General features: G+C 34.1%; 1 protein-coding gene across 3 annotated transcripts; it reads left to right on the top strand.

Moving 5' to 3' along the window:
* Positions 1-29,379: 29,379 nt before the first annotated feature.
* Positions 29,380-71,427, top strand: CASD1 (CAS1 domain containing 1). 3 transcript variants are annotated; one of them, XM_069461568.1, is made up of 18 exons: positions 29,380-29,788; positions 36,629-36,725; positions 37,279-37,399; positions 44,868-44,912; positions 46,207-46,269; positions 49,555-49,599; positions 50,036-50,159; positions 51,373-51,587; positions 53,266-53,688; positions 54,729-54,818; positions 60,016-60,135; positions 61,095-61,251; positions 62,635-62,714; positions 65,002-65,103; positions 66,815-66,955; positions 67,463-67,540; positions 68,914-69,006; positions 69,910-71,427. In XM_069461568.1, the coding sequence occupies exons 1-18, from the start codon at positions 29,656-29,658 to the stop codon at positions 70,174-70,176; spliced, it is 2,394 nt and encodes a 797-aa protein (XP_069317669.1). In that variant the 5' UTR covers positions 29,380-29,655; the 3' UTR covers positions 70,177-71,427. The 3 variants fall into 3 exon arrangements, with proteins under 3 accessions (XP_069317669.1, XP_069317670.1, XP_069317671.1); XM_069461569.1 differs by having other exon boundaries at positions 49,539-49,599; XM_069461570.1 differs by lacking the exons at positions 29,380-29,788; positions 36,629-36,725; positions 37,279-37,399; ... (2 more) ...; positions 49,555-49,599; positions 51,373-51,587 and having other exon boundaries at positions 50,096-50,159; positions 69,910-70,670.
* The last annotated feature ends 662 nt before the right edge of the window (positions 71,428-72,089 follow it).

The raw sequence follows: 72,089 nt of genomic DNA, 5'->3' as shown, positions 1-72,089 counted from the left end.
AGGAGAAGAAAAAGAAGAAAACCCTTATTTTATGCGACATAAGAAAGGAAATGAGAAAAAAAGAAGTAAGAATCATAATAAATTGAAAATTCACGATGAGAAGGTAGAAATAATTCTAAACATATCAGTAATTAAAGTAAATATGAATGAGCAAAATTCCCAAAATATAGTTAAGCTAACAAAAAAAATTGAGTGTCCTTAACATGAAACAGATCTTAAATAGAATAAAATGACACAGACAGGTTGAAAAAGAGTGGAAAAAAACACACCAAGAAAATTCTAATAAGAAGAAAGCTGATAATATCAGACAAAAAGAAAAAAAAAAGAATAAGAGATGAAGAGAAATATTTCATTCATATAAAAGTCATGAAATGTTAGGCACCAATTAATGTAACATTAATCAGAAAGAAAAAATATTCAGAACTCCAAAGAGAAACTGACAACTGCAAAATTATGGTAGGACTCCTTAATAGTCCTGTCTCAGACAGCAGCAGATCAAGCAGATTCAAAATCAGTGAGTATGGACAATGTCTGCATAAGATAATTTAATGTTTGCTAACATACATAAATATATACATACATGTATATACATGTATATCAGTGTATATATATTCATATATGCATACATATATCTGAATGTACACACTCTGAAAATAAATAATTTTTCTAATATAAATGAGAAATTTACAATAAATAACCATGTGCTACACAAAAAGGAAGTTTCCATAAATTAACAAATAAAAAAACCCAGATATTATGCACACCATGTTCACTGCCCACATGCAATAAAATTACATATATTGAAGTATGAGGTAGGAAAAAAAAAAGTAAAAACATATGAAATAATAAATGAAGCATTTATTTTTTGACTTTCAAAACTATCATTATTTGGAAGAGCATTTTACAATTGATGGCATCTTAAAATTTCAGAAATATAAACCCCCTTACTCAGAATACCAAAATCCAGAAAACTCAGAAAATTTAAAGTGATTTTTTTAATTCATTTGTCAGCAAAATATAATCTGAACTGAAATCATTTGTAGCAAAAGCTGATCTTAATTGACAAGAGGTCATTTAAAATCTTTGTTTAGGCCGGGAGCGGTTGCTCACACCTCTAATCCTAGCACTCTGGGAGGCCGAGGCGGGCGGATTGTTTGAGCTCAGGAGTTCGAGACCAGCCTGAGCAAGAGTGAGACCCTGTCTCTACTAAAAATAGAAAGAAATTATATGGACAGCTAAAAATACATACATAGAAAAATTAGCCGGACATAGTGGCGCATGCCTGTAGTCCCAGCTACTCAGGAGGCTCAGGCAGGAGGATCGCTTGAGCCCAGGAGTTTGAGGTTGCTGTGGGCTAGACTGACACCATGGCACTCTAGCCCAGGCAACAGAGCGAGACTATCTCAAAAAAAAAAAAAAAAAAAAGTCTTTGTTTATTCCGTAGTGTGAACATTCAAATTCAAATTGAATATTTTTAACTAAGCAGTGCTACCCAGGTACCTCTGGAAGAAGTAACATAATAAATTCACATATGGTATATGAATTTATGTTACCATTGTAAAATTGAAACAGTTTTGAATTCCGAAATGCACCTCAGACCTCAAGTGGGTTGTATAAGGGATTCTAGACCAGTATAGTTTTTCTTCTGTATCCAGAACCTAAGAAAATAGGGTAATGAGGGGAGCTTTTTAGCTCCAATATCTCTTTTTCCACCTCCGAAAATCTCCCACTCAAGTATTTTTCTGCGGTAAGACAACAATTTTGTGACTATAATAATATGCAAACTTAAACTGTTTAGTTTTTTCTTCCCTTTCTTCCATGCAGAAAATGATGCAATGCAAATATTTTCCCTTGCCTAGAGGCAAGGTTTGAATATTAAGAAAAAGAGCTAATATTTTTATTGTTAATGATTCAGCCTCTAAGGGTAATGAGCCATCAAGGTTTATTGTGAAAAGAACAGAAGTGAGTTTGAGGGAAGAGAGGGTGCCTGTGTTGGAAATCTGAATAGAGTGGAATGGATTTTCCTCCCTCCTACCCCATCCTTGGCTAAGAGGAAGTTAGGAAGAAGTGAATAAATGAAAGGAGGTACCAGAAGGAGACCCTGGAGCTCGCCAGCCCAAACAAGGCAGAAGAAGGCTTGTTGCCTGGGAACAAACAAGTGGGTGGACATAATTAAGAGCCACTGCCAAGAGCACTGTCCAGCGCCTTGGTATTAAATGGAAGTTGAGTAAGCTGGAGCCTTCACTTGCATGAGAATGTCACTACCCCAGATAACCCTCTCATTAGCAACAAGAAAGGACTTAATTAGAACCCAGGGCTTCATCTATTGATTTTGGGCAGAGATGATGCCTCCTGGGTTATAAGATTTTACTAAATCTTATCTGAATATCCTATGAAGAAAATCTCCCTTCTAATTATGACATTTCGGGACTCCTCTAAGCCCAAGATAAGAGAGATGAGATCCTGGACATGTAGTGTGGTAGTAACGATGGGTAAGTCACTCCTTGCATTTCTGCTGCAGGCGAAGGGGTACAGAACCGCACAGAATTATATTGTGTAAGTGGCCTAAGAGACTGTCCTGCATCTGAGTGATTGGTGAGTATCTAATAGTTTATGCTTCTAGCTATTCCACCACTCTTTATTGATAGGTATCAGCAATGTGGGCAGTTTTGGATACTGAACCAATCTATAAACTTTGAAATAAAGAGTAAAACAAGGAATCATGTTAAAAATGATTGCAGTGTATGCAACAGATGTAATGGAAAAGAGATTTTCGTAAGCACTATTAAAACAAACAACAAAACCTTGAGCAATCTTTGTAATCTTACAGACCTATTTCCTATGTTGAGTGGATCTATTAATATATTTTAAGCCTAGAAAAGGAAACAGGCTCTTGTCTTTCCCACTTTCATGAATTATCATTCCATCCATTCAAATTTGTCTAAATTCTGACCAAACCTGAATTTATTTCTTTCTCAAGAGTTTCCAGAAATGACCAAGCCTAAGGAAGCATTATGTTAGATGACAATTTTCCAAAAAACAAGTAAAAAAAAACATGACTCTCATACAAATATGAAATTAATACTTGTCAAAGATTTTATTTAACCTGTTAAACAAAAGGCTCATTACAATGGGTTCAAACATGGACTTGAAATAAGACAAATTTATGAATTTGAAATATTGAAATGAATTTACAAAATTGGCTTTTCCGCAGGAAGAAAAGTGTTTTCCCTCAATCGGCAGAATTTCTTTGCATGTCTATAGACAAGAATTATTTGCACTGTTACCTGTCTTCTACAAGTTAGGTTTACTTTATGCAGAGTTGTAAAATAGCTCAGTTAAAGACAAAACTGTACATCCCTACAGGTTTGTTAATCCCCAAAGGCTCTAGCATTGCATTGAATATATATACGGTAATCTCATTTACTTATTCCAAATTCTTAAATTTTCCCTAACAAATATCATTTGTATACAATCTTTAAATTGTCATAGCTACTTCTGCAATTCTATAAGTCAAGATGAAGGTTATTTTTTTAAAGAAAATGTTCATCATTCATGTGAATTATAATAAAATGTCAAAGTATCAATGACAGTGAGTAGGCAGAAATGATTATTTCCTGTTCTGATACTTATAGTTTGCAAAAACTCAAAGATGGAGAAAAATATTTTGTCAATCATTACTTTTAGAATAATGTTTAGTAAAAGAAACATCTTGAAAGTCATCAACAGCAATATCAATAAATATTTTTCTATGTGCTATAATATTTTTGGATAGAGTTAAGATCAACAGAAGGATTCTGTCAAGTCTCAATAAAGTTTACTTAGAGAAAATGAGGCAAGTAGTTCACAATTTATTAGAGGCATTTTAAAGAGAACTGGGCCCCTCAAATTGTCATTCCTTAAATTTTTTTATATTCTAAGATAAAAATATAGTTAACTATATGTCAATAGTAGCTAATATATTAACTATGGATCAAAACATTAGTACAACAAAATTTTTTCTTTAATATATTACATATAACATATGTTGAGGTCCCTTACATATAGCACAAAGAAACTCAGCCTGCTTTTGCAATTTTTAAATTATTACATCCTTGTATAAATTTTGTAGCCTTGACTTATAATTTGGGGGGTTCTCCTTAGGATTTATTTGTTAAGTGTTTTGGTCACAAATAAAACTCTAAGTTAAAGCAACATAAAAGTATCTGATTTTTAAAAAAATATTATTCACTGCTATGACAGAGCTATATTGCAGCAAAAAGTAGGGATTTCCTTGTATATTTTTCCAGAGAAAGTTATGGAAACTATACTTGCACCCATTTCAGAAGTGCTTATATCAATTCTAAATTGAGAGTAAAAAGTTAATTATACATTTTAATCCCCAGAGCAACCAATTTACCTGGCATTATAATCTCCTAAAAAGAAAAACCTTTGCCTTGTTCACCTTTCATCCTGAATCATTCACCACAGGGTAGTTAATCTAGCAAAGCTAAATAAATATAATGAATCAATATTCGTTGAGGTGTTTTGAATCAACTCCTTTTAACTGGCATTGCTCAAATTTGAGTTATGATTCTGCTCTTAGTACAGTATTTGGCATATAGAGAAGACATAAATGCAACTATTTCTATTAGTAGTATTCTTAATGGTATTGGTGGAACACAATAATGTCATAGGTTGCACTTTCTGAATCATCAAGGGATAATCAATTCATATTTAAGAGCATAGGTTTAAGTGTGCCCAGACTTGGGTTTGAGTTCCACTCACTACCTATATGATCTCTCAATTTACTTATGTGTAAAACTCACTGTATAGGGCTATTGAGAAGATTAAATGAAAAGTCATGTAAATTGCTCAATGTATCACTTGGCACAAAGAAAGTGCTCAATTAATATAGGTTGCGGTTACTGAAGGAAGTTTTCGGGCTGATGATACCCAACACAAACTTAAAAAATTTGTAATCCATGGCTAATCACATATATACCAACTGCGTACTAATCAGCATATCTGAATAACCAGAACTTCCATTCCCCAACCTTGATGAATCACTGTATCTTATAATTCCACCATTTGTGAGAGCCTTCACATTTTCAAACCATTTATTTTGTATCCACCAAACAAAAAACAAGATTGCCTTTGCTATCTTATCAGATGAAATTATGACAACACAGATCAACAATTCCTTTGAAAAACTCTTAGTGCCTGATGTCTTTTGGAATTCAGAATGTCTTGGCTTTAAGAAAGTTGTGGATATCTTCTGTAACAACCCCAGGAGGGATCTGGTAGTAACTCTTAATCAAACACATTAATAATTCTTCAATCATACATATGAATATTCACACAAAGCAGAGTAAATAAAGTCTATGAGTTGTCCCAGATCAGTTCTGGTCAAATATTGCCATATTGCCACTAAATGAGTTTGCTACAATATGCACCAAATTTTTTTTTTCAGTTTTTCAATTTTAGAATTGCAAATAAGGGATTGTAGACCTGAGATAACAAACACTTAAATTGCATTTATGATGAGCCAGACATTTTAAAATGCTTTACATATCAACATATTGATCTGCAACAAGCCTATCAGATAGACGTGATGATTATCTCCATCTTAAAAATGAGGAAACTGAGGCACAGAGAAGTTAAGTAATTTATCCAAATTATATACTTAATAAGGTATAGAATGAGGGTTCTGTTCAGGAGCTTATCCCTTAACCATCTTGCTATTTTGGCTCTCTGAAATCTAATTTACATCCTAATTATCTATAAAGTTACACATTTAAAGGTCATCCTAAATAACAATTTCTAAATTCACCTGGATATCAGTCAGCTTCTGGCCAAAGGAACCATTAAGACTATAGAAAAACTTTTCTGCTCCATATATACTCTTGCACTGTGAACAGAAATAAAAAACATTACTCAAAGTACCAATATGTACAATATTCACCAATATGTACCAACAACCATATTTGTTTTTCTCTGCCATACTGGCAGTGAAAGAAATAGCAGGGGGTGAGAAATTGGTGGAGGAGGCAAGCGGAATGGAAAATAACATGTGAAAAGCAATCGAATCCCAAGTGGGTAGCCTTTTCTCATTCCCATGTGTTCATTTTTTATTTTGGAGAAACAAGGTGGCAAGTTGTCTGGGCTTGACTAGAAGTCACATTGCATCGAGTCTCCTGGACCTCCTCTTGGGGAATTACATAAAAGTCACATTGAAATGCTGGTTATTGATTTAGAACATTTCTCACCACTGATTCACACAATGTATTAAATACAACTTGAAAAGCTTTACCAGAATTTTCTCTATCTTAAATTCAACTACAAACATACAATATCTTAGTGGAGGTCTCTATAGGAACTGTAGCAAATCATTACTTCTTTGAAAGCCAAGTGGTCAGCATTTTCCAAATTAGATTTCTACATAGATGTATAGTAACAATACTTTGTCCACATATCTCTGTTTAGGTGATTGGCTTTACAGTGTAGGATATTACAGTTGAAAATGTACTTTTTTAATGAGATGTTTTCATTGTTAGTCAAAGACACAAAGTATTCATTGTGTCCTTTGCCATCCCAGATATAGTTAAATCTAGCCTGTGAAGGTTGAAAATCATTTTAATTATATGTCTCTATTCCTGTTGGCAAACAACCTGCCTCATTTTATACTTTTGTTTTCCTATTCTCATTTCATGCCCTGGGCCCCTCAAGGTAATCACAGCTTTGGCTCTTGCATTTGAAAAACAAGTTTTGTGAGATTAGATTTGATTCTCCTTGGTGAAAATGTTAGTTCACTGTAATATTGTATTTATGGTATCCAGAGCACATACAGAAGGTAAATAAGTCTCAGAATCAAAGGGTGCAAGAAGTTACTTAAAAGTTACTTAATTCTTTAAAAAAAATGAAAAGGAAAGGAAAGATAAAACCAAGTTAGCTGGATCTATCTTGAAAGATCTGAAAAACAAATGAGAATATAATCTAGCAATAAGGGAACCACCTCCAGACCCCAGCCTTGGATACCACCAAGAAGTATTTTTTTTTTTTAATGTAGCTTAAGATCAAATGGACAAAAGTGGAAAAGGACAAAACTATATAGATGAAACTTTCAAATAACTCAGTAGCCCCTATTATCTTTCTCTGCAAGGGCAGACGAGCCATTACTGCCTCTGTGGGAGAGTGAAATATTCTCCTCATTGCAGAATTGAACCAATCTCCCTCTCATATGGGTGATCACAGCAAGGGTAAGTACACTAAGTGAATCAGGGAAAGAGATTGCCGGCAGGGATGTCTGCAGACAAGGCGTGAAAGAGCTCTTTTCTGGGTTTTACCAAGGCAATCACATTAAGGTAAGAGAAACTTTCAATCAACTAGGAAGAAAAGGTTATTATCCTGGAAGTCCTCTTTTTCACCTGGTTACAACTCAACATTACAGGTTAAGAAGAAGCAAACTAGCATTTGAACACCGCAGTGGGCTAGGCATCTTGATGAGTACTTGTTCGTGTGATCTCATTTGATGTTATAATAAGTTCTGAGAGCTGCATGTCTTGTTCCCTCGTTATGCTGATGAGAGTAAAGCAGAGAAGCCGGGTAACTTGTCCACACCACTCTACTAGTAAGTGACAAGATGGGATTCAAACACAGGTCTGCCTAACTTCAAGGCATCTGCTCTTCCCACTGCATTTGGGAAACTTCTGCCTCCCAAACAGATTCCCTCCTTCTTGCCTCTCTTCTCAAAAATATCAACTCATTTCCCTCTCCCTTATCAGAATCAGAAATTCTCCAAACTGGAACAGCCCTGCTTTCCCTCAAATAGAGACGCCTCTTCAATCCACTATTTTCCCTGAACATTTTTGGGTAATGCCATCTATAAAGACACTTTGGACTGAAACCAGCAAAGTCAGGACAAAAGCACAAAAACCCTTTTAAAATGTGATTTTTGAAATGGAGGGAGTGGGCACTGTTTTTTATTTGTAATACAAATGAATCCTAGCAGTTTGGGTTTAGGTCTGTTCTAGATCACCCCTCAAAGTGGTACCTGTCTATCCAAGTGCCAATCATAGCCAAGGATGCTTAGAGTATAGGCCTCCTTAGAGGATGCAGCTGCCCGAGGGTCTGCAGATGCATCTGGGCATGGGAATGTGGAAATGGACATTAAGCAATCCTGAAGTGCTTTCCTTTACTTTCTTCACTGGCCTTTGTCACATGCCTGACTTTACTGAACATGGAGGGAAAAAATTAAAATTAGTGTGGGGCAGGAAATTTGAAACTGCATATTAACTATGACTTTTCAAGCACTCCAAAGTCAACCAGACATAAGCCACAGCAGAATATAATTTCATCTACACAGTAGTCCCACCATAGTTTGTGCAATTTAGAATATCTCCTTTGTGGCTACTAAAGCATTGGAGGCTGGAATCCAAGGAGAATTTCATGGACAGTGTTTATGGATATCTCATCCAAGTCATAAAGAGGAATAGTGAAATATTCTCCCCACTGAATACAACTTCAGAGATGAGAATTTTTTCAGACATTCAACTCTGGTATCTCTCCTGCTCCGCTGAACAACCCTTTCTAACTTTCTTTAACAGTGGATAACAATCAACTCATTTTTTCCATAAATTCTATATTATTCAACTTTGTTAAACTCTCAACCTTAGCACTCGCTGACCAATGAAAGGAGACAAAAAAGTGAGATATGCAAGGAGACCGATGAAAGGAGACATAATCTCTGTCAGGCCGGTAAAATCGGCTGCACCCTGAGATGGCATTAACAGTTAAAGAATGTTTATTTAACCAATTCTCTTTGTTGTGAATTCACATCCATGAAGTAGCCTTCAGTTTATAATTTGACATCTTATGTTCACTTCTCTCCACAGAGAGCATGGACTGGTCATAGACTATAGATCTCTGGTTAGAGGGACAATTATATTTGCCATTAAAAATTAATAAATTGGCACTTGATTTTAGACATCAAACTTATCAGCTTAGTTTATGTGAATCTGTCACTGAGAAATGTGTCCATTCTCGTGGGTTGACAAAAACTTCAGGGCTTCAAGCCTAGGCAAACTCAGGAGCAGATTTTTTGATAAATTCACCAAAGTAAGCTCCCTTGCAGAGTTCTGCCGGGTGTCTAAAAAGCCAGCTGCTGCCACCTCTCACAGACAGGGTCTGACTTCACAATTCTATTGCTTCTGAGCGATGGTGTTAACCATAGCAGCCCATTAATTGCTGGCATCCTAGTCAGCCTCATGCTCAGAAATCTACCACAAACAGAACATATTCTTTACATCTAATTGGGAGTGGGAGGAGAATGTACTTGTGTTGTTTTCTCAGCCCACCTTATGTCAATTGTCACTTTTAGTGAGAAAAAATAAATTAAATATGGGAAAGTCAATAATCACCACCTTCCCCTTGCCACCAAGCACAACAAGCTAATCCACAAAAGATAACACTTTTAAAAAAAATATTTCAGACTTTATAGGCTTTTTTCAAGTTACTATACTTGCTGACTTTTTGCCAGTTTTGATAAGGAAATACAAGATTTTTTTTCCTGCACAATATTTCTCTGTCTTTAACATCTGAAAGCAGACAGATTTGCAAATCCATCATCAACATAGGATACTGTAAATATATTTTATTCATGTTTACTTGTGTTATCTAGAGAATTGTTTGCTTTTCCTACTGTTTCTGGGGAAAAGTGGGAGCTCTCCTTTATAGGACTACTACAAACAATAGTAATGTAATTTCATGACAACCAACATGAAGAAGCACTTCTCAATCAGTTTCCAGATGTATTTTGAATTAAATCAACTGATATTTATTGAGCCTCTAATATACATGCTCAGCACAGAGGAATCCCCAAGTTTATATTCATGAAAATGGTGCATTTGAAATAGGTTTTATGTGTTTATTTGAAATTGTGTTGAGACAGAGACAGGTGGGGGTCTTCATTTGTTCTCATGTTGCTACCATAAAAAAGCTGGGGTTTTTTCCTGTGAAAAATGAAATAAGCCTCAGTTCTAACTATACAGTGGGCAAAAGGGAATTAAAATGTAACTCAAACATCTCAGCCACGGAAGTCTTGTGTAGTCCTTTTGGTCACTAATAACCCTGGAAACCAATTAATCAAGGGAAACAAAGTATACTTCTGTTGCTTGCAACTATAAGCAACATCACCATATAGGCCACCCTATTCAAATTCATCAGCAAAATCTTGGTGAAAAGGAGAAGAAAAAATGTTACACAAATAATAAATGATATCCATAACAAAATGTACTATTTCTTTTATTTCATATTAGATCTTTTTAACCTATATTGTCGTGCTTATTGTTTCTACAGTGTAGGGGATGATGTATCTTCTGAATGAGTGGGGATACTAAGGAACCACAGATTCTTCAGTGTCCTTGGGAATGTGATGTTGCATTTTCAGGATGCCTTTGGGAAAAGGATAATAGGATAAAATCTGATGACAAGATAAAATTGTGCTAGGTTTAGAGAATAAACTGTGCCAAGAGTTACACTGTTCTCTTTCCCATGAGAAAGGTAAAGCCCCTCTGAGAACTAAAAGAAGCAATGTGGCTGATTCAGAACAATATTGAAGGTCCCACAGACTGAATTTAGATGGCTTAGATATATTTTTTCTTGGTTTGTTTCTTTCTTCTTTTTTTTTGGCATAGAATTTTTAATCTCCCTTTTATCGACTTCATCTCAACTTCTATTTATTCAGCCTATTTCATAAAGTCTTTCAATAATTCTAAACTGAACTTTCTTCTCTAGTCCCTGACTTAATATAGAGCAGGTATTTATCATTAGCTATTGTATTTCTTCACTGCACTCTAACCTCCTTTTAAGGAATAATTTCCCCCTCTTTTTGTATGATCAGAAGGAGAGTAATTGGAGGTGACTGCCTTGTCAGGCTCCCACCTCTAAGTACAGTCAGAGAGTGGGCACGTGACCTCACCGTAGTCCACTGAATGCTCCTGTCCCACACAGTGGATGGAGCAAGTGAGGAAAGAACAAAAGGAGAGGCTGGCAGTCACATACAGTGGTGCCAGCAGAATCCTGACCAGCCTGCTGCAATCAGGCTATGGTGCTATGTTCCTACTTCCCTGCTTGTCACAGCTCCCTGGCAATTCCCCTTCCCAAGCTGGGCCCCTACCTAGCTTTCAACAGGTTTTGAGAGTTCCTGATACCTTTCAAACAACCTCCATGCTTGCTTAATTTCGCCAATGGACTTCCGTTGCTTGCCACTAATATTCTTTACTAATACTCTTTTTTAAGTCAGCACCTGCTCACAGATCTTCCCTAACTTTTGTACTTAAATTTCATCTCACCATCAGGATTTTAATTCACATAGTTAATATTTAGCAAATACCAAAAATCTTAAGGTTATTGAAAACATAAACTGAAGGTGAATTTACAAAATATGTTATACTGAAATAAATGAATTCAGTTAATGAGAATATTTTCTTATTTGCAGATAATCATTTTTTGTTACTTCAGAGGAAAGTTGTTGATAGAGAAATCTATTATCGTGTTCTTTTTCATCATGAGCAGCCTGATATCGTTCCCAAAGTATTTTGTTTTTGTAGCTAAACGTACCGAATCTGCTTTAGTCAGTAAAGCTGTGCCTCAAAGAAAAACACAAGTAATAGATGAAGAAACAGACACAATAGCGAAAGTAATTGGCCACAGGCCATGTAGTTAGCAGTGGAATCATGACTAGAACAAGGATTACTTGATCTGCTGTTTATCGCTCTTTCTACCAGAACAAGCTTCTTTCTTGTTCATTAAGTGATATTTTCAGAAACATTAAGACTAAACTATGAATCATGTTCTCAGATAATATTCAAAGAGAATATAATATGCATTCAAACAAGGAGCCCTAAGAGCAGTTACAGAGCACTCTAACAAAACAATAGAACTGCATCCGTCATTTTAGAATGTCATCCTGCAGAGCTAATGGAACACAGGAAATAATTCCCAAGAATATGCCAAAGAAAGTAATTTCCCATAAGAACCCAAGGAAATATACTGCTATAATGATGACTGCAATAACTGATATACTATTCATAAGCCTTCATTTATCATGAGCTTTATAGAGTTATTTCCATACTGAACAGAAATTTTTTTCTCAGTTTCTTCCATGAGACAGCTGCAATACTTAACGTTCCAGGATTAACTAAAAGGTATCATGTTGGATTCGGAGTGACTATTTGCATAAGTGTAGCAGGTAGAAGTTTAAGGATTGTGCTGAGAGGTCCGTAATTCATATTAGAGAAGAAGCCAAGAACATTGTTCCAAGAGGGCTAAGCACACGTCTCTTGCAGGCTGTGCATTCTTTAACGTGGTTATGGAAGAAGAGTGTTCTAATGAGAGATGATGCATACTGCTCCTGGCAGAGATTTCCATCTCTGGAGCATAAAGCTACATCTAGGAGGAAAGGTTTCCTGTTCTGGGTTTTAAGTCATAAACATCAAAGAGCAGAACTTTTAGCTTCCATGCTTTCAATATTTCCTACACATTTTCTGTATGCTACCAGATTAATAGTTTCTACACATTTTCTATATGCTAGCAAGTTAATAGCTTTATCTTGGCATGATTAATATGAACTATTTATAACAACACTTGGACCTATTACTTCAATCTTTTAGCAAATTTAAATATATATATCATCCAGACCCTAGATGTCAATTATAACCATTTAACTACGTGCCCATGTGCATTGGACAAGGATTGAATCCTTGGGTATGAAGAGCTAAGTGAGGTGAAAATTGGAATGGCATAAATGAATTTTTTATATCTCATTATAGTAGTAGCAATGAGGTCATAGGGAAACAAATGTGAGATATCTTAGTAGTTTTCTACCCCTGAGACCTGAATTATTTAGGATTATACAATATGTGTGATCCATTAAATAAAATTAAGTTAACAAATCCAGAGCCCTGCAAGGATAGTAGGGCCAAGAAAATGCTTAAATTTTTTTTTAGGAAATCAAAGTTATCATTTTGATTTTTAGCATGGCCCACAAAGCCTTGATCTCTGCCCACTTTGCCAGAAATATCTTCTATCACCACCTGCCTCACCTCACTAACCAAACTTCATCCACACTGGCCTTTTTGCTCAGTCTTAATCTTGGGGCATTGACACTTTTGCCCTACAGTTTAGAATGAGTGGCTCTTTCTCATCATGGAAGATCTCAACCCAAAAAAGCCCTCCTAGACCACCACAGCAAAAGAAGCTTCTTACCCACTGCTGTCTTCATAGTTACTTTCTACTCATTACTCTGCTTCATAGCATGAACAAACAAAAGTATCCCACTTATTTGTAATGAGTTTATTCATAGCTGGATCCCTGTGGAGGAACAAACATTAAAACAGTTTTATTTTTTTCCAATCACTACCTTCAACCTTTCACTGTGCAATTTTCCCTTCCTGCCTCTTAACAATAATAACTCAGGCAGCTTTCAAAGCTGTTGAGTCACTTTCAGTTATTAAAAATCCAGTCTCGTACATTTTTAAACTTCAGTCCTCATTCTCTTTTTCAGAATGTTTCTTCCCAGTATCCCCCTTCATACTTCTTCCCCATTCCTTCCAGTATCAGAGCTTCTGGAAAATGGAGAAAGTTATGAAAGGTAACAGAGATCTTATGTAACTGGCTGCCTGTCAGTGGTTCTCTCTGGGTTATGGAAGCTTCTCTGGGTAAGACTCCCTGGTCTTTGATGTTCTCTTGCAGCAAGCCTCCAACTGCTTGTTCTTCAGAGGACCCTAAAGGGATCCCTGTGGGATCTCCGACACATAAAATCCCACTCTGGATTGCTCCCTCTAACCCCCTAACAGTGGTTGCCCTGCTACCCACAAAGCTCTATTCACCAAGTGAGATACCAGGAGGTCAGCTCAAGTCCATCTGCCATTTACAGTGTCTATGTGAACTGGGGAACTCTCATATCCTTGCCATGCACTGCCTCTCTCTGCTCTGCCATTTCTTTCAGACTTTTTCCCTCTATGTTGAAATAGAGGCAGCTTTGCGAGTACATGCATAAGCAGATGATCCCATAGAAAACAAGCTGTAGTCTCACTTTCTTGCAGAGACTCCGGATCATGATGGGTGATTTTCTTGCAGCTCCCTTCATCAGGGTTAACAAATGCCCACTTGAATTTTAGGGGACATCTCCCCAATTCCATGAAGTAGAAAAGAAGCAAATGCCAAGCACTTTCACTTTGGGCAGCTGAGTCTTTCTCTTTCCTCATCTCCTCTCTCTTCTGCTCTAACAGAGATTGAATGGAGATGCAGAAGGGGAGCTGGCCTGAAGTTTGAGAGAACTAGTTAAGCAATCATAAGCCTTGAGGGATGTCTGTCCCCAATTCTTTGTCACTGTCTTTAGAATAATGGAGTTTAAGGAAAGTTGCAGCTTGAGTATTTTATTACCCAGTGCTCAAAACAAGAAAAGAGGTCCCGGGTCTACAGTAGTGACCAGACTAGTGCTTCTGTAACACGCTAGTGACCAAACTGGAACTAGAATCAGGGAGGTTATTGTTGTTATCTTTCCTTTCCCTTTCTTTCCTTCTCTTCAATTCTCTTCCTTTCCTCCTTCTCCTCCTTTTCCTCCTCCTCCTCCTCTCACTCTTCTTCCTTCCTTCCCATCATCCCTTGTCTCTCTTTCTTTTCCTCCCTGCCACTTTCCTCCCTCCTTTTCTTTCCTTCTCTTTCTTTTCTTAAGCATAGAAACAAAAAAAATTGTAATACTCCATATTCATGTATAGAGTAAACAGGAGATTATATTAATTTAAGCTGAAATTTTGAAATGTTGGGAAACCAGAACAGCAAATTGACTAGTTTAGAGGTGACTTTTGATAGAAAACTGAGCTTCAGAGGACTTTAAGTTAATCACACAGTAACACAGCTATAAAAAAAAGAATCTGATGTTGGTCATATCTTTAATATGAAAAGGATCCCTGGTCATGTACTTATCTTTTCACCAAAACTTTTAAGAAGAGGATTATATGTCCTTAATTCCTCATTCTCCTTTTTTTAATACTCAGAATATTCTCTTATCAAATTCACAGTGGGGAAAGAGACAGATATTGAGCAATGTCTCCCTCGGTTCACTTGAGGACTTTCCTACATTCCCTTCTAAATTTTTTCTGTGGTTCTGTAAGTAATTCCTGATCAATTGCACCAAAAAAGGTGTATATTCTGAGTCAGTTCTGACAGGGAAAGCCAGGGCACTCACCCAGGAGCTGCCAGGCAGAGCAGGCCCACTATTCTCACTGAGTTGGCTTGATCATTTGAGGTGGCTGTAAGAGGAAGGGGCTAAAAATAAATGGAGTGGATGGCAAGTCCGCCCCCCCCCCCAAAAGAGACCCCTTTTCAGTGTCATAGAACTTGAGTTTCCAAAACAACCCCTTCTTAAAATGTTCTTCCCTCTTCCCTTTATTGTCCCCAACACTGTATAAGTCATTATCCTAGCCCACATGAAGCAACCCCTCAAACACATAGACAATTGCCACACTTGTAATGAATGAACTCTGAATACTATTTCCCACTCACTTACTACATCCAAGAAACCACCAATGTGTGTAGTTCCTCCCCCTAAAGTAGTTCTCACATCTGTTCTGCTACTTTCCCATCATCGAGCCAGTCCAGCTCATTGTATGGAAAGAATTGTGCTTCAGTGGGGGAAAGTATGTATTATTTAGATCATACACTTCCAGGAGCTGATTCTTGCCGTTCATTGTCCTTGAACTATTTTACAGCTCTGAAAGTTGTAACTGTTAGCACTTCACAATAATTTTTGTCTAAAATGGTATAAATTCTATCTGGTGGAAACTCAATTGACTTTTTTCCCTTCCCACCTCTCCCCATGAGGCCAGTTTTACCTCCAGTTGCACATTTATTTAAATATTCCTTATTTACAATTTTTTTAAAATACTCTCTTGAACTTATTGTAACACCTCACCTGTTTCCTCTTGAGTTAAAGAAAATCTTTAACATATCTTCTTTTTTTTTTTTTTTTTTTTTAGACAAGGTCTCACTCTGTTGCCCAGGCTAGTGTGCAGTGGCGTTATCATAGCTCACTGCAGCCTCCAACTCCTGCACTGAAGTGATCCTCTAGCCTCAGCCTCCCGAGGAGCTGCAACTACACACATGCATCACCATGCCAAGCTAATTTTTTTATTTTTTGAGAGATGGGGTCTTGCTATGTTTCTCAGGCTGGTCTCAAACTCCTGGCCTCAAGCCATCCTCCCACCTTAGCCTCCCAAAGTGCCATATATTCATTTTAATTTTAGTTTAAAAGTTATGATTTTAACTTTTAAAAAAAGAATTCTTAACATATTCAAAAATGACACACTGTCACTTCTTAACATTCGAGGTCATCAGTAATATGTTCCCTTTGGCTATTCTACTCCCCATGTAAATTCTTTGATACTGTAGTAGTCTAGATCATTATTCTCTCAGCATACCAGTTTGGCTTTTGGTTTCTTTTTTCTGGCTCTTCATTCGATTATTCGACTCTTCATGTCTTGTCTAACTCCACAGCCAGACCCAGGGACAAGCGAGTACATCAGATCACTGTGACAGTCTTGATTTCACAGTCAAGAAAGCATCTCATGTATATCTAAGTTTGGTTGTACACAGTCAGCAAGTTGACAGCAATATTTGGAAATCTGGTTTTATGGTGTAAACATTTGGTGATCTCTCTCAGAATGTAATGGGGATCAGTTTCTGTTGTGTGAAAGATAATAAAAAAATCTGGTTTTTTAGCCTTTTTTGTTTGTTTATTTGTCTGAATATTTGTGAGCTCAACTCAATCAAGAAAACATTTATGCTCACTGGAAAGTAAAACGTCCCTTTGAGATCTGTATTTGTGACTTTTATGGTTCTGTATTTACTGTTGACTTATGATTAAGGTTGTAGAACTAAAACTTCAATTCAGGCTCTCATCTCAGTAAGTCTGTGTATCTATAACTGAGAAAAACCTTTACCTCTAATTGTGTCAGTTTGACATTTTTCCACCTTAAATATACAAAAATATTAAATTACAAAGCCTCTCAAATCTAAATAGCACCACTCTAATTGATTAATAGAGAAAAACAAGCACTTATATAGTTGTGCTTAGGAATACTCTAGTATTTCCAAATTTCTCAGGAAATAAGGAAATTGAACATCTAAAGCTAGGCTTAAAAAATTCTTATGGAAATCTTAAGCTCACAAGCAGGTTTGTATAAAAACACAAGTTCGTACTATAAAGGTGGACCTTTTACATACCAGACTTATTTTATAACTTCTGAGTTGAAAACAGCTATATGACTCTTCCCTAGTTTCATCAATGTGGCTGAATGGTTTTTCTATTGCTGTGTAATGAAATTACCACAAACTTCTCGGTGTAAAGCAACAAACACTTATTAACTCACAGTTTCTGTTGATAAATCAAAGCTCAGTTTATTAGACTTTCTGCAGTACGGGAGAATACCACTTTGAAAGATCTAAGTAATGCCTCAAAATGGGAAGGTAAGAGGAGGATATTTATAGGGCTTGGGGATTCGGGCTTAAGTTTGTTAAGGCAGGTTTGTCAAGACAGGAAACTGATTGAGCTGGAAGACAGTTCATTACATAAGAGTTTAGGATTCGGAGACATAGGAAGGCCAACTTCTTGACATGAGTCACGATATGTGAATTTTTCTGTAGGAGAGCTATTTGGTCAGATGAACAAACTATATAAATAAGTTGTTTTTCAGGAATTTACTGAAGCAAACAGTGAAGTTATTTATTGGTTTATAGCTTTATATTTCTGGGCAATAATTTCTTAGAATAAATAGCTAAGTTAAATTGGCATTGGGGATCTCAGTTCTCAGTGCCAATCATTAAGCTACGTGACTATAAATGGTCTAAGTTGTTAAATTATAAAATATATTAAGTGATTTTCTAAGTTGTAGTTTGTCAACTTAACCAAGACCTTTAAAACTTTGGTATATTCTTAAGTTATTTAATAGATAACTTTGAACACCTAGATAATTTTTAAGGGAAATATAATGCTGAAATTTGATCACCTAACAGAATTTTAATATATACCCTTTGTTTCTTATAGTGGATATATCCGTTGTTCATGTTAATAATTTTGTTTACTCTGCTGATTTAAAAAAGTGAAAAATAGATGTGTGTGACTCTCAGGGACTATATGAGTATATTCATGAGTTTTGTCAATTTGCTAAACTAGGTGTAATAGATACTTCTACACTCCCTTCCAGTTTTCTCTATAATATAGAAATTAGATAATTTGACTGAAAGTTGGAATTCATACCTAATCAAAGATGGTGATAAAGCAACAGTAGCAGAAAAATATGACTATGGATGCAAGATAATAAAATTTTTTTTGTCTTGAAGTAAAAGATATGCTTCTTCTAGAATGTGAAAAAAATAATATAAGACAAATTTTAAATAGATATAGAAAGCTATAAGTGTATAGGAAAGATTTATTTGCCTCACTGCAAATAATGAGTTGAAAAAGAAGCAATGAAATGTATTCAAATTTTGACAAAGTTCCCTCCATTTTGATGGGCTTATCTATAAGAGAATTTTAAAAATAAGGCAGGGAGCTCATAAATACTTTACTGTTATGCAAAACTAGAGTTTGGTTTTCTATATACTGAAATGACAGCTTATCTCAAACTATTTGGCCTACTCTTAACAAGCAGCAGTAAAAGTTTGTTCCTTTACATTCTATGTGATCTGCCTACATGGCAGAAATTCTGTATCCCATCAAAACAGTTTTCTGTGTTTTGTGCTGGATTTGTCAAGCCCTTACTTATTAAACAGCAAAAACTTAAAGTTCCTCACTTTTGAAAGAGCTAAGCCTCCTTTCTTTTGTGTCACTTTCTTCTTGTTATTTAAAATATTGTATTGTCATTTTGATTAGTAGGTATTGAATTTATTGTTTCTCAGGCACATCTGATTTTATGGTAATAGGTGATCTAATGTACTGTGATAACCCACAATTACATCCTAGATTCAGAAAAATAAACGTTTCAGGATCATCTTCACCCATAAAACTATCTTTGAAATGTCTCATAAGACCCCTGGAAAATCATGAAGATGTGTTTTTTTGCCTTATAAAAGTGAGATGCCCCAAATAATTGTTTTCTTGATATGTCTTGTTTTCTTAATTAGCTCAACACTATTGTAACGATTGAACAAAAGAGTGGTCAAATTAGAGGATAATTTTGTAGATAAAATATTACTCATATGTATTAAATATATTTCTGTGATTCTACTCATTACAGAATGAATTGGAAGGCCCTGGAAATTTCACTGCTCTCACTATCCATAATATGTTCTTACTCCCAGTAAGAACACTGATCAAAATCTTATTAAAAAATTATGTATTGTACCCCAACAGAGAATTTTACTGTCTTCAATTTTGATATTGTTGGCTACCGTGAATTAACCGTAATCGTTTAGTCTCACTGGCAGATGATTTCTGTTATCTTCTGATGCTTGCCAAAAAGCTCATGAGTTAAGATTTTTGTCTTCAACAAAGCAGGACAGTTTCCAATTACTTATAATGAATATTATAAGCAGCTTTTATAATTTGAAAAAATAAAATTCAATCTGAGAAGAAAAAAAAGAAAGCAGGACAATCTCAGAATTTCATGGAAAGGACTATGCCAGGTAATTTTAATTACTGATATTTCAATTAATAAGTTCATGAGTAACAGCTTTGGAGCATAAAGATAACATTGCGCAACTGGCAGATGCATGTGGGAACTGAGTTGGGATTTCCAAGGCTCATTTTCGTATAGAAGCAGATGATTTCCTGACAGCAGCCTGATGACCCAAGACACAGTAGAACAAGAAACTAACACATAAAACTGAACTGATGAGAGATATTTAATTATAGTTATTTGGTATGAAATACTGTTGGCATGTATTCATTGTCTACTTCTGATGAGTATATGATGAAGCCCATTCTTTTACTTTGTAATTTTTTTCTAACTTTCTAATTCTCAACATCAAATGAAACATTTTTAAAATGGCTTTAAACTCTCAATGCTCCCTTCAGAATTTAGAACCAAACGTCTTTACTGAATCTCCATATCTTTCATGCAAATAAAGGCACTTGCATGGTAAGAAGCTGTTTTCCTTTTCACCAGGCACCAAATTCTTATAAAAAATAATGTGTTGCACACAATAGAGAATATACTGTCTTCAATTTTGACTTCATCATACAAGGTCTTATCTGCAGTTATATTTGAGAATAAATATTTATTCAGATATGGAAAGCCCATCATTAAGGAGCAAAGTGTGAAAGCACTTTCACCCAAGAAAATGGACCTGTTTTATGGTTAAAGCCTCACAGGTGATAAGCAACATCACTTATTGGTGGGCCAGGAACCTTGGAGTGTTTGGAGACTTCAAGTAGAAAGGAATTCACCAGAATCTATAAGTAATGACAGTGAAATCTTGGCAGATAGATTTTTTTTAGAGCTGAGTTTCCTAGTCTTGGGATAGAAGAAAAAATAACAGAGGCTTTTAAATTATAGAATTCTATATTCCTTAATGAAATCACCCAGCAGAATTTAATTCCTCAGCCTCTGTAGTTGCTCAATACTAGGAAGCATATATGGATAGTTAATAACTCTTGCTGAACATTGTAAATGATCAAGCCAAAACATAATGAAACTAGCCTTGTGTGTGTGTGTGATCAAAAATAATCTCTACAGGTTATTTAATGATCAAAAGAGGGGACTGTTAAACAAAATTATCTAAAACTTGGAAATAAGGCAAAAAGGTATATTAGCAAAAAGGTCGGACATTTAATATCATACTGGGTAGTTTTGTTTTGTTTACCAGGCTGAACCAAGCATTATTTAATTATCTAAGGGAATTTGTCTGCATTTGACTTGGTTATTTTCTATTAATTAAACATCAGATCTCTGATGTATGTGTTTATTTGTAGAGAACAGATAAAAGATCAACTACTTGTGAATTTACCAGTGACAATGAAGTCTGAAGGAGGAAAGAATTTTTTATTTAGCATCACCCAAGTGTCAAGAACTATACCTTACTCATTTAGTCATAAAAACAACCTTGAGTGATAGGTGTGATTATCCTCATTGTACAAGAAAGAAAGTTGAAGTTCAACAGGTAAAATGATTTGCCACATTATTTAGCTAGTAAATGGTAGAACCAGGTGTCAAATCCCAAATGTTCTTCTTTTAAAGCCTACGCTCTTTTTACTACATTATTCTACCCCCGTAGTAAAAACTTTTTTTCTGATGACTACAAAGTTATACCTGCCACTTCTGCAAACTGAAAATGATATCTAAATGTCACACACAAAAAATAAGCTAGTTAGAAAGACAGAATTTCATGATGGGAAATGTGAGTATATGTTCTGTGCTCATAGAGTAAAAGATCTATGAGTCATCTCTTGCAACCCACTAAGTGTTTAGTTGAAGATTGCTCTTTATCATCTAGCTAGATGGCAATTAGAAGCTGTGAGAGACAAAGTATCCCTTAGGAAAAACTGGCTAAAGAATAAATCATTTAAAGTGCTTTACAGACATTACCTAATACATTTTCACACATCCCTGTAAGCTACACAGCCCTACACAAAAAGCAATCCTAATTTGTTTACAGATGTTCAAAGGTGATGTAGAGCAAAGTGGAAGGGCAAGATGCTGCTAACAGCATTAGACTTACCTGAGGCCTAGGGCAGTTTGGGCCATTTCAGCTGAAACATCACTAAGTTAATTAACCTCTATTGTTTTCTTTAACCTGTTTAATGAAAATGTCAGTACTACTTGGGCCACCAGGCTGTGAAAACAGGCAGGTCATTTAGAATTTTCTTTTCCCCTTCAAACTGCCCCACTCTGATCTGATCAAGTTAATACTCTTTGCTCTAGAAACAATGGGAGATATTCATATTCCCGGGCCCTAAGGGACATGGGACCTTTTGAAAAGCAGTGAACTGTGGATTTCCACCTAATTTAAACCAACGTTCCAGGAAAGGAGAATTTGTCTTAGCCTTTGAGGAAGACCCAGGGCAAAATAATTGTTATAGTTACTACTCTTTCCTCTCTCCCAATTTTTTTCAGACTCACTGGTGGAAAAATGTTGATTTCACTTGAAAAAAGTGTGCAACTTGGGAATGGAGTGGGAAATGTGTCTTTTGTAATTCTGTTTGGGGGAAAGAAGTATGAAGGGTGGTGAGGTAGGGCTGAGTTTCACACAGGACAATTTAATAGGTATTGTATTTCCTAGGTTTTAACCTTAAATATACTTTAAGCAAGAATAAACTGAAGAAATATTATGATAATCTTGTTTCTACTCCAGTCTTTCCCATGTTGGTTATTGGTCCCTGAAGCCACCAGTTGCTCAAGCCAGAAGCAGAAGTCACCCTTGATTCTCTCTCGTGCAATCAATCCATCAGGAATTCTGTCAATTTGACTTCTAAAATATGTCTCCAATCTGTCCACTTTCTCTCATCTCCTCTGTTTCCACCTTTGCCCAAGCCATTAAAACAAATCAGGCCGCCAGCCTAGGGAGTGAAGAGTTTTCTCAGAGGTAAGAATTCATGGTATATACTACAATTGGTAGCTGAAGGAAACAAGATAGAAGAGAAGCTAAAAAGGTGGGAAAAACAAAATACACTTGGGAGAAGAAGACAATTTAGACAGAAAGCACCAGAGACATCAAGTGCTTCCAATATGAAGACAAATAAGAAGCGTGTGAATACAGAGTGAATTTGGGATATGTTCCTTACATTGAAGACTATTATATCAGGTATGAAACTTTTACTTTGTAAACTATATACAACTTCCAAATGATTATTGAGAAGATTTCTGTATCATTTTTTTTCAAGGTGCAAACTTCCAGATTAAAAATTTATGTTTTCACGTAAAATAATTGAGTAATATTTTAGAATTTATGTTTATCCCTTTGTATTGTCTTTTAAATAATTGAGTAAATATGAACTGGATATTTGGTTTTTGTTTGGTTTGGTTTAGTTTGGTTTGGGGCACACTTGACTTGATCAAAGGATTCCAAGTTAATGTTCAAATCCATTGTGATAAAAGTAAGTACTTTTCAGTCTTTTAGAAGAAATTATTTCCTTGTCTAGACAAGCAAAAATTGAGTTTGGAAAATATTTCTGTACCCTATGGTCTCTTAAAAATTCTAAGAAGAAAGGTATCTCAATTTTCTCCAGTATTCTTCATTAAATGATTTTTAATCTGAATTTAAGAAATATTAATATTTACTAAATTCAAAGCATATCCATGTATTAAAAGATCATTTTTAAAAGAAGATATAATCATGACTTTCATACAGATATAAAATGAACATGTTTCAAAATTTTATTTAGCTCATTAATTAATGAGGGAACCAGTAAGATGTTACAACTAGTTCAAAGGAAAATTTGAAGAACCACACATATATGGGTCAGCAGAAACGGTGAAATAAATTTGCTTAATAGATGTAAAACTTCAAATCTGTTCAATATACATTGGGAAATAATCAACTGACTCCCAAATGAGATACAATTTGTATCTCTATGAGTAATAATCGTTTGCATTACTGTAAATATTAGATAATATAGTATAATTATGTAATATAGTTATTTTACATTGCTATTAAGGCAATAAAAGGTACAAAAGCCCCATAGAATGAGATAATCTGAACAATGCCCAGTTTTCCACTGAAGACAACCAGAATATTTTTGTTCATTTCTATGTTTCTCACAAGTTTTGCCTACAAATATTACAAAAAGGACTAAGTCCCTGTGCCCCAACGCCTAACATTTGGAAGGAAGAGAATGAGGAAGAGGAAAATAAACAAAATAACTAAATAGCTCATAAGGTGTAGTAGCCCAAAGGACAAAACTGATGATTTCCCAATTACACACAGTATGCACAAGGAAGAAAGGTATCTGTTCTGCTTGATTGGATGGTACCTGTGATGAATGCATACTTAAGCAAGGATAGAAAAAAAGTACTCTCAGAAATCAGAAGAGGAAACGATTTGTATTCCCATAAGGATCTACGGGCACAAGTTCATGGGATAGGCAAAATGCAGCAGGTCTTTAAAGGAGAATGATTTTAACACATTGACTGCCACACTAGAAAAAAAAATTCTTCCTTGGGGATGGTGATCATTTCTGTTATTTTTTATTGTTTTCTGTGCATGAGTTATATGCAATGCAATCCATATTTTTAGAATTAAATTGTCAATATTAATTGTAACAATAAGAACATCAACAAGTGAAATTTTCACGAACCAGCTGCAAGGTATTGCTTCACGAGGCCCCGGGCTCAAAACTAGCCTGAGTTAAATACAACTCACGTGGCAGTCAATGTGTTAAATGAGTAGAATATGAGATGTGGGGCGGGGGGGGGAATAGTTCAAGCTAAGGGAATAGTAAGAGAAAAGCCACAGATATATAATGTTCCTGGCTTGTAGTTCAGCATGGTTAGAGGAAATGAGAGCTAAGAGAGAAAAGGGAGATTTAGGTCAAATCATAATCTTAAACATGTTGAGAGGTTGGTTATTTATTTTGTTTCAATAAAGAACCACCAAAATTTTTAAGCAGGGAAGTGACAAGATCAAATATAAGTCTTAGACACATAATTCTAGCAGCAATTAGGAAAAAAAGAGATTGAAAAAGTGAAAAATTAGAGGCCAGTAGAAGCCTGTTACAATGGTCAGGTTGGAACCTAAACCAGAACATTCTGGGGAGAAAGAAAAAGCTTTGGGGAAGGCAGAGTGTAAAGGATATGGTGATTCATTAGATAAATGAATCACAGCCAACTTTTTGACTGTGCACTCATATCGGTTAAAAATTTGAGCCTATTCTTCTCTGACTTACGCATATTTATTTAGTTATAAATTACATGCTAATATCAGACATGTAATTTGAAGCATTCACACATGCTCACAAACTTTTTGTTCTCAAAGAGATTTAATTCATGTTTTGAGTGCTTAATTTCTAAATGTCTTGCTAATTCTGATGGCTTTGTATCAGCAGTAACTCTCATTTCAAAGCACTGTACATTTATAGCAAGATCCATCATTAACTATGAGTGGATGTAAATTCTTATTTCAGTCTTGACAATTTCTTATTTTTTTGATGATTTCTTGTGGTCATCATATATATGTCATATATATATCATATGTATGACATATAGATGTATATGCATTTTTTACCATATAATATAACTGATAAATAGCTTATATTAGGAGTAGAAGATTCCATTCTGTATATTCTTCTTATTTGCTAGTATTTGTATGGTTAGAATTATCTTCAATTCACAGCTCCCTCAGGGGAATTTTTAAAGTCCCTTTCCATTTTGTGAGCTTAAGTGAAAGTGGATAATATAATCTGTTAATTCATTTGGTGGGCTTGTAAACACAATTTGCTGAAAGTGAACAAATAAGTGAGCCATTGTCAATCTCTCCACAAGTATGAATTCCCTTTTTCCCCTTAGGATTCCTCTCCAAGTGTACTTGACATGACTGTACAGATAGACCAAGGTAGTGTACTAAAGGTAGTCCTTATATTAAATATCAATAAAGCCTTATTTTATTGTAGTTAAGAATTAACTATAAATAGAAGTTTTAGTACTTTGTTCTAACTATCCAGCGTCTTGTCTTGTGAATATGCTCCTCGTTTGAAAATCTATACTTAAGGTAGAGGAGAAAGAAGATGAGTCAAAGATTAGCTGGAATGATTTGAAGGATACGGGTGCCAATGAACTAAATATAACAAAATGATGGGTTTGGAAAGAAAATAAAACTTGTTTCCAACACATTGAGTCTGAGGTTCTAAGAACACTGAAGCTGTCCCTGAGGTATGTGAAAAAGGTCTGGAGTGCATGAGAGGAATCCAGGGTACGTGCGTGGATCAGGTGTGATGGTTGAAGCCAACTTGCAATTTAGGTTTTCTAAGAAGAGAAACAGACAAACAAGAGAAACTTGAAAGCACTTTCATAAAAGGAGTTTGAGAAAGAAAGCAAGAGGAATCTTCTTGGAGATGCATGGGAAAGGTCAGAGGAGAGCCAGAAGGATGTAGTTTCATGAAAGTCAAAAGAGAAGGTTTGAGGAAAGCAAATATTTTAACAATGCTGTACAGTCAAGAAAGATAAAGCTTAGATAAAGACACTAAATTTGGTAATTTAGGATGCAGTTGACATTTGAAAGAGTGGTTTAAGTAAAGTAGTAGGAACAGAAGTCAGTTTTCAAGTGTTTAAAGACCAATAAGTAGGCAAAAAAAAAAAAAAAATGAGAACACTAATCATCTACTTTTCCTTCAAGAAGTTCAACGGTGAAGGAAGAAGAGAGATGGTGTGGTGTATTAAAAAGGTACTTTAAGAAAGGATGCATTTGACAAACAGTGGAGAGGGATAAATTCAAGGTAGAAATTAGAAATAAGGAAGGAAAACTTATGAGACCAGATTCTCAAATGAAATGTTGTTGATACAATCATGAACACAGATGAAAGTGACAGCTTTGGGAAAGTGGAGGATGAATTTTTCTTTGAGTCAGAAGGGAAGGGATAAAGTGTGGTAGTTTGTTTTAAAGTAATGCAGTGGTTGAAAGAGTTTCTATCAGATGGTTTCTCTCTCTCTCTCTCTTTTAATTTGGATATTAAGAGGTGAGGTATTTTTGCTGAGCATTAGTAAATATTCTGGATAGCTTAGGGGTAGGCAAGTAAAGATGGAGCCACTGACTAGTTTTTATCAGAAAATTATACCCCACGTTCGACTTTAAGAAAGTTCCTTCTGATAAGAGGTATGGCAGAATGGCAGTAGGATTGGATTTTTGAATGACCTGAGGAAGATGAGTTAAAGAATAAGAAATGCAAGGAAGAAATCATGCCTTAACCACGGTAACAGCAATTGGATAGAGAGGGGGCAACATAGTTGAGAATTATTAGAGTGGAGCAAGGGTACCTCAAACACTTGCTTGGCTAACTGGGCTTACAGTGAAAAGATGAGGCATAAATGTCAAAAGTAAATGAAGGAAGGGAGGGAAGGTGATGAGTTTGTTTTGGAAATGGTAAATATTAGGCACCTGAAGGATATCCTAGTAGAAAGATACAGTAGGCAAATGGTTCTACAATGTGGGGGTAAATATGGACTGATATAATCAGGGGTGTGTGTGTGTGTATAGAAAATAATTGATCCCATGGGAGTGATGGGACCACTAATTGATGGCTAAGTGATTCTAAGATCACTTAAAAACAACCAGAAGTGGGCTGACAATAGACCTTTGGTTAATACCATTATTTAAAGAAAGGACCAAGAGAGGGTCTAGAGAGAAATGAAGGAAAGCTTGATAGATGAATACCAAATAAGGAAGAATGGTCGACAGTATAAGATACCAAAAAATGGTTCAGGAAGATAAGGACTATAAAGTGTCCCTTGGATTTAACAAGAGGTCATTCTACACAGCCTTGATGAAGAACAATGCAATGTGCTGAGGAGATAATGGTAATTGAGCAAGTGAAGACAGCAAGTCAACACTACTCTTTCTGGATGCTTGTCAAAGGAGGAAAGAGAAAAAGATGTAAACACACAGGAACATAGAGTTAATGGATGTTTTTCATTAAAAAGAGAAATTTATTGGTGGAAAGCAAACAGCCAGAAGAGAGGAAGAGTTGGAGGACACAGAAAGGAATTAGGTGGGTGGCATTACCTAATCACTGTTGGAGCCATCAACACCCTCAAGGAAGGGGGACAGGAAGAGATTCAGAGTAGAGGTAGAGGGATTAGCTTTAAACTAGAGGGAAAAAAGAGGTTTGCAAGCTATTTACAATATTTCAGAAAGCCTTCTGGAAATTGCAATTAAATAAAATGTCAAGTTTCTTTACTTTTGGCAGGCATTAAATCAACTCTGTGGGCTAACACTGGTTATTGAATGCTGATCAGAAATTCTAATTTGCTCTTGATGACATCATAGCAATGTCTAGGATGTGATTATTGGACCATATATTGTTAGCGGAGTTATTTATCTGGTTTTTACAATATCTGATTTAATTCTTTCAGCATGTGATCAACCTTGGATCAGAACAACAGCCAAAATTAAACGACCATTTGCAGGGAACAGTGCCTAAGTGTTTGTACACTTATTTAACTTTATTGCTTATTAGCATTACATCCATGGCAGTGATATATGTGATTTCATTTAAGTGACAAAATCTTTCAAGATATGAGGTCCATGGATGAAAACATAATAAAGAGTCCCTTGGATGAAAAGAATGGGAACGACTAGACAAGATCTCTACAGCCCCTTCATATCTAACATTCTATAATTTTAAGAGGGGTTTATAAGCACAAGTTCAGGAATGGCTAAATGGGAAAGAATACTTGACAACACCCCAACTAACCAATGATGCATTCTAAACAAGGCAAGGCAAGTAGAATGGCAAGCAATGTAAATATGTAAATAACCATTCCCATCTGGAAGGCAGCATGAGAAAGACAAACAAACAACCAACCACCAACAACAACAACAACAAAAAAACAGTAGGAATAACAGGTGTGGTGCTTTACTAAGCAATAAGGAAAAAAAAGTACTCATTTTATTGATAATCACAAAACATTAACCAACTTTAATAGCAGGGGTGATTGTCATAAGCACACTTTAAAAGTTTTTCAGTGCATTCACCTAACCAACCTTTGTGTAAACGCGAATCAGTCAGGTTCTTTTCTCACCAACACCTACACTAATTTAGGTTCCTTCTGTCCCTTCCATTCTGTACTTTGGTGTACCTTGGCCCATCGCAACTGGGCAAACCGAAAACATTAAAAGAAAAAAAGTTTCAAGAGAAACGGTCCAAGCAGTGAGTTAAGTGTCAAGACTGGTCTTACACGTTGACTGGGTGCTGGGACTACCAGCAATCTCAACAGCTGGCCAGCACCTGGTGGCAGCCAGACTGACCTGACGGGTCACGGCTGGCCTGACAATAAGCCCGGAGACGCTGGGGTGGCCTTCGCATCCCGCTGGGCCGGTTCAGGGAGTAGAAGGCTCAGTAAAGGGAGTGTTGGGGAAGGCGGGAGTGGGGCAATGTGTACTTTTCTCCCGGAACTGTGGTTCTATTACCCCAACCTGGGCTCAGGTAGCGGCTAGTAAACCAGGAGACAGCCCTAGGGCTCGCTCCCGGCCAGGCTGCAATCCCTGGTCCCCTCTCCCCACACTGCCATGTCTCTGCCGCCGCCGCCGCCACCGCCGCCGCCGCCGCCGCCGCCGCCCGCCGGCACCCGTGACCCAATGACCCCGGAGGGCTGGCTGGGGCCCGTGACCCCGGAGCACTGGGCATCCGGACCCCCCTCGCAGGCGCAGCCGCTATTAAGGCAGGAGGCTAAAGAGGAGGAGGAAGGGGAGGAGACAGGCGTCCAGGGCGCCTGGGGAACCGGTACGGCGGAGCAGCGGCGGCGGGGCTGGGGGGAGGCCGCCGAGTCGGCCGCGGCCGAGGAGGGGCAGGTGGAGGCCGGGGGCACCGCGGCCGTAGGGTCAGGGTGCCCTTCGGGAGGCGCGAGTGGAGGCCGCGGGGGCTGGCGGCGGCTCCTGGCCTGGCTGCAGCGGCGGCAGCCCCAGTGCTGCCCCTGTGCGGCGCCCCTTCCCCGCTCCGCCGCGCACTGTTGTCATGGAGGAACCAAGATGGCGGCTCTGGCCTACAACATGGGCAAGCGGGAGATCAACCACTACTTCAGCGTGAGGAGCGCCAAGGTGCTAGCGCTGGTGGCTGTGCTGCTGCTTGCAGCGTGCCACCTCGCCTCCCGCCGCTACCGAGGTGAGCGGGCCCTCCCCCCTGCCCGGGCCGGCCGGGGGGAGGCGGCGACGCGGAGGCTGGAGGCCGCCCCTCTCGCCCAACACACGCCCACGCCCACGCGGCCTCCCTCCCGCCTGGCCGGTTGGGGAGGCGGTGCCCCCACGTGCCCCCAGGTGTCCCCAGCGGCGGGCTGGCGCCCCAGGCCAACAAAGCGGACCCCAATGTGGGCTGCCACAGGACAAGGGCCAGCGGTTCTGGGCACAACCGCCCCCCCCCCCCCCCCCCCGGCCACCAGAGCTGAGGTCGGGGGTGCCAACCTCGGGCCTGGCCCAGGGGTCTGCCCGGGTCTGTCTCCTGTGCGATCTGGGCTCGGGGAGACACTCCAGAACCCGGGCTCTAGTGCAGGAGGTCGGACAGACAGCCCTCGGTGGGGGGGGGGGGGAGCCCTCGGGGGGCAGTCCCCCCCCCCCCCCCCCCCCCGGCGCTGAAGGCGAAGGTCGCCCTGCAAGGGGCACCTCTGCTAGGAGTGGGGTCGCAGATCCTGCTTCTAAGGATCCGGCTCCTTAGCCTTCGTTTAATCGGGCCTCTGCCCTGTAACAGCAGGGCTAGGCTGTTGGACAGCGGCAAGGGCCGCCCCATTTTCCTTTGCCAAAAGGGTGACAGCTGGCAAAAGACGCCTGTGGCCAATGGAGGAGGTGCCACCCAGCCTTTATGATTCAGAAACATTTGAAGGGTTCGGATTGCACGCTTTTTGCAAAGTAAAGGCACTGGGGCAGATTTTTGAAAAGAAGTTAAGGGTTGACAGGAGTAAAGGTGGGCGGTGAAATCAAGTTGTAAACTATTTGAAAGCAGGCCCTTAGCTATGAGTTTTGAAATTGGTGTAAAGGGAAGAAAGAAGCATGACCTCCTTATTTCAGAACGAATTATCTTTCAGTAATCGTGGGATATTTACTTGTCCTTGTTGATTGATTTTTTTCCCCTCTGTAAAAATGCCTGGCAGGAGGAGGGAGATTAATAATGATAGGATCTTTTATTTTTTGGCTCTTAATACTATCAAAGCCATTATCTGGACAGCTCTTGGTCACTGTGAGATTAATTAGTCAAGATGTAATGTGTAATGGACAGGTGCACATTAACGCTGTGCCCATTTAACTTCACACCCACTTTGGCAAAATATTCAGTAAACGTGGTACTGGAATCTGAGTTCCCTTCTCATCCTGAGAGATCTTTCAAACTATAGGACATTTTGATCAATTATGCTGCTTTATTTCCTCCAACTCCTGAGGATTAAAAATCATATACTCTAGTACCATACTGGATGAACAGCTCTTCAGATTAAATATACAAAAAGTTAGAGTATATTCTTTTGGCCTCTCTCCAGGCATTTGCAGATCACAGCCACATGACATGGCAGGGCCTTGGTTCATCTGCAGTCACTGTGATAGAAGTCCAGCATTTTCTTTGAAATGCAAAATAAAAGTAGCAATATTGATGCATTGATTTGTGGTGATTTTGAGGAAATATTTCTTTTAACTACTATTAATCATTTTATGTGACTTTGGTGTAAGATGATAGTAACCTTACTCAATTTTGTGTATGTGATAGTAGTGGAGATAAATTTTATAACTGCAGTACTACTGTCCTAAAGGTTAACATCTAAGCCCCCCTCCTTTTTTTTATTGTACTTTGTCTCTTTTGATAAGCTTGGAATACTAATTTTTATATTTAGAGTATATATTTCATCTTATCAAGATGTGTCATCAGCGGGGAGAACAGAATGTCAGATGGGACCTTATGAGTCAGCCTAGCAATCTGGGATTGTTTGTAAAGCCTCCTCCAGAAGCAAGTCATCAGTTTCCATAGGTGCTTCTGTGCCTTAAGTGTGAAGCAGTACACCTGGTGTTTATACTTGCCCAGACTGAATGTCAAGAACTTGAGCCAAAGACTAGGAAAAATAAACATCTTAACAGGAACATTATAGCCATCTTCATGCATTGGCAGTGTCAAACTGAGTCAGGTGCAGTGCTCTTCACACGAGGATCACCATACATTTGAATCACATCATAAATCTATAGAATAACAAAGGACCTTATATTAGATGAACAGATTTAGACTGTGTATTAGGATCTTGGATGTGTGGGTATGGGTCTGTTTCAGGCAGGTTAAAGTGAATGTAGTTTGGATATACATATTCAGTATCTCTTGCTTTACAAACTATGGAAAGTAAAAGAAAAAATTACACACTACAGAAAGTAAAGCTTGGCAGATACTGTGTGCTAACACTGAACACTTATTATATGCCAGGAACTGTTCTACTAAGGGTTTTACATGTTTTAATTCATTTTGTCTATACAGCCTTTCTGTGAGGTAGATAAAATTAGCATATTTCATCCCTCATCCCCCATTTTTAACATCTCTGTAATCAGGATGAGTCTTTAAAACTTTGATTGCATGTCAAAGTTTAATTGGTAACATTTTTTCTTACTATGACATAAAATGATGATGTGTCTTACAATCAATGGTTTTAGATTGAGTGAATTACCGTATTGTTTACATTTTAAAGATGAGGCTTGAGAGGTTAAGTAAATTGCCTAAGGATTCACAACTAGTCAGTGAGTGGGCTAGGATTTAGAACCCAGTTAGTCTGCCTCATGTTGTATTCTGCCTTTCTCAGAGCTTCTTAGACAGTGGAAATGTATAGAAGATGGGATGAGAAAGCATTTTCCAGGGAGCCATGGGTTAATTTAGGAACACTAAATCAACCTCAAAGTACTAACCAAGGGTTTTCCTTCCCAGCCAAGAGATTAATTTTCTAAAAGTTGTATGTATAAAACTTCAAAATCTGACCTGAGCCTACTTTTTGTTACCTTTGTTTTTTCCTTTATCTTCCTAAACTCCAGGCTCACAGTCTAAACATGCTTTGCCCTTTTATACATCGCACAGATACCTGATTTTCTTTTCCTGCAATGACCTCTCTCCCCTTGAAAAGAAAGTACAGGTTTTCCAAGGCCTGGTTCAAATGTCACCACTACAAAAGTAGGAATTAGGAATTCAGTTCTGCCATGCAACTTGTACATACTTATCATGCTGTATTGTAATAATTGGTATCTACCTCCCCACACAAACTGTGAGCTTCCAGGAGGATCTTATTCATCTTTAAATCATTAGAGCCTCACACACAGTAGGAATTCCATGAATAACTATGGATAACTAGATTTTCAAAGTTCTTATTTTCTCCCATTTTCCTCCTTGCATTTGGTTCTTTTGTGGCTTTAATTGAATTTCATGTTCTAGTCTCTTTTTAGAAAGTAGGGTTTTTTTGTATTATTAATATTATCTTCACATAATATAGTAGAATGACATTTTAAAAATAATTACTCTCAACTATATTTTTTCTAAATTTTATAAATATCTCACATTACTGAATCACAAAATGTCTATTAGTAATGTGATTATAGATTAAAAACATCATTTCTGTGACAGGAGGCCAGTTATCTGTAGCCTTAAGGATAGTTCCAATCTGGATAAATTTTAATTTTTTAAATTGATAAAGTTAACTTAATTCAAATGCCTTAATTTTGTTGAAATTGAATTCCTTTTTTTGTCACTAAGCCTATTAAATGCCAATGTTAAATGTTACTGCATGTTTTGGAGGAAAGTAAGTTGAAAGCTTCAGAAATTAAAGCTAGAAAGATACAGGGCTAGGTCTCTTGGCCTTTTCTTCCTTGGAGTGTTAGAAAGGTCCCGATTTATATGACATCACTTGTAGTGATACATTCCTAGCTTGTCTAAAGAAAAAGTTTAATGGTGATTTTCAGCACAGGCTGAAGTATAATTTGCTGAATCTTAGGCAAACAAAATATTCTGCAGACTATATTCCAAACTTAATGGTCTGGTATTTCATGGTTGGTAGTAGGAAACACAGAGCTTTAGTAGAGTGACTCAGTCTAAAGGTGCAGTGTGCCAGAGGTATTCTGTTCAAAGGAAAATATATGTTGTGGTTTATTTAGGACATCGGATGTTTTCTTTAATTGTTAAACTTTGTTTTTCAGCTTGTTTTTATTTGTTTATTTTGTTTGCTTTTAGGTATCTTTCTATTATAGAAAAATCATCCATGAAAACCTGAGACTGTAGACTGACAAACCAGAATGCTTATACTTATAATAACAGAATAAAGAGGAAGACAGTGAGCCATTCATCTACATAATCGTAGTGTTGGAGATAGCTGAAGTAGAAAATTCTATCCCTTTAGTTGCTTTTTTTTATTGTGTTCCTCACTGGATTTATCTGAACACTTGGCAACTTTTCATCTCATGTTGGTTGTATTAAAGTAGCTATCAAAATTGTACTAGGCAATTGAAAATAATGACTGTTTTTGTTTTGTTTTGTTTTTGGTAAATTTGGAAAGGAAAATACGTGCCAGCAGATATTTACATATAGTTAGTATAAATAAAAATGTGGCATGTTATTTTAACATCTAGATTTATATATAGTGATTTGATCTAAAAAATATTTCCTTTCCAAGAAAAGAGAACTTGTTTTAGAGTATGCCATTTTGTGGAGTTTTCTTTTATGGATCAGGTTAATTTATTTGAATCAGATCACAATAGTATTTATTATTAATATTTTTATTATTTTGCTGACAAATATAAAAAAGCCATTCTCTTCTTGCCTTTTCAGTTGTCTAGTTAGCAAATCTTTTATTTCTCTAACAATTCTTTATATTAGATTCTCTGTATTAAAATAACTGGTGTAGTTCCTGTCTTCTAACTAGACCCTAACTGATATGATACAGAGACAGATAATTTAATTTCAGATATAAGGTTTGTAAAAAAACCTTTGCATTAAGAAATACATTGAGTCACTGTCAACTACCATTCATTAACAAATTAAGAATTTCTTCCTTGGAAAGATCAGTAGTCTCTAAAATACTGTGTTTATAGTGCCTTTTGGTTAGTGACAATTTCAAATCTTTTTTGCTATGGGGTTTTTCTAATATGTGGTCATCAGATTAGAGCTGGTGTTTTCCAATAGCTCAGCTACTGAGAAACAAGGTGTGGATACTAGTATTGAGAAGGAAAAGAAGTTTGCATCTTAAACACATTTTCTGTGAGAAAAGACTGACTATTTTAAAGATGATGGTGTGGCACTTCCGTCTCCATGAAATCATATTGATAACCCATACAGATGTATAACAAATAATATAATCTCAGACACTGAATATTGATCAAGGTGTGTTTCTTTCTAGGCTTTTATTAAAAAACAAAAATAACAAGCAAAAAAAAAAGGAAAGGAGAAAGAAGAAATAAAAGGAATAAAAACACTACAGAACTAACACCTAGATATTTGTAGCTTATAACTTTTTTAGAAAATAGGTGTGTTACAAACTTTAAGTTGGTTTAATAGATGTGTTTAAAGAGATAGAAATGCTATAAATAATGGAATTTTCACCTTAATTTTAAATATTTACTAGATTTTTAACAGGATTTTATTATATGGCTATTATAAAAGAATGTTGCAGGAGTGCTGTTTTAGGAAAATAACTTAATTGTGTATTCCTGCAGTTCTTTCTTTACTCATCCTTGGTTATTTATGTAGCTTAATTTTCTTTTAGAACTAGAATTAGTTTTTAATAATTAGGAATAATTAAGAACTAATTATTTGTAGTTTACTTAGAGACAGGTTATTAATCTTTGAAATACAAAAAAAAAAAAAAAAAAGAACAAATCCTGCTCAGGTTACATGTATAATTATAAAAATTTAATAATTGATATCCTACTTTCCTTCTCCTGCTTTCTTTATCCAGTTTTCCACCAAGATAATGCAGCATTTTTACTCTTCCTTCCTGTTCTACTTTAGAATTTATGACACTGAGGCAACAATACTTTCAGTGTTTATGCATATTGTCTTGCATTTGTATCACCTTTTGTCTATATTTTGGCCAGATAGATGAATAATTGGATTGAGAAAAGAGATGTGTTCTTCTACTTTAAATACTTTTGGGTCTTCCTATCTCCACCCTGAAAGGTTCACATTACCATTTTTTTCTGTAGTATTTCTCTTATCAGACTTGTTAGCCTGACCATAACTAATTGTCAAACAAATATAGCTTGCTGTTGACTGTTAATAAGAAACTAGAGATTAATCAATGATATTTATATTTCATTATAATCCCATGTTAATCTAAATATCTAATTTTTCTCTCATTTGTTTGACATATTTAAACTTAAATGCCTCCAGACTGTTTTTTAACCCCTTTGGTCATGTATATTTAACTATTGTACAGTAAAATGTCCAAAGGAAGTAGAGTGATTCCTTGTCCTAGTTTACATGGGACTCAGGGATTTCCTAGTTATGGAACTTTGTGTTTAAAACCAGGACTCCAGATATGCTAATGCGCTATGCATTATAATAGTTGACTAGGAAGTCATTTCCAAAGTCGTCTCTTTTATCCTTTAACTTTTCTTTCTCAGCTGGAAGTAGGAGTGATAATCAGATGTAAAGTTTGGTTTGAGGTTGAGCTGATGTCCCTGGGAAAAAAATCTGAAGCAGAAGGAACTGCCAAAGTAGTGAATGTAGCATTTAGGAGCTAGGAGTCTTTTACAGGTTGAAGTATAAACCATTAGTGGCTCTTATCCTCTTGCATATTAATGTATTAATATTTATCATGCTTCATCCTCTTGCATATTAATGTATTAATATTTATCATGCTTCTCGTGAATGGGTGATATGCACCTGGAAAGTATAGTGAAACATAGAAACCTGTACTTGCTGATCTCAGGGACCTTGAATAGGGTCAAGATAGCCAACTTACAAAAATTTAACTATTGCTTATACTACTGTTGTATTTAACTGTTATAGGCAATGATTCATGTGAATACCTTCTCTCAAGTGGCAGATTTCTTGGAGAGAAAGTTTGGCAGCCTCACAGTTGTATGATGCATAAGTACAAAATCAGGTATGACTTCTTCATTTTGTTGTTTGTTTTCCTTTCTAAAAAGGGTCTTAATGTCCAGTGGAGAGGGGTTGGTGAAACAAGAGCGTACTTTCTCCTCTATATGGGGGTAGAGACTTACTGACTGAGGGATAGGGCTGATTCCAAATAAAGATTCCTGCCCTAAAGCTTTAGGGAAAGAGTTTTGGCCTAGCTGCTTTATCTCAGGTGAGAGGTAATCAGGCCTAAGGCAATAGCCCTTGAGCAAAGGACTCTTGCTCTGCAATTTGGATACCTACCTTCTAGTGCTATTCTGAGGATTAAGAGATAGTAGATATAGAGCACTTAATAGAGTTAGAATACATCTTAAACATTTAATGAATGGGGCTGTTATTATTGAGAATTAGTTGATCATAGCTACATGGGACTGCTAAATTACACAAACCTGGCTACCCACTTCTAAAGCAACACAACCGTATGTGTGACAATCCTGTACAACTTTTTTTTATAAACCATGTGCTTTCGAAATGCCAATATGCCGATTTTACTTACTGTAATGTTTCTTTGTTGATTTCAGCGAAGCAAAGAACTGCCTTGTAGATAAACATATTGCATTTATTGGAGATTCCAGAATTCGTCAGTTGTTTTATTCTTTTGTAAAAATAATTAATCCCCAATTCAAAGAAGAAGGAAATAAGGTAAAACTTGTCTATTCCCTTTTGTAGGGTATTGTAGAAGTTAACTAACTGAATAGTTATAGGAAGAATGCGTCCAGAGCAACAGTAGCAATGGGAAAAGTTTTATTTTGACTTCGGGAATGGTAGGGGAAAGAAACGGGATTTGCTATAATGGGGAGCATGAAAAAAAGCAGTGATGGATAAGGTATTGACAAGCTTTTTATTAACTTAGTAAACTTTTAGTTTTTAGAAATAATAAATTCTTACCATAGAAAAATTTTCAAAAACTTCTCAGAAAGAAGACAAAGAGAAAATATAATTTCTTATCCTCCTATTAATATTTTGCCAGATTTCTTTCTGGTCTTTTTTTTAAACTGTACTTGTAATCTTTTAGCATGTGTAATTTTATATCTTGCTTTTTTCCCTACCACTTATCATAATTCACCCATATTATATAATCAACTTAAGTATCTTCTTAATGGCAACATATTATTGAGTGGATATAATGTAATTTTATATAATCTTTCTTTTTTTTTAGATTTTTTAGTTTCTTAATTTTTTGCAGTAAAAAAGGATGTTTTCAGTTACTTCTTTGTGTGAAAACTTTGCTTTTTAAATTATTTCCTTAGGATGGGATCACTACAATGCAAATATTAGGTTAAAGTATATAAACATTTTAAAAATTATCTATTACATTGCCAAATTGTTTCAATTTATATTTTAATTAGCAGTATATGTTGGGGCCTAATTTTCTGAAACCTTTCTGGCACTGGGTGATCATGCTATAAATTAAAATAACAATGCAATAAATTTCTGCTATTGATTTTGTTTCAAAATTTCTCATTTTGAATATATATCTTTGTTTGAAAACTAATAAGGATTAATATCTTTTTATATGTTAATTAATTAGTTAATGTATTTTTGGTGGATTATCTCATCATATCCTTTTGTTTATACATTTTAAAGTAATCCAGGGTTCTAACCCCTGTCTTCAAACAGCATACAGTTGGGAGTGGGGAGTGGCAAGGGGAGAAAAGGAGACTCCATGAAATTTCTGAATTCTAAGAGAAGTAGCTCATGAATTTATGAAAATCTGCCTATATACATGAATTTTCCCTGTGGTAAGGATTTGAAAACTTAGGGCCTTCCCAACTAAGTTGCTATTCACATAGTGATGATGCTAAAGGGTCCTAAGTCTTTAGGAACTATTCTTTGAGAGAATCAGGCAAACAATAAAGTTAACTTTTCATTTCTATAAATGTATTTTCCATTGTATTTATACAAAATTATACAGAAGAGTTAGAACTATTTAATAATATGAAAATATTATAATTTAAAATAAAAATCTTTAGTAAACTTTTAAAAAGATTTCTGATTTCAAAGAAAGTTTTAGTATTTCTGAACTTAGCATTGTGTGACTTTCTGAAAATTGGAGTAATAGATTTGGCAACAGGTAGTTGGAAAAAGCTATAATGGTTTAGTCAAGCCAAACGTAGACACAATATGGCACATTGTTTCTTAGCCCTAGTTATAATATGTAGGTTTCCAGTTTTTATTTTGTAGGGGTGTCCAGTTATCCCAAAATTACCAAACAAGATACATTTTAATTTAAATGCATTTAAAAAGAAACAAGTAAAGAGAGTTCCAAGTTTAAAGAGACAGTTATCAAGAAAATATTTAATTCAAACTACTACTAGAGCATTTGCCAAATTATATTTTATATATTCTCTTGTCTCTGCATCTCAAGGACAGAAATTGCATATCATCATCATTATTTTTAATACATTTCTTGTGCCTAGCACAGTCTGACATATTGTAAAAGCTTATTGTTAATAATTTTTTTTTAAAGCCAGTGTGTGGGTTTGTTTGGGTGGAATGGGAGTATTGAAGATAATTCTTTGTTTGAATTTGGTTTCTTTTTTGTATTGAGGCAATTTTTTTTTTTAAGAGACATTAGAGCTGGGTTTTTTTTTTTTTTTTTTTCAAATTATACTTCGTGAAAAATTAGTTCTCTGATAAGCTTTGGGTCAAATCAATTTGGGCAGAGCTGGATATCATATCTCCCTCTTAGATGGTTTTAATTTAGGCTAGGATATTGAAAACTTGAGAAATCTTGCAATAAAGAAACCCATTTTATGTTGCTTCCAGCCACAGGGCAGGCTAGATACTCTGGAGGCCCCTTCTACTTCACACCAACTACAGCACAGATTTTGAAAAATACTGTGGGTGTATTTCTTGACTTTGAGGAAATGGGAGACACTCTTCAAAAAGAAACAAACTATGAGGCAAAATCAGAGATGAGAACAATGATGACAGACAAGCAGTAAATTTTCAGGTTGCCCTGAAGGCAAATGCCAATAGCTATAGTTCCCTGTATGTAGAAAGTTAAGCTTTGGGCCAGCATATTTCTCAGTAACAATATTGGAAGCCAGAGGACAGTAGAATAGTAGCATTAAAGTTCTGAGAGAAAGTAAGTTTCAACCTAGAATTGTATACCTAGCATAAAAATTTCTTTATTTTCAAAATATAGGACATTTTCAGATATACAAAAACTGTGAGGGTTTACTACCAAACAGACTTACACTGAAGGAGTTTCTGAAGGATAAACATCAGGAAGGAAGGAAATGTTTAGAAAAGATGATCTGAAATATAAGAAGCAATGGTTAAAGAAAATAGTAAACATGTATGCAAATCTAAACACTGTATAAAATAATAGTGTCTTTTTGCACTTAGTGAAAAGACAGAACTAAAGAACAGACCAATAATACCATGTAAGTCAGAGAGAGATGAGCACAATTAAAGTGTTCTAATGTACTCTCTACGCTTTTAGATACTGTCTTCCTTTAAAACTTAAGTTAAAGATGTACAGTAAAACTTCAAGGGTAAAGACTAAAATAACAGAATTAAAATGTATAAATTACAATGCAGAAGAAGAAAAAAATTAAACAAAAATTATACTCATCTGATGCCAAATATGTATTATACACACATACCCATCCACACATGTGATATACATATATACACACAAACATGTATATATGTAAAAACCTGTTTTTACATATAGGTATATAAAAACTATGTATATGTAGGGAGGATAGAAATCAAAAACTAAGATGGTAGAAACATTTATAATCAACATAAATGCAAGTAGCCTAAACTTGTGAGCTAAACACGGAATTCCAGATTGTTTTTGAAAAGAACTTTCTACTGCTTAAAAAGATATATCTATTAATAAAATAAAAGGACTTGGGAAGGTTTTAATTAAAAATGAAAAAAGATTCACCAGACAAATGCTTATTAAAGAAAGATAAGCCATATTAATAAAATACAAAATAGATTTTAAGGTAAAAATCATTATTAGGCATACAGAAAGTCACTTTCTAATGACACGGAGTTCAAATCACTAAGATTTTAAACTTGTAGGTATCTAATAAATCAGGTTTAAAATTTATGAAGGAAAAATTAATTTAACTGCAATGAGAAATTGACAAATCCTCCCTAGTGGGAGAATTGCTCACTGTTCTCTCGATTAATAATAGGATAGGTAAATAAAACTAGTAAATTTATAGGAGGCAATTAACATACATGATTTTACAAGCTTATAGCTCAGTAACTTAGAGAATATACTCTAAAATTAGAGATTATATTTTCTAAAAGCACATATGGAACATTTTTTTGACCATATATTATGTCATTAAACAAGTCCCAACAATATCAGAGAGTTGGCATCATTCTTTGTCTTTTGGGTAAGTTACTTTACATTCAAATTTAACCTGATGAAAACTGTAGAAGTCCACAGTAAATGTTCTTAATGGTGAAATGTTAGGCACATTTCCATTAAAATCAGGAAAAAGACAAAGACATCCATCACTGTTGCTTCTATTCAGCATTGTATTAGAGGGTCTTGCCAAAGAAAGATAATTTAAAGATGTAAGAAATGGAAAAAAATTAACATAGGAGTCCATGAGATATCATACAATTCTCTACATAGAAAATCCCAAAGAATCCATAGAAAATTTATTAGAAATAATAAAGATTTTAACAAGGTAGTTGAATATAAAATGAACATACAAAAATAAATTCTGATACCTCAGTAAAACTATTAAAAATTAATTGTATATCTGCATGTCAACAATATAGAGTTAAAAAATGTTTTTAAAATATGCCACATGCAGTAGTAACAAAAACTATATTACATAGGAATAATACAAATGTGGACTATCTGCATGCAGAAAAGCCACAAAACTTTATTGAAAGACAGTGTAAAATGGACATAATTAAGTAGAAGATATATACTGTATTCCTGGATGGGAAGACTCAATATTGTGAAGATGTCAGTTATTCCCACATTGATCTGTAGGCTCAATGTAATCCCCAATAAATCTTAAGAGAATTTATTGTGGAACTTTACCAGCTGATTCTAAATTTTATATAGAAGGACAGTAGGCCAAGAATAACCAAAAAAAAAAAAAAAAAAATCTGAAAAACAAGGTTGAGATGACTTGATCTACAGTATCAAAATTTAGTTTAACACTGTAGTAATTAAGACAGTGTGATATTGGTATAGAAAGAAACCAGTGAAATAGAATATAGAGCTCTAAAATAGACATATGCGTATACAAAGACTTAATTAGTAACAGATATTCCATTGAAGATCCTTGGGGAAAGGAAGGTCTTGTCAATTAATGGTGCAAAGGCAATTGGTGCATGGAAAAAAGTGAAATTGGATTCCTACCTCACACCATCAAGTAAAATCATTTCTAGATGAGTTTAGACTTAAATATGGAAGTCAAAACTTTGAAACCTTTAGAAAAAATGCAGGAGAATATCTTCATTACCTCAAGGGAGGGAAAAGTCTCTTACAAAAGAAACAAAAATTACTACCCATAAAGTAAAGAATTGATAAATTCACATACCTTAAGATTAAGAGTATCTGTTCATCAAAAGATACCTTGGAAAAAATGACACACTACAATTGGGAGAAGATATTTGCAATGTATATCCAAGAAATACATTGAACTACGAATTCATGAAAAAGACAACCCGATAGACAAAAAGGGGTAGGGGTAGGCATGCCTAGGCATTTACTGAAGTGGAAACATGAATCCATTTGTAAATCTAAAGGATCCTTAATGTCATTAGTAATCAGGGAAATGTAAATTAAGATGAGATACCATTTTATACTTACTTTAATGGCAGAAATTAAGTCTTACAATAGCAAAAAATATGAAATCTGACAAGATGTATTACACTATGTATCAGTAGATGTCTTATAAACTGTTGACAGTTTAAATTGTTACACTGCAGAAAATAATTTGCATTATCATGTGAATATAGACACTTGTATAGCGTTTGAATCTATGGAACCATTAAGGAAATTCTTACTCATATATTAAGAGACATGTACAGGAAGGTAACTATCAGTGCTATTTATAATCTAGAGATCTTGGTGTATTGCATTAACTGACTTAGACTCCACAAAAATAATAAATATATTTGATATTAATAAAAATAATATTGATACAATAAATTGATTAATATATATGTTTTTAAAGGCCAGAGAATGTTCTAGATTAAACGAGACTAAAGCAACATAATGAGTAAATGTAATGTCTGATTTAAATTGGACTGTAGATTAAAATATGAGAGCTATTGAGAGAATATTGTTGGGTAATTGGGTAAATTTGAATGTGGACTATATATTAAATGAGATAATATTTTATCAATGTCACATTTCTTATGTGGGCTTATGGTATTGTAGTTATGTAGGAGAATGTCCATGTTCTTAGCAGATACATGTTTAAGTATTTAAGGGTGAACTGTTATGACTTCTGCAATTTAGTTTCACATAGTTCAGCAAAAGAGAAAAACTATACGGTGTATGTGTCTGTAGAGAGAGGGAAAGAGATGAAGCTGGTATAAGAAATGTTAATAATTAGTAAAGGGTTAGGGGAGTTCATTTAATGCTGTCAATTTTGCTGTAAGTTTGAAATTTTTCAAAATTAAAAGTTGGAGAGAAGGCCAACAACAACACTAAACAATATATCATTTAAAGATTCATATATATATATAAGACTATATTTTTAAAAAAAACAAGCAAAGTGTAAACACAAAATGCATGATAGTGGTTTTCTTTGGGTGAAGCAGGGAGTTAAGATAGGGAGAGGAAGCATAGGTAGTTCAGTGTGTTGGTAATGCTCTGGTTTGTGTCATGGATTTATGAGTGTTTGTTATTCTTTTGTGTGCTTTGTGACTTTCATATATGTGACTTTTTGTATATATCAAATGTTACATTAAAATAATAAAGGAAAAGAAGAAAGAGATTGAGTTGAATATACTAAGCAATGCAAAAGGAAGAAAAAGAAAGTTCATTTACAACCATAGGTATGTTTTTCTAATAAAAAAAAAAAGATAAAAAAAGAAAGTTCATGATACATTATTTCTCTAAGGACAAATTTTTAAAAGATTAGGGATGAGTTAGAAGAAAGAGAAGACCTGTGTGATTTCGTTCAACCCAGTATTTCTATTTGTCTGGTTAAATAAATGCAAACATTTCAACTTTGGTTTTAGGAGCAGAATTAGCTTCTTCTTGACCACGCTGACCCCCATCCTACCTAGGATTTCTAACTCTGAAAGGATTTCCATTCTTTATATGGAACACTTGGTTATAAGAAGTTGTATTCTCTGAATTTTAATTTTTGCTGTAAATGGACTGTTTATATACTGTCTTCACAGTGAAACCTATAATAACCTCAAGTCATATATGTCCATTCCTATTTAGTCAGGGCCTATACTAGTATACTGGTGAGAATGGACTAGATGTTGCTGCAGCAACAAACCACTCTACAGTCTTAACAAAGCAGAAGGTAATTTCTCACTTAGCGCTATGTGTCCTAGGTGAGTTGACAAGAGGCTTTGCTTCACACAGTCATTTAAGGATTTCTGCATTTCTGCTGCTGGTATTTTTGTCATTTTCTAGAGTACTTTGTAACCTTTGGTCTCCTTAGTCTCTGCATCAGGTTAAGGTAAGATAGAGACTAGAAAATTGTCTTGGAAAATTCAGCCTGTAAGTGACCCGTGTCACATCTAGCCATATTGCATTGGCCAGAACTAGCCATGTGGCTCTGTCCAACTTGAAGGGACTCAGGAAATGTAGGGAAGTAATCTGTCTCTGCCATAGATAGTAATACTAGGACTAAATTGGAATCCTGAAGGGTTGGCAAAAAGATAATTTATATAGGCATATTCCTGTATCCGCTTGTTTGTAGTTCAAGTTTTAACTACATCTTAGATATGAACAATTTAACTAGTGTCACTTATTTTTTGGTATTCTCTATGTAGGTTTTTTTCGCCTCGTGTTGAGTTTGCATAAATAATTGAGATTTGGTGCATAAAAATAAATCAATAAAAGCAGCTAAGGGGGGAAGTTATTTACATAAATTTAATCTATACATTAGTGTTTCTCTGTTGTCTCCTTTTTTTATGGCAGCATGAAAACATTCCTTTTGAAGACAAGGTTGCATCAGTTAAAGTGGTAAGTTCATGGTAAGCTAGGCATTAGAATGTCAAAACTGTGTGCATTGGTTAATTTGTAAAGAGGCTAATGCTTTGTACATACTAAGTATATTTTAGTGTATTCTTGAGAGTAGTTAAGAATATTAAGATAATGAGATAAAAGTTTGTATGAATTGTGTTCTGTAATAAAATAGAAAACAATCTGATCTCTCAAAATTTTATCCAGGAAAAACAAAATTGTAGCTTATTTTGAATCCAGTGTGTGTTCAGGATGAATGTGAATTTTCTGAATTCCCAATCATAATGGGAATTCAGTGGGGATCAGGACAAAAATATCCTTGACCTAATACAGCCTGCAGGTTTTTTTTTTTTTTATTAAAACTTTTTTATTGGGGTAAAATATACATAAAATTTACCAGCTTCACCATTTTTAAATGTACAGATCAATGGTAAGAAATAACATTTACATTCTTGGGGGATTTTTGCCTTCCTTTTCCCCTCTACCCTTCCCTTTCCAGCCTCTGGTAACCACCAATCTAGTCTACATTTTCATAAGATTCACTTTTTTTAATTTTTTTAGCTCCCACATATGAATGAGAACAGGCCTGCAAATCTTTATAGTTCTCTACATGCAAATACAAATGGGATAAGGGTGGCAGAAAAGAAAAAGTGGGGCATTAGGAATATACAGAGCAAGGAATTTAAAGTAGTTTTTCTCCTTGAAGAAGTGACATTTTAACTGAGGCCTCAAGGAAAAGTAGGAGTTAGCTAGGCTCAGTGGAAGAGTTTATGAGCATTATGTGCAGAAGGAACAGTATATGCAAAGTCCTAGAGAAAAAGGAACACATAGAGCATTCCAGGAACTGACCGAGAACACAGAGGGCACTTAGAGAGCAAGGGTGAAGTGGCAGGAGAAATGGCAGAAGGGACAGGCGGAGGCCAGATCCTGGACCTTCTCAGCAATTTTCAGGACTCTGGATTTTTTTTCTGAGGGCAATTAAAAGTCCCTGAATACTTAAGCAGGGGTGTGGCAAGGTCAGATTTAAGTTTTTAAAAGATTACTCTGGCTAAAATGTGGAGAGTACATTAGAGAAAGGCAAAAAGTAAATATAAGAACTGCTGTGAGACTCTTGCCAAACTGAGATAAGAGATGACGAGTCTTAAGGTGGTGTGTTACTTTTAAGTGCTCTGTAAGCAAATGTTAATGCTTATTTTGAATGGTAGAAATAAGAGTTTCTTTCAATGCCATGTGTGGAAACTTGGGGAAAAAAGTTTCTTTTACTTTTTCTTTTCTTCTAACATTTCTCTTTTAGGATTTTCTGTGGCATCCAGAAGTTAATGGTTCAATGAAACAGTGTATCAAAGTGTGGACTGAGGTGGGTATTTGACAATATAGGCTTTTTTTTTTTTTTTTTTTAAGCAACCAAATTGTAAAAGCCCACATACATTGTTTTTTCTCCCCTTTGCTGACCTGTCCTGCTCTCCTATACTTCATACTTACCTTGTTGATAGCAACTAAGCTGTGCTGGACTGATTCTAGCACTTAACTGAGAAGAGAAAGTATTGATCCAGTGTTTGCCCTGCTACCACCATTTTAACTCTAAGAGAAATTATGTTTACCCCAGACTTGCAAGTCTTAAAACTTTTTATTAGTGCTATAGCTTAGCTAATTCAAACCCAAGTAATCTTCCCAGCACAACAGACCTTCTCTTGAGCATTTTTCCACTTTGTCCTTCAAACTCATGCCCAGGTACTTTAGGAAACTTTTGTTTTTGTAGCCGTTATTCTCTTTTATTATTACATTTATGACCCAGAAGACAAGATGACTACATTTTAGCTCATGTAGTCATGTTTGGAGATAAATTAGATATAAAGGCAAACATGCTGTTGACCTCAGAAAACCCCAAAGCTCTCACAAATCCACTTTACAATCTCTACAGTAGTCTCTGTATAGCTCTTCGTCAGTCCTTTAATTAAACCTGTATTCTTTTCCAAAGGCATTTACATTTGGGGTGGATAAAACAGTATTCGATTTTGTTGACCTTGTTTTGCTTAATTACCTGTTCTGCAAGAGTTTCAAATTTTTTATTTTTTTGTTTCTCTTCACAGTAAATGTTTAGTGTCGCAGCCATATCATACAACAAATAGGCTTTTGTAGGATCCCGTGGAACCTAGCCACCACTTCTAACCTTGTTTCTTTGAGCAAATGTGTTCAAGTTTCTAAAAAACAAACATGTAGACAACTTCTAGAATTCAACTTTCTGGTAAATTGAGGTCTGCACTCACCTACTGTGTTTTGCTTTTATTCTTATGTTTTTAAATATGTAGAAGGACAGAATAATGTTATGTGTATATTTAAAATGATTTAAACATATGTTGTATATTTATTTGTGCTGGACCTAAATGTATATCCATTAAATTAGTAGCAATTCACAGTTAAATAAACATCAATACATTATAATGTGTAAGTACTGCAAGATCACAGAAAATCTTTAAGTTATTTACTAACCTGGAGTAATATTATATATCTAAATTTTCAACTCTAATAATTTGCTAAAGCTAGTTTTGAAGCCTTAGATTCTGTTGTAAAACTCTTTGTAATTGCTGGGAGAAAGAAAAGATACAATTTATTTAGGAAGATGGTCATTTGGTCACGTAAGATTGATTAGTTGATGGTTTTTATTCATTCAAGGAATATGTATGTATATATTTATTTTTTTACTATTTCCATAGTAAGCTGCTAGATCCTGAGAATACAAAGACCTACATCTTTATTATCTATGTACTATTGCTAGCTTCGTGCTGAGTAATAGGAATGTGGCTGGGCATTAACCCTAATCTCAGCCCTCAAGGAATTTTCAGTCTTGTTAATGGTGATTTACTGATGAATAATGATATGGTAATTCAAAGGCTAACACAGAATTGAGCACAAAGAACAATGAAAGCACCATGGATAGAAGCACTTAGGATGGGAGATGGTGAGAGTATAGGTGATGTTCTAAGAAAGTTTTACAGAGGAAATAATATTCCCAGAAGAACTATGGTTTAGGAAAAAGATGCACAAATTAACTGGAACAGCTTTATGGAAGCCTATAGGCATGAAAGCAACATTGAATTGAGAGGACTCTAAGTAGATTGTTATTCAGCAGATACTTATAAATCACCTGTGATATTCTAGGTACTAAGCTAGACAATGTTTATACACTGGTTAACATGATATTCCCCTCAAAGAGCTTCTGGATGAGTGGCATATATAGGTGATTAAGGAAACAATGTAACAGGTGCTAAAATAGGGAAAGTGTAGGATACAGCAGGATTACAGATCTTTAAAGGTGAATGTAGAAAAATTTTATAAAATTTTATAATGAATATTTTGTAAATTAAGGTACATTTAGCTACAATTTCTTATTTTCTCTATGTATGGGGACTTTTGAGATACCCTGTGTATTAAAATGAGATAATTTAAGAGAAAGTACTTGGGAAGTTACTAAGTACTATATACATGATATACTATATATATAGTTAACTGTATATATAATTACTAATAATGTAGTATAACTATATATTATAAATAGTATACAGTAGTCCCCCTAATCCATGGAAAATATATTCCAAGACCCCCAGTAGATGTCTGAAACTGAGGATCGTACCAAACTCAATATATACTATTTTTTTTTCCTGTACATACATACATATATTAAAGTTTATGAATTAATCAAAGTAAGGCAATAATCATCATAATAAAATAGACCAATTAACAGTATGCCAGCGTCACTACTCTTGTGCTTTGGGGCCATTACTAAGTAAAATAAGCATTATCTGAATACAAGAACTGCAATACTGTGATGGTGGATCTGATAACGGAGATGGCTACTAAGTGACAGTTGGGTGGGTAGCATATACAGTGCGGATATTCCGGACAAAGGGAGGATTCACACCCTGGGCAGGACAGAGCAGGATAGTGTGAGATTTTATCATGCCACTCAAAATGACAAGTTAAAACTTACGAATTGTTTATTCCTGGAATTTTTTGTTTTATATTTTCAGACTATAGTTGACCATGGGTAACTGAAACTTCAGAAAGTGAAACCATGCATAAGGAGAGACTATTGTAATTTGCATTTGGTGAAGATTTCTAGGGATTTCTCCTTTTTCTTTTTTCCCACATGTGCTCTTTAGTAATTATCAGTTTATTTTGTTAACTACATGTTGAATTTAGCTTTCCCAAAAGATTATATTTCTTTAGGGCACTGACCTTGTATTTTATTTAACATTTATACTGTGTACCCTGTAGGCTTCCATGAATACCTTTTAATTGACTGACATAATACACTAGAGCTTTACTCTAAGTAATTTACTCAGAGTTCAGAATAATATTAGGTCATGTTACACTTCAGTAGTGTTTTTTTTTTTTTTTTTTTGAGAACACCAAAGAATTAACCATACAAGCGTCATGCTATCCTGTATAACTGTGTATCCGTATAAGATTTTAGGCATTGGATGTCTGTCTTGTTATAAAAACAACAGGAATAATAATAAGAAAGAATTCTAGAAACTTAAAGTGCATTTAGAGGGAAGAACTTAAATTTTAAGGAAAAAAATTAAATGTTACTTGCCCTGAACTGGATATAACACTGTAACAGAGATTTTTCTTCGTTTAGGATTCCATTGCAAAACCCCATGTGATTGTAGCAGGAGCTGCCACAGTAAGTTATTATCTGTATTTTTACATCATGATTTTTGTTTCACACTTAAGGACATGCTAAGAAAAATTTAAATTATGTCAAATAGAATTCTTGATTGTACTTATCTTTTAATTGCTATTTCTATTATAATCAGACTGACGAATTTTAATAAAAAGACCTGATTGAACTTAGGAAATTTGGTATTACATATCAGTATTATTTTGTAACTAAAATATATTCTCCTTGACTGTTATACATTGAAAGTCTAATTGTATGACAGCTTTTTTCTAACCGCCTTTATACATTTCATGAAATAATTTGACCAAATTTTATTCTAATGTTGAATAAAAATAGGAATTATCTTAAAATATTAACCCTCCTTACAATAAGTAAATTATGTACTTTAATTTTGCTGTGATAAATACTGAATTAATGTTTAATTTTTACTACTTCTTAGTGGTCCATCAAGATTCACAATGGTAGCAATGAAGCGCTTTCTCAATATAAAATGAACATTACCTCCATAGCACCACTTTTAGAAAAATTGGCAAAGACTAGTGATGTTTATTGGGTCTTACAAGGTAAGGAATGAGTAATGAAAAAATGTCATACTGTATATATTTTGAGGTATAGGTTTTTATTATCTCCTGTTTTAAGACACAAAATTATTGCTTTATGAGAATAAATTTTGAAATAAGGTTTGCAAGATTAGAATAAACTTGAGTTATTTGCTTTCCTTTTTTAAGCGTAAGGAACAGACTAATAAATATAAAAGTAAAAAATAAATAAAAAATATCCTCCAAGGAACCTCAATAGGCAGACTGGTTGTAGAATATAACAAAGAGATAAGCCCTAAAGGCAAATGAGATGTTTACCTCTGATTTTTTGTTTTTTACAAAGTATATTTATTGTGATTGGCAAATACAGAGAAAAAATATTAATAACCCTGTTTCATAATATTAGAATCATTGGAAGTAAATATACTTTTGAATTGACAGAATATATTTAAATTCACACCATCTAGTTTATACTTGGTAATGAAATTCTTTAAGAGAAAGTAGTTGTTAGGTTAACTCGTTTCAGGAGTTTATTGAATATCCATTATTTAATGCCTAGCACAATATGAAATGCCCTGGGTATTTTAGCAATTCAAGTTGTTTGTCAGAAACTCTTATGATTATTTCCAAACTGAATGTCGAAATGAAAAGAATAAGAGAGGGTGGTGATAATCTGTTCTATAATTCTTGTTTTATTCACAAACTCATTGTTATCCTTTCTCTTACTGAGAAAAAATTAAATTTAAATTATTTGTTGTTAAGTGATAAGAGAATAGGCAGACCTTGATCCTAAATAATATTGACTCCTCACTGTATGAACAAACTTTACAGAATTAGTGACAGGAGAAAAAAAAAAAAAAAGAGTTGCTATTCTTAATTAGGCAATCTTCCATAATCCAGTTTTGATGTCTTATTACCCAGTATAAGCCAGCATCCAAAATTTTTAAACTCTTAAGAGATGCTAGAACATAAAAGTGTTTCCCCAAAGCTGTGTACATAGAGAAGGGACAAAAATTCTTTAAATTTGAGGGAGATACTGATTGACTCCAAAACTAAATATAAGATAGGAAATCTATTTATCTTGGCCAGTTTTATGTACAAATGAATTATTAGGTGCCTGGTATCATCTGCACTTTAAGAACAAAATATGATATGTGGATCGACTAAGTTGCATGTTCACAATTTTTACCAGTAGGGATTTTTAAAATGTGTTTTTAAAAACGTGTTTCACATGTAGATCCTGTTTATGAAGATCTGTTAAGTGAAAATAGGAAGATGATCACTAATGAGAAGATAGATGCCTACAATGAAGCCGCAGTCAGTATTTTGAATAGTAGCACCAAAAATTCTAAATCAAATGTTAAGATGTTCAGTGTTTCCAAATTAATTGCTCAAGAAACTATCATGGAATCTTTGGATGGCTTACATCTTCCTGAATCAAGCAGAGAAACTGTAAGAATTCTTATATTTGTCAGTAGATGGGGACTATAGTATGAATTAGTTATAGCTGTAAGTCATTATAACATGGTTATACGTAATTTACTTAATTGCAATTATAATTACTTACAGTTATTCCATCTAAAGGTACATCTAGAAATAATTTTGCTTTCTCATCTAGCTGAACATATAAGTAGGAGTTTTAGTATACTCTAGGGAGAAAGAAGTTATGGAAGGTATGAAATGAAACTTCATTCATTGAGTGCTAATCACCGTTAATATATCTCGTCTCATGGGACATCTACCAGCAATCTACCTTGTGTTTTATGCTCTCAGCACGCTCATGTTTGAAAACCACTGCTTTATGTTGTCCTTACCTTAAACTTTAAGCTTACAAGATTAAGCTTCAATGAAGAGTACATTTTTTAATATATAAAATAATTTTTATTACTTCCTAGAGCTCTTATGCCCTAAACATTATTCAGGGTACAGAGTAGGTGATGAACAAATTCAGGCTGACTGATGGAAAGGGATTTAGGTTAAGTATGAAAGAGAACTGTGCAACTATAAATTTTCACACATAGTAGAACAGATTATTTAGAGTTTTTTTTTTTTTTTTTTAATCTTACAAAGCAGTGGTTCTTAACCTTTTTTTAGGGTCACATAAAGCCTTTGACTATCTGATAAAAAACAATGGTCCTGTTCCTCTCCTGCAGAAAATGTGTGTGTTTGTATATGCACATAGTTCTCCATATACTTTAAGAGGCTTTGTGGAACCCTCCCCCCCCCCGCCCCCGCCCCAGAGGTGATTAAGAACCTTGCAATGGAATTTGTAGGCTAGTTTATGCAAGAGTGCCAGTATAGAACCTCCTGAAGTCTCAGGGCTAAAAGAATGAGATTTCCTAAACATTTGAGTACTTTGAATACTTAGTCTTAAATAATGTAATCATCTAGAGTTCTACAAATGCCTAAACTATAAAGTTTTTATGAAACTAGAGTTTGACTAAAACTTTAACTAGACAGAATCTTGACAGCTCTCCTAGAATAATTTTATTATAATCAAACCATGTTTAAGCTTCTCTATTTTATTTAACATTAGAAATCTTAAAACTATAAAATCCTAAATGGTCTATAAACTATAGACCAAATGAAAGGTGTATTATAAATATTGTTAGCTAAGAATTAATAATTTTTCAGTGTGTTTATGTTACATTCTTTTTTCACATCTAAAGAGTAGACTCTCTCTTAAGTATCCTGATATCCTCTGTTTTGAAAGTTTGCTAGTTAAAATTCTTTGGTCCTTGACATCTGTCAGTATTTTTTTAACTGAAGGTCATGACCCATTAGCAGCCATGAAATCAGTATTTAAAAAAAAAAGAATAGACTAGAACAATGTCAGAGTGCATTCCAAGTAGTAAGGATGGATATTGTTTCTTGTAAATGTGTCCTGGCTCACATTGTAAAATGAATTTTTTATTATGGATCATAATCCCAGAAGTTTGAAACACCCTGAACTAGCTGTTGAAAGATTGAAGGAATATCATTATTTGCATGAGTGTTTGGGAAATGGTAGCAAAAAGTACAAAAGCATTTTGGTTTCAGTGCTGAAAACTCAACAGTATTCACAGGAGAAAGTCTAATGTGAAATATATCACTGACAAGATAATAACCAAATAACTTGATTTGTTCACAGAGTGCAATGATTCTTATGAACGTGTATTGCAATAAGATTTTGAAGCCTGTAGATGGTTCCTGTTGTCAACCTCGGCCTCCTCTTACTCTCATACAGAAGCTAGCTGCTTGCTTTTTCACTTTATCTATTATTGGATATTTAATTTTTTATATAATTCATCGTAATGCTCATCGGAAGAATAAGCCATGTACTGATTTGGAAAGTGGAGAGGAAAAGAAAAATATTATTAATACCCCTGTGTCTCCATTAGAGACACTTTTGCAGTCTTTCTGCAAACTTGGCCTGATTATGGCTTATTTCTATATGTGTGACCGTGCAAATCTGTTTATGAAGGAAAACAAGTTTTATACACATTCATCTTTCTTTATTCCAATTATCTACATCTTGGTTTTGGGAGTATTTTACAATGAAAATACTAAAGAGGTAAGAGTCATTTTCTTTGTAGCTCATATTACCTTTCTTATCTCATTATAAATTTTAGATTAAAAAAAATCATTTATCCTGCCAGAATGTACAAACATGTATATAGACAAGGATGAAGGAATACTGTAATTATACTTCACTTAGTGGGTTCCTAATTGTAGTTTTTTCAGAACAGTTTGGAAGAAGTTCAGAGTCACATGAAGATTGTTGAAAAATTGAAAAATATGATTGTGAAAAAGATACTATGACTTAGTGTTATTTTGTCTGCTTAGGGATGGAGAAAGTGGAAGCTCCTGATTTTACAGTGGTCTTTGGTCACGAGACACTATTATTTTTTTATAAAGTAAAAACATACCATTATATTAACAAATGCCTGTATGTACAAACATATATGTATATGTCAGTCAGACATGTATACACACAAATTAGAACTTACACAATGATGTGGCCACTACTCACAGCATTCTGAATTTCCTATTTTAGAATTGCTGTCATTGCTCAGAATATTTGTGTAACATCTTTACAAGGCATGATTTATTTGAATTAATAAGTTCTGTTTTTAAAAATACCTCTCCTATGAGGATTATTAATCAGTTCTTCATCTCTAGTAAGAATTACTAGGGAAAATAAACTATAATAGCGGAGCTTTTTCTGACAAAGTCTGAGAGAACTGTAAGATCTTTTTTTAACCCTGAAATTCTAAAGAAAATTATAGAACACCATTTTTAGATTTATAAATATTTACATCTTTTATAGTTTAAATATCATTTTAATATAAAACCAAAAGATCAACTTAAATATTCAAAATCTCCTTTAGTTTATATTTGTTTTTCAAATTCATATTATAATTAAAATAGTTTTATGATATTTTATAGCAAGAAATAAAATGATAACTTTTAACTGCCCCCCCACCACCATCAAGGGTCTTTTGACAGAAGGCATTAGCTTTATATCTTGTAAGAAAACTTTTAACATACTTAAGTATACTTTCTAAATAATTTATGATGAATTTTAAAGCAAATTTTGGTTCCTTTACACAGACTAAAGTATTAAATAGAGAACAAACAGATGAATGGAAAGGTTGGATGCAACTTGTGATTTTGATTTATCACATCTCTGGAGCAAGTACAGTAAGTATTTTAAGTTCAGAAATTATAGGACATAATGTCATTTTAATGTTTCTTTAAGGGCACTGGCTTTTTTGTGTTTTATTTTCTACCAGTTAGAGACACTGCTTCTTTTCCATTTGATATCCTGCCTTCCCATTCTTCTCCTAACTCCTTGAGAAGTATAATTTTAAAAGCAAAAATAATTTTTAAAAGATAAGGCAATAGTTGATTTGTATTTACTTGGCCTTAATTTTAATGTAACAGAAATATCTTATATCGAAGGGTATTATTTCATGTCATCTTGTTGAACAGCTAATTTAAAGTTATCAAGAAACTTTATAGATGATAATTGCAAAGAATTTAAAATAAGTAAGTTACTATCAAAAGAAATCAAATTAGATCATTATATTTTATATTCTATTCTTCACTGCATTTTAGAAGTTTGAGCAACTATTTTTACATTTTTGAAGTTTAAAAAACTTAGAATTCTCTTCCCTCAGTGTTCAGAGAATCCAGATACAGACAACCATTGTAGACCATGTAGGGTATACCATACTTCCTAAGTACTATTGTATCCTCCATGCTAGGGAGGAGTCTTCCTTTGGTCACCCAGTGTCTTCTGTACCTGGACAAAATAGTTTTTTCCTTCTCCCTAGGTGTCTTAAGAGACAGGATTTTCGTGATCTGTGGCCACCTTGGATATAGCAGGGTTAGAAAATATGTATTCATTTTGAGTTGTAGCATTCCAGCTACATTACTGTTAAAACAAGCTTTTGCAGGTGAACCTAACAACTAACTACTTTTCCCACGTTTTTATAGTGAAGATGCAAACTGACTTCTATACAATATGTTAAAAATTTAAGAAATTCATTCATAATTTGGGAACTACTGAACTGGTTTTTATTGCTTTATTTGCTTACATAAAGCACACATCTGTAAACAGTAGTTGAATCAATGATAATTTTAGATAAGAGGGGAGTGTTGCCCAGAAAGGAGTATTTTGAAAATTCCATAACGGCAATTAAGGAGGTAAATAATATTACTACTAGGGTTTTTCAGGTATCTCTAACAATTTGAAAACAATGTTATTCTTCATTGTCTCTTTATTATTTTCAAAAATTGTTGGTGATTTTGTGGATTGTTTGAAGGGCAAAAGGCAGAGGAATGAAGTATAATTTTTTACTGCAATTATATGGCTATGATATGTACATTTGTGGCAACAGTGAAATTCCTATGACACTGCAGCTGAAGGGGAACTAGTGAATTTGAGTAGCTATGAAAGAACCACAACAGTAAAAGAGACCTGAGGCAAGGAGGGATGGAGATAGTATGACAGTTTATAAACCCAGCTCAGAATTTGTAGGATAAATCCATGGTTATCTAAGAAGTAAGTAGAGGTGAATATTGAATCCTAGAAATATCTCTGACATATGAATAAAAACTGGGTTAATTTTGGGGGAAGGAGGAGTTTGCTTTAAGAAAATGCCACTTAGAGACATAATTAATTGGTGATATATTAAAGGGTGATGCTACTATAAAAATAATTACACAGAAAGAATTAATGGCAGATTAAGTTCCTCAATTCAGTGATTCCAGAAAGTATTTAGATCATAAAAAGATGAAAGCAATTTGGCATTCTACTATAATCATTTACCAACCTAACATTCTAATACATCTTCTTAGACTACATCCCAATACATTCTAAATTACAGTTTTTTAAGGAAAAAAAAAAACTATTCTAGAAGGATATACTTTTCATTAACAGATGAATGTAATGATTAATTCACATATCCCTATTTTTTTATATAGGATTTTGTGGTTAAAAATTACCTATATCTACATTGGCAAAGCATTATTAGCATAGGTGATAACATATTTTGGGATTTGATTCTTGTATATTTGAGAGATTACCCTCATTAAAAACTTTTACTGCCACAATTATTTTAATTACCTAAACTTAATGTTTTTTATTTTGAGTAAAATATGTCAAGCTTCAGTTGTGCCATGTTCTTACACTAAAAGAAAAAACCATGTAAAAAATTCTAGAGAATTATTAAAATAATCCAGATGGTCTGGCAGACTGTCATCGTTAGTATAAACATTCTTTTAAAATATAATTGATGTCAAATATGGATAAAATGCTGTGAATTTAATATGAAGAGAGCAGCAAGTTTGGTATATATAGTAGATGATTTTGTGTTCCATTGTTGTTTTTTTTTTCTTTGAGAGTGTGTAAGTAACTTTCACGAAGAGACTTGAGTAAAAGGTCATGATAGAAAATTTGGAGGATGAGCAAAAGAATAGAACCAGAAGTCAGATGCTGGAATTCCAAATATATTTTTAATACTGTAATACTAAAAGCAAAACTTGACTCGTACAAGACAAAAAGAAAAACAGTTTGGGTTAAAGGAGATGAAAAAGGGATGACAGCTACATGCAGTGTGTGATCCTTGATTCAAGGCTTCTAGATAAAAAAATTTATTTTAAAACCATAAAGGATATTACTAGGATAATTGAAGAAATTTGAATATGGATTATATATGAAATACTATTATATTCATATCCAGTTTCTTACATATGATAATGTGGTCATAAAGAAACTATCCTTTCTTCTTAAGAGGTATTTGGAGGAATATTTAGGAGCACCGCCACATGGTCTGCACCATACTTTTGCATGGTTCAGCATGGCATCTAGGTGTCCATTGTACTATTCTTACAACTTTTCTCTTGTTTTAAAATATCTTAAAATAAAAGGTTGAGAGAAAGATTACATGAAATTTATAATAGGCCAATATTGGCAGGAACTTGGAAAATTGTTGTGGTGGTGCTTAGTTTTCTTTAAATGAATTGTATTTACTGTTTAAATATAATAACTAAGGCCAACTTTGCAGTCTCAGCCCCAGTCTTGCAGGGATTTGAGAGCATGTTTTATGGAGAGTGATTAAAGTAATTGGGAATGGTTAATCTAAGCTTGACATCTGTTTTTAAATACTTGTAGAGCTATCAGATGTAAGAATGATTTAGAGTGGACGTGTGACCCTAACGCTAGACTCTCCACTATGGTAGCTACTGGCTACATGTGGCTATTGAGCACTTTGTAGCTAGTCAGAATTGAGAGGTGCTGTAATTGTGAAATATATACCAGATTAAATATGATTATGATAAATTCATACTAAGTTCAAAAATTTTGTAGGAAGAAAATATCTTATGTGTAGAAATAATATTTTGGATACATTGAGTTAAATAAAATATATTTATTAAAATTAGCTTCTCTTGTTTCTTTTACCTTTTTAAATGTTCTGGTAGCCACATTAAAAAATTACTTATGGCTCACATTTTATTTCTAGGTGGTAGCTTTTACATATAGATTTCAAATTTTCATGAAAAGGAACTTTGTAGCAGTTAATGACCACCTAAAAATGGAATGGATTGCCTTGGGAGGCTGTATGTTTTCTGCTATTAAAAGATACTTAGATCTGTGAAGGGGATATTTTAGAGTTCATTCAAGAATGAGATAAGGGCATAGGTTTGGATTAGATAAATTTTGAAGTTACTTCAGTATGACATACCCTACCTTCATCCTTGTGATTCTAATGTGTTACACCTTCATTGAAAATTTCTGATCTAATAATGAGAGAAGACATTGAAAAGTGACTAATAATGAAGGACAATAAATAAAATTCTATGATATAAGGATTATTGGTGCTGTAAGAACTCTGGAAGGAGAAATGACATTCATCTGATAATCAAATGAGATTACAATTTTGAACCAGTTTCTAAAGAAGAATAGGATTTGAATAAGCAAAATGTGGTTGGGGGAAACATTCCAGGGCAGAATAAACAGGTAAACAAAAGTGAGTTGACAAGGAAGCACAAGAAGGACCAGTTTAGGAGACAGAGAATCTGTCAGTCTATTATTTTGCTTAGAGTGGAGGTTACATAGAAGAATTTACAATCTATTATAAATTCAGGGCTTTTTTTTTTTCCAGAAAAAAATATTATCCCCCCAAAAGAAACAGATGCATTCAAAGGTGTATACAAAATATGTATACATTCAAGGCCTTGTGAAATATATTTAATGTGTCCACTTAATTTATTTTGTCCAGAAAGTATCACTTGAGATAGACACATTAATCTAAAATGGTCATAAGCAGTATTAATGCTGGATAATTGCAGAAGTGATCAGATGGGTCTGTAAACTAGAAGCCAAGGAAATTTTACATAGATCTAGCAGTTATTCTAGAAAGAATGGCCTTATAATTGCAAGGATCAGATATCACTGAACAAAACTTTTAAAGATTATTTTAAAAAACAGAGCACTGGTTATATTGTGGAGATTAAGAATACACATCAAACAGACCAGTGGGTGGTGAACAGGCAGAATGACAGTGTTCCAAAGTTATGAGAATTAGTAGTTATAAATAGTAGTTATAAATGAGATAACATTTCCAGCGACTCCTATCATATGTAGATTCAAACTGTGTTGTATTTCATTCAGTTTAGACAGAAGTGAAAATGTAATGCTCCGAGACAACATGACAAATGATTACGGGGATTAGTCATGATGAAGACAGCGATATAGGAGTGTAAAACAAAATTATTTCATAAAAATAAGAACGGGAGGGAGATAATATTCCTAAATTATGTTTGCATGTTTTTTGAAAATATGTATTTTTACTAAATAAATATTATCAGTAGTCATTTGATTCTTTTATTTACAGTTCTAGAGTCTATATATTTAAGGGTTCCCAAAATGTGGGATTTTTGTTCATTTTGTTTTTTATCTTCTCATCGGGAAAATATAAAATCCAGAGTAATCTTATATTTAGGATATATAATGATTACTAATTATAGCTGTCATACGTTGAATTCTAACTGGGTACAAGTTAAGATACAAAGTGCTTCACATTTACCTCATTCATTCCTCGTAAGACTCCTTTAAAGAAGGAGGTGATAGTCTCATTTTGCTGATTGGAAAACTTAAAGTCACATAGCTAGGAAATGGCAGAACCAGAATTTAAACCTAGGTCTATCTAATTCCAAAGTCTACATTTTTGTAATCCCTGCTATAATGCCTAACTTTTGAGAATAAATCTTTTCATTGAACTAATGCCAAATGATGACAGTGATTTATTATGTTTGTTAAATGTACTTGTTACAATAATTCAAGGTGTAGTTGATGCCAACATATCTTTTACCTATTTATTTTTCTCAACAGTTTTTGCCTGTGTACATGCACATTCGAGTTCTGGTTGCTGCCTATCTATTTCAGACAGGGTATGGGCATTTCTCATACTTTTGGATCAAAGGAGACTTTGGAATCCATAGAGTATGTCAGGTAGGAATGTATTCAGTTATTTTCATTTTCTTTCAACTTAACATGATTTTGTACCTAACTGTTGAGAAAATATAAATGGTCATTATAGGACCATGAATAATTTGAAAATAGCACTTTAAAATTGTATTATTTCTGTGTTACGTATTTATTAATTTGATATAAATTATTAGTGATGGGAGGAAAATATAATTTAAATGACTATATAATAAAAGTGCTGATATACACGGTACAAGTTGCTGATTCACTTTAGTTTTGTAGAAGTGTACATAGTAACCTGGAATTATTATAATATGGTATGTTTTCTCTCTCAGAGGAGTAGCATTTATTAAATTTCTACCTTGTGCTAGTTTCTAAACATTATTTTATGTAGTCCCCCACATTACATGCCTGAGTTGTTATCTTTATGTTTACAGATGAGGAAACTGAGGCTCAGAGAGGTTAATTAATTTGCCCAAGGTCACATGGTAAATGGTATAGCACTAATATAAATCGGCCCAAATTCTGTGTTCTTTGAATGACATCAAGACTGATACCTGAAATGACTGTTACAGAGGTCCCAAAGACACTTCAATTGGAGTAATATTATTTTGTATCTATGACAACTCTCAATTTAATCCCAAATGGGGTAAATCAACATCAAACAAGATGAAACGGACACCCTTTTCCTGAGATAATCTAATCTCTGCTTATAAACACATGGAAGGAGGTTTACAATTTTTTCCCCTGCATGTAACAAGATGGCAATTGTAGCAAGAGGACAGCTCAGGCTGGTGCATAAATATGTTATATTAAACTCTTTACAGTGATTGTAGAACAAATGTAAATTTAGCTATTAGTAAAATATACTTTCATAGCCATTTTTGAGTCTTAAACATTTATACTCTGCCAGAGAAAATGTCTTTGCTTTTCATGTATACCTGGAATTGTAATGAAAACCATTTTCTTCTCCTTTTTAATAGGTCTTATTTCGTCTCAATTTCCTGGTAGTGGTGTTATGTATAGTAATGGATCGGCCTTATCAATTCTATTACTTTGTCCCCTTGGTCACAGTATGGTTCATGATCATATATGTTACATTAGCACTATGGCCACAAATAATCCAAAAAAAAGCAAATGGTAAATATACTCTTACTAATGTAAATAATACATTCTTTCAATGTACTAAATTTCTTTATAGTTGCTAAAGGCTATTATTAAGAGATGTAGACAGTTTAAATTTATGTACAGTTTTGACATTTTGAAATTTTGTTCTTAAACTGTTTCTAAAACATTACAGCTAAATAGTTCAGGTAATGTAACAGTGAAGAATAATAGTTTACATTTAAATTATATGTGTTATCCCTTTTCTAAATTTAAATTTTTTGAAACCATTTTACATATTAACTAATGCTACAGTTTTCAAACTGTTTTGTACAAAACCAAAGTGGTGGAGGTAGCTAGAAAAGAGACAGAGAAGCCAAATAAGGCTCCAGGCCCTGACATCCTTCTTCAATCTTGGCAGCTCTGCTTTTATTGGATTTCTTATATATTTTGAGATTTTGAGTAAACATTCATTTGCAGAAAGGCTTCTTATGTCAAACAAAGTTGAAAAGCACTAATATAATTTATCTTCTAGACAACCATTTAAGCATTTATTATCAATGTGTTTTACATATAAGGAACCTAAGTACCCAAGGGTTGTCATTTTCAAATTTCATATAGCCAGTTACTGATAATATTCAACGTAAGGCCACACTCGTTTATTTTAATTTCTTTCGTCAAGACCATACCGTTAAAATCGCCCTTCTTTTGGAAAAAAAAAATTTTTATTTTTAAAAATGTATTTAACTTGACTCTTTCAACCAAATATTGTATATCAAAAATATTTTTCCATTGGCTTCTATTATAACATCAAATACTTTTCCAGGAAAGACTTGACTTCCGGCCGCTATTAAAGTCCATTAGTTTCTTTGGATAGCCTCTATAGTTTAATTCCTCTATACAAACCCAGCATATTATCAAATAATCAATATGTATAAACTTTGAACACATAATTTAAAATAGGTAAATGTTAAAGTATATCTTATGGTTAAATCCTAGTCCATTAGGGAGTTTAAGATCTCTCCTTGGAACTTTAATGTTTAAGCAGTATTTCCTGAGTTATATTCAACATGATTGTTTTTTAGAATCACATTGAGCATGTTGTTCCAAATTTTGTTGTAACTTTCAATAATGCAGGTAGAATTGCATCCAGGAAGTATTTTAAAAAATACTTATAGTAGATGAACAGCAAGTGTATAAGGTGTCAATTATACCTTGTAGCCTCAGAACCCTCCACCTATTTTTCTTTTTGCCCTACTTGTAATTTATACTACCTACATATATGTTGTGTATCCTTGTAAGCAGTCTTAAATTATTTTAAGAACTATTCAGGGTATAAATATGTTAAGTAACGAGTATTTAAAATGTTTTCTAATATAAATTTATATTACTTAGTAAATTAAATGTTTTCTCTCTTAGGAAATTGTTTCTGGCATTTTGGCTTACTGTTGAAACTAGCCTTTTTGCTGTTATTCATATGTTTTTTGGCATATTCTCAGGTTTGTACAGTCTTTTCAGTTTATATTTTGTAATATTTTAAAGTTCAAGTCTATTAAAGTATGTGAGAAGACTCAGGTGTTTTTTTTTAAGCTTCATTTTTTAATGACTGTAATAAAAGTGTCACTCTGTAGTTGACTACTCAGTGTAGTTCTTTTGAGATATATCTACTTTTGTTACCACTGTTTTTGTTGTAAGAGCAATTTAAAGCTCTTCCTCTGGCAATTGTTCAAGATCCATTTTACTTGACTTTGATCAATCAAACGTTTATTGAATGCCTCTTACAAGACACTACTCTAAGTGGAGATCAAAATTCTCTTGACAGAATATGCAACTTAGTTTGTGCATTATTCATTGCATCAAAGTATTACTTGGTTTTCCTATAACTACATAGAGTTAAATTTTGGCAGTGAGTAAAACCAACTTAGGAGCAAAGGGGTTTGTATATGTGTAGTATGTTTAATTTTATAAAATTTTTGGTCATTTTCCTAGCTCTAACCTTTGATCCCTCTATTCTGGTGGTTAAGATTTTCTCACTAACTTTAGCAGAGTGGCAGTCTGCTACCTTCTGATTAAATCCTTCAGGCAGATGTGTTATTTGGGCAGCATGAAGTTTATAACAACATTTTAATTTGAATGCCTATAGTTGTGACATATTCTGCAGTTTACTTGTGTCTCCAACGCTCTGTCCCTATCTGACTGTGTTAGGTATACATGCCCTATAGGCATATGTAATCCTATAAAGCTGTTTTTGGGCATTTTTGTAGGCATTTATACTTATTTTCATACTTAGGAGCATTTGAAGCATTTCTATTGCTGCCTGACTTTCAAGGTTTTTTTTATAGATCTATAAAATAATAAAGAAACAACAGGCAAATGTATAAAGAAATAGCCAGGTAACAGTAACAACTACTGGACAATTATTCATTAAAATTCCCAAGACTCTGTGAGTACTGCTGAGGGAAAGAAAAGAAAGCTGACCAGAGGTTCAATATAGGGATTAGAAACATTTCCCTAGCTTTGGGTCAGTGTTGACCACTGGACAAGAAAAAAAAAGTTCACACTCCAGTGCAGCGCACCATCTTTCACAAAAGAGGATGCTTGATAGATATTTATTTATTGATCATTTTAAGAAATAAATTTTTAATTAGAAATAAAATTTTAAATGGTAAATACATCTTAGATATGTCATAGATACGTCAATATTTATCTCTAATATACACCTAGTATATAATCTATATTCATATCAGTACATATGATCTGTAAGGACATTAGATTACAACTCCTGTTGAGGATCATCCTTAATCTGAGACGTAGATTTTGATAGAACCTATTTTTAATATATGTACATTTTAAATTCTGTGGTTGAATGGAGACTATTGCATTTTATTATAATAATAAAGTTTTTTCTGACCTAAGAATTCAGCATTACCTAAAATATAATATTTTCCTATTTTGTCTTTGGTTTTTAATAGCCTTTTAAAAAATTGTAATGTTACGTTTTTATGCTGTGGCATTCAGTCTAATGATGGAACTTTCCTTAATAGAGTTTGTCGTCTTTCTTTAGTCTGGAAATTGAGGTTTTTGTTCTCTTCTTTGAAAGACTTCATTAGTGTGCAGGAATGTACCCAAGACTTCTGCCCCTTCGTTCCCAGATTTTCCAGGCTGTCAGATTAATAAGAGGGTACCATTGAATAACTTGAACAGAGTAAAATTGTAAACTTTGTTTCAAAGGCTATAATGGCATTTGGGTATGGTTGATTGAGTAAGGTGACTAATTTAGAAGACTCTTTTAACTCAAATAGTTAATTGTAGATTATTAAGAACATTTGGAAAAAGATAACTATATTTTAACCTTAACAATCATTCTTTAGGATATTGATACCATATTGCCTGAAGTATTTTGTATTTTCTGTTTGATTAGTAAATATTAGCTATTTTGTGTACTAGATTAAAAAACCTTAAATAGAATAATTTTCTAATGACTGGGTTTTCAGTTTTTTTGTTTTTAATTTTGGACTCTTAATAGCCTTTCATGTGAAGTGAAAATAAGTTACAGAGTTTTAAGTCATCTTTGTTAGCCATTGGTAAAATAAGTGTATTTTTCAAATGTATTTCAAATGAAATGATATTTTCAAATGAAATAAATAGAATTTAAAAATTGTGAATGACCCTTACATAGTCTTTTAAAACTTTTAAAACTTTTAAAAAACTAGAATTTATGATAGAATTGCAAAGCAAGTATTGACTTGTATCATCTTAATTTATTTTCTGGATTCCTTTTCTCAGGGTGCATTTGAGAAGATCTTTTCTCTTTGGCCATTGTCCAAGTGTTTTGAACTGAAAGGGAATGTATATGAATGGTGGTTCAGATGGAGGTTAGATCGTTATGTATGTATTTACTTTGTGATATCTTGCCATTTCAAATTATATTGTTAGAAAATGATTTGGAAATTTTTTAATCTATTTTTATTTGGTTTTAGAATAAGGAAACATGTTGATTTAGTAAGTCAAAGCAATCTACCACCACCACCTCCCCTTTTTCTTTACAGCAGTGAAAGGGTATGCATATGTATGTAGGTCAGCTGGGAAAATATTATAAAAATGTCTATAAAGTGGCCTTTGCCTGACTTAATGTAATTTTAACTTGTAGGTGATCTGTCAATCTGTCATATATATACTTCAGCCATTCAAAATAATATTTGTTGAGCCCTAATATTGTGCCCTACATGCTGGTATCCTGGTATATACCTATCATGAGGTATATATTAGAGAAAGAAAGAAGAGATGCCACCAATCTTCTTAGCCTTAAGAATCTAGTTTAAAACTCAAGATTACTATTTATAGTGGGGTACTAAACTATGCAATATGGATTTTGTGGTAGAAGTATGCAAAGAAGAAAGAGCAGTATCTTGGATTATTTTATGAACTTGATCTCGAAAGGATGGTTAGGATTCAATTGGCCAAGAAAATGTAGAACATCTAGCACAGCATTTGGAAAATAATAGGCACTAAACAGATATTAATTATTTCACTTTTTCCTCTTTTCCTTTCATCTTTGACTCTTTTTTTCTCTCAGCAAATGTTTTTAGTGCCTATTCTGTGCCTTTCTTGGTTTCCAATACCTATACACTTTCCAATGTACCACATTACATTTCAAAACCATATATGAATAAAAATCTTTGCTAAAGCCTCCACATCAAATAATTTTAAATTCTCTACTTTCTCAATAATGTCGTCTACCATGGCATGATTGCTTAGTCTGTTTGGACTTCTATAATAGAATACCATAGACTGGGTGGCTTATAAACAATAGAAATTTATTTCTCACACTTCTGGAGACTGGCAAGTCTAAGATCACAGAACCAGCAGATTTGGTGTCTGTTGAGGGCAGGTTCATGGACAGCTTTGTCCTCCCATGGTGGAAGAGGCAAGAGAGCTCTCTGGGGTCTCTTTTATAGGGCACTAATCCCATTCATGAAGGCTCCACCCTCTGGACCTATCACCTATCAAAAGCCTCACCTCCAAAATTTTCACATTGGGGAATTAGATTTCAACATAGGAATTTTGAGTGAACACAAACATTCAGGCTGTTGCAGTGATGGTTCACATTAAGTCTTGGTTTAAAAAAGTAAAGCTCATGTGCTTTCTACTCTGCCATATTTTTTTCACTCTTATGTATTATATACTTCTTTTTAAAAGTGTGACTCGATGGTGTTATTGTTGTTTGTTGTATTTGACTGAAAAGACCAATATAAAATGTGTTTTATCTTTGTTGGGTATATTTACATTTTATCATGTCTGTAGGAGAGTTTCTTACCATTATTTTTAAATTGTCTTTATTACTTGCTGTTGAGACTGCCCAAAATGAACCAGTTTTATCCCATATTGTTCCAAGAAGTGTTTGCCTCTTTCTGGTGGATGATTTCTAATAATCATTGGCTTTATTTCATTACTTGAAGTTTTACTCTTGAAGTTTAAGTCCTTCATAGAAAAACCTTTAAGCTTTTAATCTACTTTCTTTTATACGTATAAAAATCCTAATTCACTAAATATTTTTGCTATTTTTTGATAAGTAACTTTAAATTTTTTTATTTTTCAGGTAGTCTTCCATGGAATGCTGTTTGCTTTCATTTATCTGGCTTTACAGAAACGTCAAGTACTTTCTGAAGGAAAGGGTGAACCTCTTTTTTCAAACAAAATTTCAAATTTTCTATTGTTTATTTCAGTAGTTTCTTTCTTGGTAAGTTTTGAAATGTAATCTTCCAATCTTCCAAAATTCTAAATGACATAAAATTAACTTTAAGTTATGGGATGTAATCAATTATTTTTAATAAATAAATATTTACTTTTTAAATTCTTTTTTCTCTATTTTTCTAATGGGACATAAATAGTAAAGAGAATACATAATAAGCTAATTATGAAGACTAACTGAGAGCTCAATGAAATAGGAATTTTAAAAGTTGTAATGTATTTGGGACAAAATACAATGTAAGGTATTTGATGTGAAGAGCCATCAGAGTGTCATGATCACTATTTCCAGAAAAATACAGACCTACGCACCTCTCTCTCTGTTTTCCTATGTTTGGACACTTGAGGAAACCTGTGGGCACTTTTTACTGATACTTTTTATATACCATAATGAAGTATAAGGTTATAAGTAAAGAAAACTGTAAAAGGAAATTGTGAGAATTATGCCTTTTTCAGACTTAACTGTTTTTGTGAACTGTTCCATACATTTTTGTTTTAGACCTATTCCATCTGGGCTAGCAGTTGTAAAAACAAAGCCGAGTGCAATGAACTCCACCCATCTGTTTCTGTGGTACAGGTAATTATCTTGATTTAGAGAAATGTTTACTTTTAATTTTTGATAAGAACATCATTTTTAGAGGCAGATTTAAGAGCAAACTCTAGAAAATGGAGAGAATTTACTTAATCTTTCTAAGCCCTTCCTTCCTCTGTAGTAATAGGGATGTTAAACTCTCTTTCGAAGAGTTGTTATATTAAATGTATGAAAATGATCTAGCTAGTATTTGTCATTTGATTGGCACTTAGAAAATGTTAATTCTCCTTCTTATATTTGCTTTTTCATCATTTATTTATTCAAATTTCTTTGTTTCTTTAACCATAGTTATTATCTACTATATGTTAAATAACACACTAGATGTAAGAGGTTCAATGTTAAATAAGATAAGGCTCCTGCCCTCAAGAAACTTAGTCTAAAAGAGATACAGATCAATAAACATTCATTCCTTTATTTAACAATTTTTTATTCATTTGACAATATTTGATAATTACTATATGCTAGACATTACACTGGGGGTTACAGTGATAACCAAATCAGATGTAGTTCCTACCCTCATAAGGCCCACGTTCTGAATATAAATAGGTTTTTCAATCCTTTTAAAAGAGAAAGTTTTTGAAAAGTAGCTGTGAAAGTGGAAATCCTTTTTTTCTTTACAAATTCTTACTTTTTTTAATAAGGAGGGAGATTTTAAGGGGAGTTCTTTGCTTGAAAAACTGGTTACTGGATGTGAGACTATGAATTGAAGGTTTAGAAAATACCAGATTGTTCCACCTGGTACAAAAGGACAGGGCAGAGGGGTGAAGGTCAGGAGCCCAAAAGCTGCAGATTCTTTTGGGAAAGAAAAGATCCAGAGAGGAAAATATATTACATGCGAATACAGTCCAAGACATCATGCCAGGCCATGCAGAGAAAACATGAAAATACCTAGAAAGCCATGGCATTTCCCATACTAACATGGTGGTCAGCGGAAGGAGGATTTTGACAAGAGTAAAGAGAGGGGACGGCTCCAACCCAGGCAGGTACTATATAAAAGCAGCAAAATTATATCATAGGATTTTATGAAGTTTTGCTACAGAAATGTGATATCAACTTTTTCCACACAAAAGGCCTCAGGCAAGTTTATTTTTCCCAATGTACATAAAATAAAATTGTTCAGCCATATACTATCTAACATCTGCTTTGGTATGCAGTATACAGACCATATGTTGAGAAATCCAGTTTGGGTACACTCTAGAACAAAAATAACTTTCTAATACTTTACCTATTAAAAAAAAATTCTATATGTGTCAAGTTCAAGAACATGAAGAATAAGGTTACCACTTAAAGGAAAGTTTCATGTAAAATACTTCTCAATAAAGACATTATTAATATTTGCCTTTGTGGATTTTCTTTAGATTTTAGCCTTCATCCTAATAAGGAACATCCCCGGATATGCACGTTCAGTTTACAGTTCATTTTTTGCTTGGTTTGGAAAAATTTCATTAGAGGTTGGTACTTTAATGTTTTTCTTTCTGTTACACAGCCTGGTGTTATATATATGTGCATGTACGTGTGTATGTGTATATATGTGTGGGTGTGTAAATCCGACATGGACCTTCTTTTAAACCAAAGCTGTGTTACTTATGGAATTATGGGGGAAAGGCTCAGAATGTTCAAGAGCAGTCAAGTATTTTAGAATGTTTTAAAAGCCACATTTAAAAATGACTAGACATAGATGACTTTTAAAATATTCTTGATGTTGTTTTAAGCTTTCGAGAACAACCAAGATGCTGAGATCAGGAAAGAAAAAATATTAGACCAGATAAAAATGAAATTAAGCTGAGGGGATTTTGATTTTGGTTCATCTCCATAATTAACTATTATATTACTGGAATTCAGTTTATTCATGCTTACCATAATAAAATTTACTCTTACTATGATTGGAAATCGTGGGGAAAAATTTAAACTCATTACATTTTATGTGAGAGACATAATGTGAAATAATCTACGAAATCAGTTTAAACAGTAGGTTTTGAAATACATTATGAGTAGTCTGAGTTTTATTATTTGAAATAGAATGTTTTAAAATTGTAGAATTCATAATTGTAATTTTAGAGTATAAAGTTTATTAAATTTTTTTTTAAATAGGGAAAATAAGTTTCTCTTTGAGTTCTTGCATAAATGTTCTTTTTTTTTTAAGTCTCATTTATAAGTGAGGTTGTATAGAAGTAGGAGTTCTAGAAAGTAGACTCTGCGGTGGACTTTTCAGGGCCAATAGTGAGAATGAATCAGATGGTTTTAGAAAAGCCTTTTAATGTTATTATGCTATCAAATGTTTAAATTAGGAAAAACTGTGATTTATTTATGCACCCTCTGTATACATCTAACTTTAAATATTTTTTTTCTCCTAGCTATTTATTTGCCAGTACCACATATGGCTGGCAGCAGACACAAGGGGTATCTTGGTACTCATTCCTGGAAACCCTATGCTCAACATCATTGTCAGCACTTTCATATTTGTTTGTGTGGCACATGAAATCTCTCAGATCACTAATGATCTTGCACAGATTATTATTCCTAAAGATAACTCATCTCTCTTAAAAAGATTGGCATGTATAGCTGCATTTTTTTGTGGACTCCTCATCTTATCATCCATTCAAGATAAATCAAGAGATTAGGTTCCTAAAATCCTAAAAAACTTAAAACTCTTCAGGCTTACTTTGTGTCTGCCTGGAGGAGAAAAGCATCTATCTGGAGATATAAATGTATGTGTAAATATAAACATGTATGGCAAGAGAACGGTTCTATGACATCTGTTGAACATGCGTGATTGTATATATTGGAAATGTACATATCCAATGTGAAATACTAAATAAAATTGATGAACTAGAATGCATTGTATAGGCTTGCATGTGAAAAGTCTTTTCTACTGGATCTGTATTTCCATTTATAAATGATTTTAAGTTAACATATGAAGGCAGGGAAATGATTACCTTTCCAGCAAAAAGTATAGATAATTTAATTAGCTTAGTGATACCACTGAGTGTTTTGATATTACTAAATTTGTGGTAATAAAACTGTCTGCACCTATATTCATCATGGAACTTCCTACTTCATTGAAAACTTTCTTACTCAAGAATGATTGCAGTATTGTTTTCTTATCATATGTGCAATGATGTGGAATGATAAACAGTATGCCTTTAATTTATGTGTGTTCATGTTCTGATGTTTTATGTGTTTCCTGAAATGATTTTTCTTCCTAACTGTGGTTTTCAGGTATGCAAGCCTAAATCTTTGTATACTTTGTCTTATAGAGTTGTTCTAAGGCTCCATGACAGGGTTTTGTCATTGTTGATGTTATCGTTACTTCTTTTTATAAAAAGGCCAAATTTTCTTTCCAATCCAAATGTTTCTTCAAGCTATACCAGTGTAATACCAGTTACCCTGTGGATCCATTGAATATGTTTTCCCCCCACTAATTTTTGTATATTATTTCCAATGTTTGGAAAGCTCTTTATAGCCATTTTGGTATTTCCCCCCCCCTCCTATTTTTAAATAATATTTATCAATCTAAACTTGTGCAGTATAGTAAACATTCAAGTTGTTATGATTGAGATGTATTACCATAAGTAGAGTTTTAAGTAAACTGGTGACTTTGGGCAATAAATATTTTTGTTTTGTTTTGTTTTGTTTTGTTTTTACAAGCTAACTGTTAGAGGTACACATTTATTTATCTGTTGTACAGATTTGATTATTTTTAATGTTTGAAAGATTGCACTTGTTTGTTTGCTTTTACTATGTGTGGGGTTAAATATATTTTCTGTTCACAGTATGTGAAAATATGGAGTAATTTAAACAGTAAATAAACGTTCTGTGGATGCCTATTTTTGTATTGGCAAAGTATCAATTAAACTATATGTGTTCTTGTTTTTAAAAAGCTGGATCCATTAATGATTGGTTTAAATTTCTAATTCATTTCCTAAACTTAAATTTGCTTTTTCAAACTCTTAATATGTAGGGATAGATCACTGATAGTTGGATAAGGAATACTGTAGTTATCAGAGCTTCTGAGGATTATCTGCTTTTCATGTAGGAAGTTTAAGCATTATGGTTTATTGGTGGTTTTGCTTGAAGAATTTAAAAATTTAATTATTATTTCTGTAGCACTGAATTTATGTGCTACTGATATATTCCCATTAATTAAGGAATGTTTCTTGGACAGAAATGTGTGTTCTTTCCTTTTCGCTCTTCTTCTGCCCTTACTTAATCTTTTGACATTTCCCAGATAGACAATTGTAATGATTCATTGCTCTGCCTCCTAGACTGCAGCCTTATAAGCAGAGAATAGTTTAGTTATAAATCAAAAACTTCCAAGTACTGTGATCACATTATTCTTGCTCATGTAGCTTGCCAATGAGTAGAATGCATTCTAATTTAGCCCGTAAGTTTTATCACTTAAAAAAGAGTTTTCTTGATGAAACAATTGAAAAAGAAAGATGACCAGTATCTCTGCTTTTTGGAAATGCTTATATCTTTCAATAGTGATGCCCAAGTGAATGAATATATGTTTTTTTCCCTCCTATTTGAACTC

Source organism: Eulemur rufifrons, chromosome 29 (assembly GCF_041146395.1).
Source record: "Eulemur rufifrons isolate Redbay chromosome 29, OSU_ERuf_1, whole genome shotgun sequence".
In the NCBI taxonomy this organism is placed as follows: Eukaryota; Metazoa; Chordata; class Mammalia; order Primates; family Lemuridae; genus Eulemur; species Eulemur rufifrons.
Note: the sequence above shows the minus strand (reverse complement) of the source record. Positions and strands in the feature narration are given on the sequence as shown.

Excerpts from the sequence above, each read along its gene's own strand:
- CASD1 (XM_069461568.1), top strand. The coding sequence starts at position 29,656 with ATGGCGGCTCTGGCCTACAACATGGGCAAGCGGGAGATCAACCACTAC. Across the intron at positions 49,600-50,035 it reads TTGTAGCAGGAGCTGCCACA|TGGTCCATCAAGATTCACAA; the intron begins GTAAGTTATTAT and ends ACTACTTCTTAG. Across the intron at positions 53,689-54,728 it reads ACAATGAAAATACTAAAGAG|ACTAAAGTATTAAATAGAGA; the intron begins GTAAGAGTCATT and ends TCCTTTACACAG.